This window comes from Lepisma saccharinum, chromosome 21 (assembly GCF_977018435.1).
Source record: "Lepisma saccharinum chromosome 21, izLepSacc3.1, whole genome shotgun sequence".
Taxonomy (NCBI): Eukaryota; Metazoa; Arthropoda; class Insecta; order Zygentoma; family Lepismatidae; genus Lepisma; species Lepisma saccharinum.
Window position 1 is genome coordinate 5,197,743 of NC_139249.1, and position 62,605 is coordinate 5,260,347.

At 39.6% G+C, this 62,605-nt stretch overlaps 3 protein-coding genes across 3 annotated transcripts in view; all 3 read right to left on the bottom strand.

Annotated features, from left to right (window-relative positions):
* The window catches only part of LOC146003982 (coiled-coil domain-containing protein 125-like), a 44,993-nt gene extending 32,595 nt beyond the window's left edge, over positions 1-12,398 (bottom strand). Inside the window, exon 1 of the mRNA XM_083142517.1 lies at positions 12,131-12,398. Within this exon, the coding sequence (XP_082998643.1) occupies positions 12,131-12,388 (258 nt within the window). The 5' untranslated portion in view covers positions 12,389-12,398. The remainder of the gene's footprint in view (positions 1-12,130) is intronic.
* Positions 12,399-18,213: 5,815 nt separating this feature from the next.
* Positions 18,214-33,464, bottom strand: LOC146004448 (TNF receptor-associated factor 4-like). Its single transcript, XM_083143303.1, has 2 exons — positions 32,615-33,464; positions 18,214-18,329 (listed from the first exon to the last, which is right to left on the bottom strand). The coding sequence occupies exons 1-2, from the start codon at positions 33,462-33,464 to the stop codon at positions 18,214-18,216; spliced, it is 966 nt and encodes a 321-aa protein (XP_082999429.1).
* A 20,386-nt stretch (positions 33,465-53,850) lies between these two features.
* LOC146004449 (uncharacterized) lies at positions 53,851-59,061 on the bottom strand. Its single transcript, XM_083143304.1, has one exon. It carries the CDS (start codon positions 59,059-59,061, stop codon positions 53,851-53,853), a length of 5,211 nt encoding a protein of 1,736 aa, XP_082999430.1.
* Positions 59,062-62,605: the final 3,544 nt, after the last annotated feature.

A 62,605-nucleotide genomic window follows, 5' to 3' on the forward strand; every position in this document is an offset into this window, starting at 1 on the left:
CACGATGCTGGCTTTGATGTGACTGAAGGTTGAATAATGTCGAATGTCGTGTTTCCGAATAAATTTTTGGAATACGGCATTGTAAAATTCTTTACCGTTGTCTGTTTGCAAAAACCGTGGTCGTCTGCCGCTTTCGCGAAAAATTGTCTTGAATGCTTCCGTGACGCACGTTCCTGTTTTGGCTTTCAAAGGTAGAGCCCATGCGAATTTCGAAAACGTGTCTATGACGGTGAGGAGGTACTTGTTGCCCTTGTTCAATTTATGCACATTTTTTAGATTGCCGCTACTCATCTCCACGAGGTCACTTTGCCAGAGGTCATCGATGCCCTTGGTTACCACCGCCAAACGTTCGTAGTTGCGGCGTGCAGGTTTATGCAATTCTTCGACGATGGCTTGCCTAGACATTTTTTTAGAGATTACGTTTGAAGAGAAGCACCAGCGTGATGGGATTCAAAGAGGGTGGCACTTCGCTCGTGTTTTGAATGATCAGCTTATCGCCGGCGCTCACGTCGAAAACGGTGAGATCTTCGTCTTCGTGTATTTCATATACGTTGCGCGTTTCGTTCCAACGTGCCAGAGGAATGTTTCCTGCTTTCTGAACACCACGATTCGATATCAAGGTCATGGTGGGAACGCTAGCTTTTCTGCCGTGAGACCAGTACGAAAATTCATTTATCTGAATCGTGCCATCGAGGAGAAACTTGTAGTACGGATGATAAGGATGTAACATGTACAGTTTGTTACCTTCGACGAACGTGGAGATTCTCTGTTGATTGGGTACGCTGTTGATTTCGATGGCTTGCAGAGAATGCAGTTTAGCGAATTTAGTATCGACGCTAACGAGGTTGCTGTGAAGCTGTCCCAGTGTATTTTGTACGGGCAACAAATGCTCGACGATGGTATCCGTTACTGTAGAAAATGACGGTTTGATTTTCACTTCCACGTTCAACTGCTTGTAGTTTTCGTTGAGTTCTTGTAATTTGGCACCGAAAGAGGCCAGCGTCGATTCCTGCGTGGATTCCAACACTCCAACTTGATCTCTGATGTTGACGACGATACTCTGAAGGTTCTCGACTTGATTCAATTTCGAACTTTTCTCGGTAAGATCGTTCACGATGCTTCGCATCTCGGTAAACTGCGTGTGAAGGTCGGCGACGCTCTGCGAAGTGGGCAGCGTCGACACCAGCGAAGCAAGTTCGTCTCGAATCTGTTCCACGTTCGCCGTTTCCGTTTCCAGTCGTTTCAGCATACGTGATATGCTTCTTTTCAAAGCGTGCAATTCTTTGGAGGTGGGGAGATTGGCAACCCTACTCTCGAGATCGCTCAACGAACTTTTGATGTCGCTCGAATCGGATAGTGCCGTCACCGCCGTTTTCAATTTTTCCAAATCTTCGCTCGAAGGTACGCTCGTCCGTAACGATTCCAAGTCACCCTGTATGTTGTCCAGTACGTGATGAAAATGAGCAAGGTTCGATTCGACGTTCAAATTTTCTAAATATTCAATCTTCTGCTGAACCGTGCTCAACGTGTCTTGTATGCTCGTCAACGCACTTGCTTCAGCGTGAATATTTTTAATTTCTTCGTTGATCAACTCCAGAGACGCCTGAAGCGTAGCGATGGTGGTTTGAATGTGTTCGAAATCTTGATAAGCCTCCAATTGAATTTTTATGTTCGCGACGCTTTTGCCGATGACCTGCAGTTCGTCTGACGATGGTAGGTTCGTCATGGTATCTTCCAAAGTCTGTAACTTGGATTTAATTTCTTCCAACGTGCTGGCGAATTCTTCTTGTAATTTGGAAACAACAACATGCAAGCGTTCTACATCAATATCCTTCACGACGGTTTGAAGTTCAGAGAAATTCTTTTCGATTGCCGAAGTTCGTTCTTCGATTTCGAGTTTCAATTTTTCCAAATCTTCATTTTTCGATTGAAATTGCTGTAATTTGAGCAAATCATTTTGAAGCTTATCCACGCTCAACTGTATATTTTGAACGTTGTCGTAAGAAGGTACGTCGACATAATTTTTTATGAGCGTTTTCAGTTCGGAATCGATTTTCAGAATGGGGTCCAGACATTGCGTTTGGAGCGTAGCGATCTCCGACTCTAAACTTTTGTTTAAGGTCTCCTGCAAAGCGATCAAATCGCTCCTCAACTTTTTAATTCTGACGTCCAACATGAGAATCTCTTCTGCGTGGTCTACACGTTTGGTGTGGCCGAAAATATCGTTAGGCATTTTGGTTAACGGTTATTTATAATAGGATAGACGATTCGTAATTCTACGAAGAGAGGAATAAGTTTGTCGTAATCTCCTAGGAGTTCAACGTACAGGTAATCTCCTGCAGAAACATCGTACGTAATGTTAGAAAGCATCTTGTCGTGCTTGATTCGAAAAATGTTCTTGCCGGTAGATATTTTGATTTCGCCTACGTTTTCCGGATTCACGGTGATTTGAAGTTTTCCATCGATCGGAATTTTGTAAAAATGTAAATTGTTGTTGAAGACGTAAAACATCTTGCCCACATCGTCATCCAATTTCGTCCAAATGCTGTTAAGGTGAACAATCAGTAGACCGTTGAGTTTAGTTAACATGGAAGATAGAAATTCATGATCTGTCGTCGCGCGGTGTACAGTCTCCATGTTGGTTTGTTTTCGGAAACCAAAGAGATTCATATTATGCTGGTTATTTAAAATACGGTCAAAGTTTTTTTGTAATAACAGTCAGTGTTGTTTTTTTTTTTTGTAATGACTAACAAAATGATTTTTTTTTGTTTTTTTTTTTTTTTTTGTTTTGTTTTTATGAATCTTCTGTTGAAGATGGGCATATGTTGCAGGTTTTGCTTTCTGCTAAGCGATAGTGCCCCCACGGCAGTGTGTGGATTCCACATTGGAGAACGCACCTCTTGTCGTCGCGTGCGTCCAGGGCAACCTTTCTCACTTTGTTGGTGGTCAACACATGGTCGACGCTCTGGATGCGCTGTTCTGCTCTTAGAACCGACGACCTGGTCTTGAGGCAATCCATGAAGTCCTCGAATGTGAGATGCTCCCGAACCACCTGTCTGCCGACACCCTTGGCCTTCTTGGTAACGCTGCCCTCAGCTTTGATGGTATAGGCCTTGGCGCGAAGACCTGCAAACTCGAGAATTATATCACCGTTCTTCTCGTCTTTGAGTTTGCCAGGCTTCTTCTTGTTGCAAGTCGGGATTTTGTATCGGTTTGGCTGGGGATAGCCTGACGTGTCAAAGAGGTTCACAAAAGCTGGTACCGTGGCTATATCCCTGTACGCATCGGGTGAGTGGACGTGGTACATCAAACTATCTGTGTCCGTGTAGAGTAGGTTGATATTGTCGTTATAGTGCTGGCGTAGTATCCCATAATATATTTGAAACATGTGCAGTTTGCTCAGGTCTAATACTGAGGCACCAACATAAATTGGCTTGTTGAGCATCACCTTGTTCTTCCTCATATGCACTAGAGCAAGCTGCTCATTATAAATAGTCCTCGATTTAAATAACGGGTTTGCTACGAGCCTGCGACATTGTACTTTGTTTGATATTAGCCTCACATCTACATGATTTCGCACATTCTCCATAGTTTTCCCAAACACCGCATTGTTCATTAACTTGAAGAAATCGCGATCGAAATCAGAAGTGGCGACTGTACGATGTTCGGTGTTGAGCTCGATGTATGACCTCAACCATTGAGAATGCTCGAACATCAAAACTTGATGTACTGTGCGGACGGTAACCCCTTGCTTCATCAACCACCGGAGGTTTTGGTAGTGCAGGACATAACGCTCTTTGGGCTCGAAATCCATGACGAGCTTCTTCTGGTTGGAATCGGGTGGACACTTGAACTCGGGTGCAGGGGGAAGATCGCAGAACAAATCCTGCAGCTTCTCGGAGAACTCGAGGTCCACCTCGGCAAAAAATCCGCATTCCTCATCGTTGAAACCTTCAACGTCGAAGTTGGAGGGATCAGCCCACTCGAAACCTCTAAAGGGGAGTGGCTGCATCATGGAGTGTCCGTAGAGGTTATTAACATCCGTGTACATGATGTAGCTGGACGGTTGTGAGGGGTCGTAACCGGTGGCCATGTGGTGATTGTTGGCGTGCGAGTGTCGCTGCGACACCTGGACCATTCCACCCCGAACGGCACGTTCCACAAACAGCATCATGTCCACGTCCGAAAGAAGCTCCAGCTCAATTTTCGTCACCAGAAACATGGCCGACCATGCCAGTCCGGGGAGACTATAGAAGTAGGCGGGATCCAGGTGGTAGATGGTCTTCGCAGTTGCACGAAACGCCTGGATCACGTCGGCGAGGAGCGTCACATCAAGTCTGAGGTAGGCGTTGTGGTAGTCTCCGAGATTTTGGCAATCCAGCTCGCGCCACATGGACTGAGCATGGTTATAGTCATCCTCAGAGATGCCCGAGCCTCGCAGTTTGCTATAGAAGTTTGCTCGAGGAGGAAGCGACGTCTCCGCAAACTTGGTAGAGTCGGTGACGTATTCGTAGGGGTAGACCCCCTTACGCCTGAAGAGACTGGCGTCCAAGTTCGGAAAATTCGCAGAGGTGATGAGCATTTTCTCGTCGCTAAGCTTCCCCGCAAGAGCATCGAGGCTGGCTGGGAGAAACCTCAGGGAGTCGAGGAAGCGAAGTTCGACGGTAGAGTCGGATTCTGGGATCGACACTTGCTTGCTCACACTGATGTAACGCTCCTCGTTCTGCGCCAGGACGTTGATTCGCTCGTTGTCGTACCCAAGATGCTTGATCAGGTGGTGAAAGTCGTACCCCGAGCCATTGTGAAAAAACACAGGGATGAAGCGCGGGTCCCGAGCCAAGCGGTTGCAGTCGTTGCACCAAGGACCAACATACCTACCGTTAAAGTGATCGTGGTGTCGGACTTTACAGTTGTTGGCGGTGTACTCCTCGACGCAGACAGGGCAAGCGATGGCCTCGTCGTGTCTACGTTGATCGTCGGGGGACAGTGGGAGCATAGACTTGGGGGTCAACAGCACCTTCCCTATCTCGATGGCCTCGACAACCATCCTCTCGAGGAAGTGTTTGGCAGCGTCGGGACCACGGTACACGTAGGGCTCGGGGGCGATGTGTTGGTCTCGTCGCACGACAACGTATGCGAAACTGGATGCCTCGTGGAGTTGGTAAGGGGTAGTGGAGGAAACTTCGGGATCGGGATCGCAAGTGGACAGGGGTTTGAGGAAGGCCTCGAAATCCGCGATGATGATAGCAGGGTGCTCCACCATGGCACCGTGCATGTGGAAACGCTCCACGGTGCCAGGTTTGGGCAAGTCTGCCAGCCCCGGTTCGTTGGCTTTGCAGTAGAGCTTGTGGTTAGCGAGCTTCTCGGCAGCGATGTTGGGACCTCTGATGCGCTGGTAATCCTGCTGTTCTCGATTACGAAATTTAGACAAGCACCTGGGACAAACTTCTATGTGGGTTTTGTCTCTGCTCCATTGCCTCGAAACAAGTCTAGAGAGAGAACGGATGAGAGTGTAGTGGTGATGGGTCTCGTTCTTGATGAGTAGGAGATGAATTTCTTGCACACCATCATCGTCTACGTCGCTCACCCGGATAGGGTACACCACATTTTTGTCGGTGAGGCCGTAAACGTTGATGGCCAACCGAGGGTTGTGTGTACGGGCCTCGAACTTACGAATATCCGAAAGCGCCACCGGGTAGTCGATCCCAACCATCGCATCTTCCAGCTCTGGCTCGTAGGGTAGGTAGTGGTTAACTCGGTGTGGTTGTTTTTTCCGGTCGACAGGGTGTAATGCTGCAAGCACACACCATACGAAGCACTTGTTATCTTTATTTTGGATGTTCAGGACGGTCTTTTTATCCTCAATCGCTTCTGGTAAGCGGACGTAGCTGGAGGCGGAGAGAGGCACAAACTTGGAAAGTTTGACGCGCAGTTCGTGAGGCTCGCCACACAGCGAACCCCCCGAGCCCTTAGCTTCATGTTCTTCTTGCTTTGCCAGCAGCTCCTCGACAAACTTGTTGTAAATATCCTCGAGGTTGTCGACATCCGCCAGATGCAACGTCTTCGCCTTGGTGTTGTGGCAGAAGCTGTAAATTTCATCAGACGGCTTCTTGTACCAGCAACAAAGCGATGCGTAGAATTTAGTGGAGTGCGTTGCAAGCGCATCGCCGAGAATGGAAATAATTTGCGCTTGCACGTTCTCCAAAAAGCTACGCACGTCGCATGAGCCCTCCGAAATAAAAGAAAAGTCCTCTAACGAACGCTGGAAAGCAGACTGGTCTGCTTTTATCGCAGGCTTGACGCGTTTGGCGGGTGGTGCATTGATGGAGGCTGCTTCCGCCTTCCTCTTGGTTGAGGTCGAAGGCTGGGCCCCAGATGTATTTTTGCTTAGGCAAGTAAGCTTATGCTTTTTGGCATACGCAATTGTAATATGTTTATTACATCCGGAACACAGTTCGGTGGCAGCCAAATGCTTGCCTGGCACGCAGGTGCGACAATGTCTTGCAAAATTTTTGCTTGATATGGTTGTTTTGCACACAGGGCAACTTTTCATGGAGCGCATTTTTTTTTTGGGTATGTTTATTTATATGTGATCTGTTGGTGATAGAGTGTTGTTTTTCTCAAATATGTGTTTTTAATCAACCCTATAAAAAAAAATTAAAAAAAAATATAAGAAAAAATATGATTGTAGATAGAAAAAGCACAATAAATATTGTATGCATGTGTAATTCTATTTAGCTTATTTTCGCTAGACACGAATCTTCTTCAGATTTTATTACCCACTAGTATATTTTTCTACCAATCTAATATAGGTCTGAAACTAAGAAAATGTTCTGAGACAATCTTGTCTAGAACATTCTTCCCCAAAGCTAATGTTAACAACCTGTTGTAACCTAAGCATCGTGTGTATTGCATCCGGCGAAGCCACGCTAACGCCCAAGCAGCTCGCTATTATGTACTTGCACGCTCCGGATATGCTGACGATCTTCCATCCCAGCTCGCTGTTGTGTGCCTGCATGCTCCGGTTATCTCGCCCGCTCTGAAACAAAATATAAACAAAACAAATTGTATACACCCAAGCGACCCGCTATTATGTACTTACACACTCCAGATGTTGGGGGTAGGTGTACTGACGAGACTTGCCGTTGTGTAACTTTCGTCGTCCCAAGGCCTACGTATTGTTGATAGCACACGCAGAGAGGAGAGGGAGCAAAATTGTAGTTTTTCTAGATGTGTTTGCGCCATAATACAAAAATAATAAGAGGCGCCAGCGCGCGCACGCGCGTGTGTGGCACATCGTTCCCGAGAGAGGTTTACAAAAGCCGTGTCCGGATTGGCAAGCGCTCCATCCCGTTCTCCCCCGTTGCTCTCGCGTGCACTCGAAGTCGCGTCCAAGTCGTCCGAATCTGCATGTCCCCTTGTAGTACGGCTGTCACTTTTCCCGCCAGGTGTCAGCCCGAACTTCACCCACCGCGCTCTGGGGCGCAAACAAAGATGACAATAATTTCCACCTAACTACTCACATTAAAAATATAACACGCTATTTCATTATTTATGTTTTCTGCATTCAGTATTATCGTTAAAATATTAAAATATAACTGAGTTTTACATCCTCTAATCAGTAAATATTGTCTGTACAAAGTGAAAGTTAGAATATGGCTGCCAAGCGCAGCGTCACAGCGAGTTCAAGCGTGCATCTGTCGCGCCTCTCTGCTCTTCCCTCCGACTCCACGTCTACCGCAAATTCGGACAACAGAGATTGGCTGAGCCCCGGATGGAACAGCGCTCTAGGTGACATCTGCTGCTGATTCGGACGCAACCCTGGCCACTTCTATTAGTCAGTGTTGCCAACTCCCATTTGTAGGTTAGCTTCGCCTGTAAAATATCACATGATGAAATATTCTTCAGGTAAGTTGGCAACATTGAACCGCAATTGATGTTACCAGTGTTGTCAACTTCTATTTGTAGGTTAGCTTCGCCTGTAAAATATCACATGGTGAAATATTCTTCAGGTGAGTTGGCAACATTGAATCGCAATTGATGTTACCAGTGTTGTCAACTTCTATTTGTAGGTTAGCTTCGCCTGTAAAATATCACATGGTGAAATATTCTTGAGGTGAGTTGGTAACACTGAACCGTAATTGATGTTGTTAGTGTTGTTAATTCCTATTTGTAGGTTAGCTTCGCCTGTAAAATAACATGTGGTAAAATATTCTTGGGGTGAGTTGGCAACACTGAATCGCAAATAATAGCGCAGAACCCGTGCACCTCCACTAGTCAGTATTGCCAACTCCCATTTGTAGGTTAGCTTCGCCTGTGAAATATCACATGGTGAAATATTCTTGGGGTGAGTTGGCAACACTGATCGCCAATTGATGGCGCTCAACTGAGCTGATTACACTAATCAGTGTTGCTAACTCTTATTCGTAGGTTAGCTTCGCTTGTAAAATATCACATGGTGAAATATTCTTAGGGTGAGTTGGCAACACTGAACCGCAATTGACGTTGCTAGTGTTGCTAACTCCCATTCGTAGGTTAGCTTCGCTTGTAAAATATCACATGGTGAAATATTCTTGGGGTGAGTTGGCAACACTGATCGCCAATTGATGCTGGTGAACCCGGCTACCTCCACTAGTCAGTGTTGCCAACTCCCATTCGTAGGTTAGCTTCGCCTGTCAAATATCACATAGTGAAATATTCTTGAGGCGAGTTGGCAACACTGCGAGAAAGCCTCAAGCATTGCCAACTCCTTGCTTGAGGTTAGGTTATACCCAAAAACAAAAACCTTGGTGATTTTTTCGAGTAGGGGGTTGGCAACACTGTGTACCTCACTATACCTCATTTTCGGGCGTGGAACCCGGCCACCTACACTACTCTGTAGGTTAGCTTCGCCTGTAAAATATCACATGGTGAAATATTCTTGAGGTGAGTTGGCAACACTAAACCGCAATTGATGTTGCCAGTGTTGCCAACTCCCATTTGTAGGTTAGCTTCGCCTGTAAAATATCACATGGTAAAATATTCTTGGGGTGAGCTGGCAACACTGCGAGAAAATGAGGCTCATGCCTTACGAGAGAAATCCATTAAGGCAAGCCTCACCGAGCCTCATTTTCGGTTGCAGAACCCGGCCACCTGTACTACTAATTGACACGTGGGTTCTGGGGGGATTCTGAATTAAATGTTGGTGGGGGGGGGGGGCAGCATCCAACTCTAGGTCTTTGATTATGGCGGGTATTTTAGTTAGAGGGAGATTGAGCATTAAATTGACGGGGGTATCCAATTCTTATGTATTACTATTGTCTTAGACTGTTGTGGAAATTCTAGTGTGAAGACTGAGAATTAATTTTTTGGAGATGATATCCACTCTTCAATATCAACAGTAAGTCTAAAATTGGCATGGAAATTTTGGTGGTAGGATTGAGTATTAAATTTAAAGTGGGAGATATGAAGCTCTTGATAAAATGTAAAATCTTAGATTGTCAAGGGATTTCTGTAGTGGAGATAGAGTTCGAACATTACATTTTGGAGACTATATTTAGCAATATGGTATCCACACGTTTTCAACCCTGAACATGCCAAAAGAGTTGGTGTTGAGTTGGTGTTTTAAGTCCACTTTATGCACAGTAAGGCTAATCGGGACTGGACCTACAGTTTAAAGTGGGATCCGAACCACTTGTGCCTCCACCGGGTATCGAACCTGGGACCCCTCGATTACAAGGCAATGACGCTACCACTGCGCCATGGGGGAGGCAACATGCCAAAAGAGAAGCTGGAAAAGACTAAATATCTCGGGATCCTAAGAAATTATTGACACCCCATTAAATTAATATTCTTGAAAGCCTGCAAAGAAATGGATGTAAAAATTTTCTTTCTCGCTTCGCTCGCAGTAGTTTGTTGTGAGAATGCGTGTTTCGCGCTACTGATGTAAATGTGAAGTGTTATGCTATAGCTGCATTACAAGACATAAGCGATATTCTCGATATTCATTAATAACATCGCTTCTTAAAATATAATGCCTAGTGTTGGTGTACTGCTTAATTTAAAGCAGGTGCATCATTTGGAACAAAAATATATGGAATCCGCATTTCTAAATTCTTGTCACAGGAAAAACAATTTAAATTGCACTGAAGATAAAATCCATATAATTATTGTTATGGATTACTAAAATAATTATATTTCCCCCTCAAAAAAGGGGGAGAGGGAATTCTTTGAAAGAGGAACCGTATTATATTATCGCCCTAAGCTTAAGCTAGCTAGGTTCTGCAATGTCTCGTGAAACAATAATTGGATCGGTCATACGGGTGGAGCATGTTATTTGGTTTGCCAATGTCCAATTTTCTACCTTTATCTTAAGTTGTGTAACAATCTGTGTTAAATACTCAAATTGTGAGTTTTATATCTACTCACAAAAACTATTTATATGCATATTTACATAATTTACTACATTTAAGCAATCAATGTTCAAGCTTTAAGTTTTTCTCGAAAATCGAACAATTAAAAAATATGGGCAGTTTAACATGGTATTTCATTCAAATAGACATACATTATTACGTATCCATCCAAACTATTTTGGGGGATTATGATGAACTATTTTAGGACGATTTTAGGGGCGGTCTTTAGTGATGGGCACCCCTGTTTATTGAGAAGGGGCAGATCAAATATAGTGTTCCGTAAAGCTAAGGAAAAAGTTACTTTCGGTAGACACGCTGTCGTAGTAAAATACATACTTTGTGGGGATTACGATATGGTTTGAGGTCGCGAATGATATGATTTGGGAGGGATGCACCATTGGCCTTGGGGGGGGGGATGGGCACCGGAACGAAGTCAATGTAAACAAACTACATAAGCCCATAATATATATAGCTATATATATATATATATATATATATATATATATATATATATATATATATACAGACACACACGGGATGCACAATATAATATTTCGTAATAACATTTTTTAACTTTCGTTTTAAAGGTTGTTCAATGACAAGAGTGGTGGTAATCAGGAGTAGTTTTAAGGGGGTTTACACTTATCTCTTTGTTTTTTTCCTGAGCTGTCATTTGAAAATGTTGATTTTCTCGAAATTTTGGGAGGTGCTGTAGCCCCATCAGCTCCTCATAGCGTACGCCAGTGGTTGTACGGCACCCGAAACTTTACAGAACTTACTTCCAAACAAAGTAAAAACTACAGAAGTACATTCGCTTTCAGAATTCAACTTAAGAGTTCCCTCTCGATCGACCCGAAACACTGAATTGTTCCACAACTCTACCGCTAGGCTTTCCCTTATACAGCGCGCTCTATTCCACAGGCTGCCCCAGTTCTATATAAACTATACCTAGAAACATAGACATTTTTGCCCCTGAAGTATTTTCCGATCTTCCCTAAAAATGAATATGTAAATCTTTGTTTGTTTCCTTGTTTATGTCTTATGTTTATATTTAACTTTTCTTGTTTTCACCTAAAACCATCTTGACTTGTTCTTGTTATTTGTTAGAGTTTTCAGTGTACAATGGCCTTAAAAGTGCTTTATCTGAAACTTGGAATAAATAAATAAATAACTTGGTCAAAAGCAAGTTAAGACCAAATTAGATTAAAACTGAAAATTCCTGTGAATTCGAGGAAACTAGACTAAATAATAATTATTATTACTGTCATTTATTTGAACACATATACTGTTTCCTCTAATTCCTTGTGTAGCAGTCGGAGTGGTTAGCACCGCGCGATAGGACGCCAGAGGTGGTACCGTGTTCTTATCCCGTCCTGGGCATGGATGTTCTATTATATCACCGTTCATCCTCATCTTCGCGATTAGATTAAAGTGGTGTTACTTAATCCATATAGTGTTTTTATTTATTTTTTCTGTATAATGCAATCATATACGTTTCTCCTTTCTTTTATGAGATCAACACTTGGTGAACTTGGCGAAGATGTGGATGAGTGATGTGATGAAATTCCTGAAGGGACACTGACAAGAGCACGCATGCCCAGGCTGGGATTCGAACTCGAAGCCCCTGGCGTCGTAGCTCGCTGCGCTAACAACTCTGCCACGGAAACCGGCTGAATCGAATGGAATGACAAACTTCGAGAGAACGGAGATTAATTCGTACATTGACGCCAGAACAGTACCTGATTGTGATGAACGTAGCCGCTACCGGAAGTCCCAGCTGCGTGTAGGCAGCACTTGTGTTGATTCTCACGCGAAGACTGACACATCAGGGGCCACGAATCCGATCTCCAAACTCTTGCCTTCGAATCGGTCCCCTCGTTCTCGTCATCAGCAGAGACGGTCGTCACCTCCACATCACTCGAAAAGAACGATTCGCATATCGACAGTGCCCCGTTGCCGAAGCCGAGACCCAAATCGCCCTCCGTGCACGTATTCATTGCAGCCCGGTGGATCTCTCACTGCGCGACACGTAGAACGTCTCAGTCAGCCGCCCGCGCTTCTACGTCACAGCGCATAAAAGAAGCACGATACAATCGAGCAGCGCAATGACAAAGGATTACAGACACTGTGCTTTACGAAATACACACAGTGAACACCTGCGCAAGTTATAAAATACAGTAGGTTCGACTGTGCGCGTCCTTGTGTGCGGGTGAAAATCGAAGGAGCTCAGTGAAGCGTAATTTTATTTGTGTGTTCGTAAACGTGTTTACACTTGCACTTCCACGTAACGAGCACAGGGGCGTAGGCAGGATTTTTTTTTTCGGGTAGGGTCTAACACAGATAAGGGTATAATACCCAGATGCGAGGCGTCCGGTCGTCAGCAGATGCCGCGATGACTTAGCAAAATAATAAAAATACTGCATTTTTAATATTTTAGAAAAGAAGTAAAAAATAAGTCAGAATATTCTCATATTTGTGCGAAATAAGCCGAGCAACATCATGAAAGGGCTAGAAATACGAAAGGTATTCCCTAAGTTTAGCGCATCGGAACGAGAGCCCAGTATAGTGGAACCACGAGCAAAACAACCTGCGCAGACCCGCGACTCCTGTGCACCGTAGTCCCGCGAGTAAGATAGAGGGAGAGTGGACCATGCTTCCTTATGGCCCGAGGTGGAGGGAAGAAGGGAAAGCTGCGCGGGGATTTTTCGTCCCAAGGTTTTTTTTCCTTGTGGTGGATCTATAGTATTACCCGTAACCAACACTCGCTCTACGTTTTCTATTAAAGGCAATGGTGTTCGCTGGCCCAGGTCATCGCAGAAAATGAGCGAATCTCTCTACCTTGAGCGAATCTCTCTACCTGTTCGGAAGACACCCGACGACCGCTTGAAGGTCTGGCTATAAAAGGCCTCTTTTTCAGCTCCCATGTTTACGGCAGGGTTTCTCTGACGACATCAGGATTAAAAATTTTCCGAGTGCTATTTCCATCATTTGTAAAGCATGCAATGCAATGATGTAATACACGTAATTATCTGGCAGAAAAAAGCTTTACGAAGCATGGCAGGAGTCTTTGATCAGTCTATTTCCTGTAAAAATGTCTTTAAGGAACTAAAAATAATGACTGTGCCAAGCTTATATATATTTACCTGTCTAGTGTATACAAAAGAAAATGTACATAATTATAACGCAAGACACACTGTGCACAGACACAATACAAGATTCTGTTACAAGCTCGACACACCATCAATCAGATTAAGTAAAACACATAATAGTTATAAGTATTTAGGAATTAAGCAGTGGCGTGCGGTGCTAAATCAGGCAGGGGAACAGGTGACCTGAACTTGCCCCCTCCCCTCCCATACCTGTCGTAATATAATACAGTAAACCAAGTAAAATTCAACCCTTATTGAAATGAACCAAATAAACATACGAAACATATGTTAAGAAGTGACATACATGAAGCACGTTAAAATTATGAAAATACCAATGTTAAAGCAAATATGATATAATGTAAACAAAACATTAAAAACAAAATTGTTGATGCGCAACAACAATGTTGTTATTGATATTATGTAGTCACGATCCCGCCATATATAATATGCTAATCATAATTAATGTTTTAAAAATGTGTGACAAATGTTACAATTGACCCTTGCTCGGGGGCAAATGTAACACACTACAGGGGCAAATGTAACATACTAACATTTACCAGAAATACAATTTAATTTTTTTGCTGGAAATAACATGTACCCTTACACAATGATTAAGAATTAGCTAAGTGTGCTTTCGTTAATAAGTAGGCTAATCGAACCATACCAGGTCCCAAACACTAACTAACTAACTAACTCTCTACCCTTCTTAAACCCGAAGGTTGATGGCTGCAGAAACACAGGCCTTCCATCTTTCCCTATCTTGAGCAAGATCTATATACTCTTTTCCATCCCTACCGATTTCCTTTAGGTCCATCTCAACGTTGTCCCTCCATCTTCGTCTTGGCCTTCCTACAGGTCTCTTACCATCTGGTTTCCCAACAAGAATCCTGTAAACTCCTCTTTCCTCTCCCATTCGTGCCACATGGCCTGCCCACCTAAGTCTTCTTGATTTAATTATTCTAATAATATCTGGGCATGAGTACAAATTATGTAGTTCTAAATTATGTAACCTTCTCCACTCACCTGTCTCCTCATCCCTTTTAGGTCCAAAGATTTTCCTAAGGATCTTATTTTCAAATACTCTCAATTTATGTTCCTCTTTCAATGTAAGGGGCCAAGTTTCACACCCATATAATACTACAGGCAAAATTACTGTTTTGTATATTTTAACTTTTAGTTTCTTAGATATTAAACGAGAAGACAAAAGTTTATGAAGAGAGAAGTAACATGCATTTCCTGAATTAAGCCTACTTTTTATTTCCTCTTTAATATAATTTTCATTTGTTAATATTACTCCTAAGTATTTGAATTTGGAAACTGGTTCAAACGAGATGTTATCAATAATTAGATTTTGATTATTACCTAACACTTGGTTTCGGCCTGTAAGCATATATTTAGTTTTCTCTTTGTTAACTTCCAAACCTATCTCTTTAGCAGTTTTGAAAAATATTTTACCATTATTCTTAATTGTATTCATATCATCCCCCAGTAAGTCTACATCATCTGCATATGCTAACAACTGAGTCACTCCATTTAATTTTAGTCCTTCTTTAGTTTCTTTTACCTTCCTTACAGCATATTCTAAGGCAAAATTAAAGAGCAATGGAGATAATGCATCTCCTTGTTTTAACCCATCATGAATTGTAAATTTGTCAGACATATTATTACCCACACGAATTTTACTTTCTGTTTCACTGGTGCATATTTTTATCATACGAACAAGCTTCTTAGGTATTCCAAACTCTACTAATATATTATATAATTTATCTCTTTTGACCGAATCATATGCTTTTTTTAAATCAATGAATAGCTGATGGACATTTTGATTATATTCCCACTTTTTTTCAAGTGTCTGTCTGATGTGAAAAATTTGATCTGTAGTTGATCTGTTACGTTTAAATCCACATTGATAATCACCTATAATTTCATTAGCATATGGGGTTAGTCTTGTTAAAAGAATGTTAGACAATATTTTGTATGTTGTTGAGAGTAGAGAAATTCCACGGTAATTATTGCAGTTCATTTTATCACCTTTTTTAAACACAGGAACAATTATGGATTCTTTCCACTGTTGAGGTATTTCTTCTTTATTCCATATTAAACAAATTAATTTATGAATTTTACATATTAACGAATTTCCACCATATTTAATTAACTCAGCTGGTATTAAATCAATGCCAGGTGCTTTGTTATTCTTTAGCCTTTTAATAGCATCTTTAACTTCAGTCAAGTTAGGTTCTGGAACTAAAGGTTCTGCTGTGTGTACTTCATTTACTTCTGATTTATCTCCTACATGGACATTTAAAGGGTAATTAAAGTAGTTCTTCCATCTATTAAGAATATCGCTTGGGTCAGCTAGAAAATCACCATCTTTATCTTTTATCAAGTTTACTTTAGGTTGCCACCCCTTTCTAAATTCATTTACACCTTTATATAAATCTCTGATATTTTTATTTTTGCTGTTTGTTTCAATTTCGTTAATTTGGCTTTTCAAGTAATCTCTTTTTTTACTTCTAAACGTGCGGTTAACTTCTCGCTTTATTCTATTATAATTGCTTAGATTTGTATCATCCGAGTTATTTAACCACCTAAGTCTAGCCTGATTTCTTATTTCTATTAAATTATGACATTCATTATCAAACCATGGCTTACTTTTTCTTGGTTTATGGTATCCTATACTTTCTTTAGCTGCTGATTCTATTGCATTACGTATGTGCTCCCAATTCTTATTTACGTCTGTTTCATTTATATTTTCATCATCATTTAAATCCTGCAAAACATCAAATCTATTTGACAGTTTAATTTGGTAATCTTTCTTAATTCTTTCATCAGCAAACTTTCCTGTATCAAATTTTAGAACTTTTAGATTTTGTTGCTTATGATTTATCACTGAGAGTCTTTCTCTTAATTTAGCAATTACTAAATAATGGTCACTTGCACAGTCAGCACCTCTATGTGTACGAACGTCAATTATACAAGTATGCCTTCTCTTATCAATGAGAATATGATCTATCTGATTATGAGTTTTACCATCTGGAGAAGACCAGGTATATTTATGGATATCTTTATGTTTAAAAGTGGTACTTTTCACAATTAAATTCTTTGAGGTTGCAAAAGTAATCAATCTTATACCATTATCATTACTTAATTCATGAACACTTTCTTTACCAATCGTGGGTTTAAATGTCTCTTCTTTGCCAATCTGTGCATTACAGTCACCTAACAGAATTTTCATATCATACTGAGAAAATTTATCAAAGACCTGTTCTAACTCTGTATAAAAATCATCTTTAGTATTATCATCTTTATCTTCCGTTGGTGCATGTATGTTTATTAAAATAATTTTACACCACCTACCCTGTAAAACTGCATATGATATCCTATCATTAATAAATTCTACTGTTTTAAGAGCCGAGATAATTCTATTATTTATGAAAAAGCCTGTTCCAAAATTATGATTTTCAGTACCACCATAGAAAAAAGTATAATTTTTAGTTTTACAATTCCCTTCTCCTGGCCACCTAACTTCCTGAACAGCTACTACATCTAATTTATACTTCACTATCTCATTAACTGTACACTGAAATGCCCCAGGCCGGTAAAGGCTCAGAACATTCCAGGTGCCTAATTTAATATCCTTATTCCTAACGTAGATCTTATCCTTAGTCCAGGGACCTCCCAAAGTAGTCCCCACCCGGAGATCCGAACGGGGGACTATTTTACCTCCGGAATATTTTACCTTGGGAACATCCATGGCCTTATATTTCTGTTTCTTGACATGTCTTTTTACAGTGCAGAGTTGTCAGCTCTACGCCTAACCCCCAATATGAATGGAGGAACTACTACACAAGACAAATACAAACATATTAGACAGCACAATTACTACACAAGACGAACACAAACACATTCGACAGCATAACTACTACACAAACACATCACAACTATAACACAATATAAACACACACACACCACAACTACTACACAATATAAACACACACACACACACACCCACACACACACACAAATTCCATTCCATTGCCATATACGCATGGTATATTATGAATGAATATGTGCGAGAATAGAGGAAGAAGCATGGGAATACTGCAGTCTTCATGCTCTTGAATGAGCCAGTCCATTGTAAAATATGCACATTTGTTACCCTTCGGAAAATTCGAGCAAAAGTTGAAAATATTATGTTTTCTATATGCCACGGTTTTATATAATCAGGATTAGTATTTCCTACATGTACCTGTAAACATGTGTGTGCTACTTCATACTGCATTGATGTGGCTGAAATTTGCAGTGTTACATATTTATGGCAATGCATAACCAACGTTCAAAACAATAAGTGCATCTGTGTGTGGGAGGTGGGAGGCTAAGGGCCAGACGACCCAAGCGATTGCCTGAACACCGCCGATTTCTTAGGAGTTGGTAAATTTATTTCTATTCATAGTCTAGGACCACGTCAAACAGCATTGACAGTAAAATGAAGAATAGTTCTTTTCTCTCCTATGAAGTCCAATGTAATAACTGAAAAATTTGTCACACTTTAATTAAAAATTCTAAATATCAACAGGCAATTCAAAATCACTCTTCGCTACAAAGTTTCTTGACCTTTTTCTGTTGGGAGTAAATTCCAGTGGTGGTGACTTTACCCACTTGTGAAAAGAACTCTACAGTGAATCAATGTTTCCATCATTATTTGATTTCTTCCAGTGTTTTCTTCCAATGACCAATGAACTCATAAGCTCTTCCTCAATGATGTGGGCTGACAAGCCTGTTCTTGGGTCTAAATTTATAAAAATAAAAAATCATACAAATTCAACTACAAAATTCCTGTAGTTGTAGCGAAAATTTCACTACAGCTACATTTTTTCTCAGCATTTTGAGGTGAATTTTGAATGTGGCAACAGCGTCAGAAAAAATGGTCCCAAACACTGTTTCTAACAAATATATATCTGATCATTATGACTGACAGTTATGACCAGAGTTAGGATTTTTAGGGGAAAATTTCATTGGGAAAAAGGAAGGGAAAAGGTGCTAAAATAAGACCCAAAAAGGGGCAAAAAAGGTGCTGATTGGGGCAAAAAAAAGTGCTGATAATTATACTACTTATTAAAACTTTCCCTCCTATTTTATTAGGCTAAGCTAATTCACTCGAAGCTGTGTACACATCACACACATAGATTGTGTTACAGTTATTCACCAGAGTCGGGGAAAAACACAAAGCTGTTGTACCTTACAACATTAAGCATTTCTAAATTTTTAAAAGTGAGTTTGTTTCTTTTCAGAGATAAAATATCTTTATATAAGCTGAAGCTTCTCTCTACATCCACAGAAACAAGTGGGGCAAACTTAGTATTCACTCGGAATGGCAACTCTGTGGAAGTGGCAAATTCCGCCTGTGTAAAAGATGCACAGAAGTCAACATTAAATTCCTTTAAATTTTGGTTCTTGGAAGAACACTGCTCAAATGCATTGCGTAAGAGAGGCTGCCGAGATTTACTTCCTTGCAGATTCTTGTTCTTTCGATGCTTAGAGCTGGAAATATGTTGCTGGATGCGATCTCTGGTGTTTTTCATCTAATGTGATTCCCGTATCACAAACCGTGCATCGAATAACAGTTCCATCACTTTCTATGAACTCGTGCTTAAATTCTTGAGCCTGACTGATAAATCGGGATCTGCGCACTTTCGGCATGATAAAGTACATGCACTAACAGGATCTAACAGAGTGAAAAAGCAGGTAAGGAACTTACATCCACAAACAATATCTGTCCACTGCGCACACATGAAACGTGAAACCCACCACTTCAGAAATACATTGTTGCTTCATTGCTTCCAAGACCAAACTGCGTTTCCTTGTCCCTTCTATCTTAGAAAAAAATAACGGCGATCTGGTGCATATCAGTAGCGGTCTTTCCATTGTTGATTTCAAATAGGCAACAATCAAGCACAGTTTAAATACATTCAATTTCAGTTAACAATGTGTAAACATCTTAAAGAGAAAAGTGTCGCGAAAAAAAAATCAATGATTTGCTGAGGAAATATATTTAACAACACCAGTAAAAGGACACAAAAAGGGGAGGAAAAGCAATTAAGAACACGAAAAAGAGGGAAAATAGATAAATGTCCCAGAAAAGGGAGGGAAGGGGAAAGGTTATCAAAAAAGGTGAAAAAAGGTGCTGGAAAATTAGCTCCATTCTCACGTTGAGGCAACATTTCACACACCGAGTCCTTCCAGAGAGGTATCACTTTCACTACGAAAAAAAGGTGCGCACCTAAAAATCTTAACTCTGGTTATGACAAATGTAAAAGCTGTCTCCTTTGGTGCATTTCTCATGTGACCAGTTGTCACAAGTTAAGCACTGCACCCATTGCTCACCAGATGCACTATTGGACCACTTCTCAAGACAAACTAAACAAAAACATTCGTCGCCTTGATAGCTGCTTTCCTGACACCTTCTTGCGCTTCTGCTTGCAGTTCTCTTCTTTTTTGATTGACGACTATCACTTCTGTCGAACAGCCTCTTTTTCCCTTTGCTGTTATCTTGTAGAATGTAACAATTCAGGATGGTTGAACAATGGTTTTTATTACAATGCAAGTGAATATTTTACATTAGAAACGCATAAGGGGCAATTGTAACAGTGTTACAACTGCCCCGGTTACATTTGTTACATTTGCTCCATCCTGCCGCCATATTGTTTGCTGACTTGCAGTTACTAATCTCGACACCAGAAATTGATCACAACTATCTTAACAAATACATCAAATATTGTGTATTGCGATGATATATACAAACCTTGATCAGACGACATCGCGAAATCCCTATTAAACAATAAAAAGGAACCTTATGTTTTTACTTACGTGTTGAAAATTTGACAAACTCCCAATAATAGCCGGAACAATGGCTACGTTAGCACCACCGCCACATGAGTCACTCCCAACCATAGACATACTACTACAAGATGTTACAGCTGCGGGTTAAAAATGGTTGACAGTATGGCGGTACTGGAAGGTCGTTTCCTCGCGACCACCGACGGCAGCACCGTCGGGGAAAAACAGATGAACGATATGCGCAAGCACGCGCATATTGCTCGAAACGACAAAACACTATCGTGTGCCGTACCATTCGCTTTCCGATACTTTCTAACCGCGTTCAGGCGATTTGCGCGTATAATAAATTATACGCGCAAATTGACTAAACGTAGTTAGAAGTGGCGGAAATTAATTATATGCAATGATTTCGTTTAATTACAAACTTTTCGCATTAAAATTGATTTATATAAAAAAAAATAAAAGTATACGAAAATTATACGGAAAACGTACTATTACCAAAACTTCCTGAAATTGCATTATTACTTTGAGCGGAAATATATAATTTCCTCTAAAAGCATTTTTTTAAAAAATCTTCATCATACGAAAATGACAGTCTTAAAATAGGTGACTTTTTTTTTCTTGGGTGGAGAAATGGAATGAAATAAGTATACAAGAATTCAGAATGATTCATGTCATGCTAATCCATATTTGCAAAAATATTTTTTCCCTGATTGATCCTTCGGCTATACAGGATTGTATTGCAAGATTTTACACAGATCAATAAAAAATATTTTCTTTGCCACACATTAAAACGGAAAAAAATGACTGTGTACAGCAACTACGCTCCATTCGATAATAAAAATTTCAATACTGTCAGGGATCAGATCCAGTGGCGTGACCAAGGGGGGTTGGTGGGGGTTATAACCCCCCCTTTGGCCCAGTATTCCCTAAAAAAAGAACATCAAATGCAGGTAAAGATGGCAAAATGAGTGCTGACTACTAAAAAATTTATACATAACCGCCTCCTTTCGAAAATCCTGGGCATGCCACTGATCAGATCACATACCTTAAGGCACTGATTAGAAATAGGTTAGTCTGTACAGAAAAAAATATAATAATTACTAAGAGAATTCTCGGAAGTTTTCTCAAAAATCAAATAAATAAGAAGTACTAGGTTGAATGCTACGAAAAGGTTCAGCCTTTAACACAAATTTACCGTCATGACAATGACCACTAAGTTGAAGTGAAATTTCATACCTTATTGTAGCAAGTGCAGCAGCACCTACTATACATACTATATACTTGAAAGAAAAGTATGAAAACATTTTGGAAAATTAATTGTTGTTCCTTGTAGACTTCTTTCAACATTTAAAGCAATTGAAAGAATGAAAACCTCTAATATTGAAAATTAATATTTCTACTTTAAAAATACTAAGAAAATATTAACAAAAAGAATATCTACATATACATATATATAAAAAATATCTACAATATCTCTTACATAAAACAGCTTATTTAAAAACCAAATACTCATCATTTACTAAATAGCTGAACATGAATGAAGAAATGTTGATTTATTTCCCTCCACGATGAACTTTGTGCCAGCTGATACGAGACTTAAACAGAGAAGTGCCATATTTATTACACTTCCCACGTCCAAGTCCCATACCGGACTTTGCATTTGTATCTCTTCTATCTTGATGTGTGCATAAAACAGGCGCACAGGTGGATAATTCCTAGAAATTAAATAAATGCTCTACAGTGCTGTACAGTGGGATTAATTTTCTTGCATTTTCATGTTCAAATACTATTAAAAAAAATATGAACTGGGAACTGCTCAATGGGTAACATAGTTTCCCTGGTGACACTAACATTTCAGTAGCCAACATGCTAGAGTGCTCACCACATACGTAAATGAGAGTACACTTTGAAAAAATAAAGTTTACCGATGCTATGGCAAACAAAAATAATGTACTTAATGTATTCACTCTAAGAAATGCATGACTTCATCAGTAACTTCTGTACTGTGTGTATCATGATACATGCTGTTACTGAACACAAAAATGTTCATCTTAAAATAGATAAATTGTGGAAATGATCACACTCTGAAGTGGTTTTTTTTTCACACAAAGGTTTCTCCGAACTGCAAAGTTATTCCCACAGTTTGCAGTACTGAAAGCACCATTTCATTCTCTTGTATAGCTTCTAAAAAAAATCACACAATGGGAACCATGATTTTCAGTAATTATTCTCAAAATAAAAAAAAATGTGCAACTACATTCATGAGGTGTTGAGACTAGCAGAACAAGTTATTTTTACCAGTTTTTTTTATTTTTTATTATGGTAACAGTTTCATACATCGGAGACACATTTCTTCATTTTTACAGAAGAAACTAGTTACGGAAATGAGTTTCTCTAAGGTTTCCAACGTTAATCGAGGTACTTTCTTTCATCGTGGTATCTATTTGACCGGGAAATCATGTCAGTGTTTCCAACCCCCCCCCCTTGTTTTTAACTATGCTTGCCTTACCTAACCAAACCTAACCTTTTCGGAATGGTTCGTGGGGCTGTCCGTCAGCTTCCCGTGCATAATGCACAATTTGCAAACGTGACGAACACAATAGTAGGTATGTGTCTGCGATCTATGAAACTGGTACCACTGGTACCTTTATTATTAAGTACAGATGCTATTCTATTTCACACATTGTCAATTTTTGCACACTAACCACAGAGCTTAACACAAATTAAAAATGCTGATTGTTGATTATTATTACCACTTTTTAGAGAGAGCAGTGATATCACATGGTATAGATGATTATTTTTTGAGACATAGAACCTAACAAGCAATACAAAACAAAATCTTACAAGAGAACGTGAATGTTTTATAAAATAAAATAATTCCCACATTGTGAGGAATCATGAGTTTAGGTGAAAATAGCACAAAAACGAGGTTGACCACTTGGTGAAAATAGTAACTGAAAATATGCTGCTTTCAATACAAAGTTGCATTTACCTCAAATGATCCTTAAGCATTAGCTACATACAAATAAAAAGAGGCTGCGACTATTTTCACCAGGTGGTGAGAATAGCATGTAGGGCTATTTTCACTAGCAAAATAATTACCGGAATCATAACATAAGTAGGTTAGGATCATTAGGTTTAATTATCTGATTATTTCCGCGCGTCTGTATAAATATAAAAGTAAGAGAACCAAACCTGGTCCACCTAAACCACCCAAGCAAGTAATTACGAGAGGAATTAAAAAATAAGTTATTGTAGAAGCATAACATCACAGATTAAGTTATACACACGGAACTTGGCCCTTACAGAACAGTATATAATATTATTACCATTTCATTAAAATTCCTGAGTTTTTATTTTAAACAACAAATGATACACAATTACAATCAAAAAGTTGGATTTAGATACTGAATGCAAGCCTGTACTGATGTATGAAATGAACGGAATTTGGTTCGCGTTTGGCGATACTCCTTTACCACTTTTTGAAAAAAAGCTTTGATACGTATTACGCAGTGATTTCATACAATGTTAAATTACGATTTCATTAACTACAATAGGCAACACTTACCGCATCCCCAAAATAATATTCTAATGACAAGAATCAGACGACACAATCACAGATCATATATCCCCTACACAATTTCAAAATTTAAGCAGACTGGTCGGCCGGATGAAGCTACTTATCCAATTTAGAAACTAAATATTGTGTAGATGAAAGAGTTGTAGAATACGTACATTCCTGGTACTATTTGTAAATATTACACGTATTCTACTCACATTCTCGCAATAAAATTTAGTAGAAAAAAAGGTTCGTGAATATGGACACGAATTTGACTTCAGCCGGTTCGCGAGGAACAGTAGAAACACAGAATACTAACTACGGTCAACCAATCTCCCATAAGACTGAAACAGCCCTGCTCCCAACTGACGTCTCCTTTCTACAGGTTTGAATAGTTTTAAAAAATACCTCACGAGAGCAGCATAGGAGTGATTGTTACATTTGCCCCGTGTTACAATTGACCCCGCTGTCCCCTATACAGGGAGCCAATAATTGACTTTCTTTTTTCCTAATATTTGATGACCACTGAAATGGACCGGGCAGGTGTGCACAGCGTATGGATTTGTGCACTTCTTGCAATGCTTTCAAACAATATTTTAATGAGAAATTTTCTCCTTTGATGAAAAGGGTTATCGACCAGGTGAGTTGTGGAGAAGATTCAAAGCTTTCGAGAACTAACATCACTGTCATCTTCAGGGTAGAAATGAGAGTGACGTTAGCTATCGAAAGCTTGGAATATTTTTGACGTTTACTGAGAAAAAATATTGTGCTCCCCTTTTCCATGTTGGAAAGATCGACCCTGATGTTTGACATGTCTTGCGATGACTGCGTAAAAATGTCACGCTTCACCACTGATACTCGTAATACCCTTGTCTCCAAGGTCCGTGAAGAGTTTCCCCTCGTCCGCTTGAAGGTCTGTTCATAACAGCCCTTTTTCCGCGAAGGACGGCGATCTTAATCTTGTTACCTTACTGCGGTAGGAAGCTGTGTCTCTGCCTTGACAAATTAATTTGTAAACAGCTTACGCACTTATCTATAGTAGTGTCACAGCACGAACTGGTCCCCAATCACAGCGCAGAACGGCTATTTTGACAAAATCCTGTTTCCCTGCTGGCTGCTTCGGGGAGGAGTGTTTGAAAGGTTGCCGTTTGTTGCCAAAAGAGGGGTTCAGCTGTATGTCTAATTGGCTGTTTGACCGCAAGTTCCTTCGTAGGTAAACGCGGCCATAAAGGCGGTCCCCGCGCCGGCTGTAAGGGCGGCGGGACTGTAGAAATATATATGGTGTTTCATAAAGGACTTTACAACTTTGTAATTATATATAAATTTATTCACACGCCTCACAGAGCTGGTTTTGGTGTCATTTGGTAGTAAAATACATCAAGTTTTGACTCGCATAGTAGCTTAGTTCCGAATCACACCACCGCTAGTGCTAGCGACAGTTGTACCAAAATGGCTGTCTTCACTGGTTTCCAGCGAGTGTTTGCAAATTCACTTCCAGCAAGACGGCGCACCGCCACACTACCTCAACAACGTCCGGGATTTCCTCAGTAACCGTTTTCCAAATCAGTGGATAAGTCGAGGTGAGCCAATTGGATGGCCACCTCGTTCACCAGACCTGACACCTCTTGATTTTTACTTCTGGGGATTTATCAAGGATAAAGTTTACAGACCACCTCTACCTGCTACACTCGCTGATCTCAGTGCAAGAATCTATGCTGCAGTTACGCCTGACATGCTGCAGCGGGTTTGGCAAGAAATCGACTTCAGATGGGATGTCTACCAAATTACCAATGGAACTCACATTGAACCTTACTAACTTATAGGCTAAAAACTTGATGTATTTTGCTAGAAAATGACAACAAAACCAGCTCTGTAAGTTGTGTGAATAAATTTATATATAATTACAAAGTTGTAAAGTCCTTTATGAAACACCCTGTATTTCTGGGAAACGCTAGTCAATTGTATCACGTGTAATAATAATAATAATTATAACAAAATTGTATTATTTATATTAAAATTATTATTAATAATATTAAAATATCTACCAACAATAGCATATGATGTGACGCGTCAAGTGGTCGTCTCGCCACCTAAGTTCCGGGGTTCGAATCCCGTCTTGGGCATTCGTGTTCGTAACTGTCCATCAGTTTCATCCAATTATCACTCTTCGTCGCGATCAGCCAAAAGTGGCAGAAAAGCGAAGTAAAATAAACCAAGTCAATCAGTCAGTTCATCCTGGGCCTGGAGTGAATCCAGCACATCTGTTTTCCTTTAATTCTTTTACACTTCATAGAGCTAGTGGACTGAAATGGTTAGGTATTCTGCTTTGTTATTAAGTCTTACACACCTCGTTTTCGAAAGAGCTGTAAACGTTACGAGGAAATTTTAGTCATAAAATTTATGTTGTGTGACCTCTCACACGAAACTCTAAGTTTTGGAATTTTGAAAATTGTGAAACCATTTATTCTTTCGATTGGCTAAATCATATAATTAGGGGAAAGAAAATGCCATTTCTGTGTTTTACACGGAACTTGTGTTTGTATTTTGTTATTCTGTTCCAATGCTAACTGAACTTTATTTCTGCTATTAAGAATAAAAATAACAAGCTTTCTGCTTTTTTGTAACTTGAAACCAACGATGTTATTTTCCAGTGGGTTGACGGACCGGTTTGCCCCCCCCCCCCATCCCCATAATCATCGCACCCTGTTTTTTCAGTCCAAAAATTGGTTCAGAATCAGAACTATGCATCGCGTAATCGTCGCTTCAGCGTTTCAGCTAACGAAACCAATGACAGCTGTGCAGGATCTTAGGACACAGAAGATTAAATTTTGTAAGTCCGTACTTCAATACTGTAGTAATTGTTCTCAAGTGTAATATTTGGACTAAAACGCATAAACAAATAACAACTAATGACTTAACTTTTTTTAGATCGGAAAAACGTTCGTTAAACTGTTCCGACCAGTTCAGTGCTTCGGCTATCTAAATGGTCACCGCACGCACCTGCGACACACATAATTTCTTCGGGACAGTTTAACGAACGTTTTACGAATATGCCACGCAATCAGGTGCCTGCAGTCTCGTATCACTCCTTGCTTTCGTTTTGAAGCAAGTGGGCGGAGCTTAAGTTGGTCTGCGTAAGATGGCCGCATCTACTTCAACCAATGACGTCACAGACAGAAGAACATCGCATCCGCTGCTGCAAGCGCACGCGGGCTGGAAGGAGCATGGAAGTAGGCTCCAACTACAAACGAAAACTCGAGGTTTATTTTACACTTAAATACTACAAACATGGGCGTCCGGAAGGGGGGGCAAGGGGGGGCCGTGCCCCCCCCCCCCTGGAAAATGAAAGTCAACCAATAATTATGTATTTCACACATATAATTTCATTTTTGCCACAATAATATGTGTTAATTATTGCATGAACACCATAAATTCAAATTTAAGCAATGTTTTTTTTTTAGGGAACAACACTATTTTTGGGAAAATGTGCCTTGTTTGCCCTCCCCTGGAAAAAAATACCTTCCTTGCCCCTCCCTGGAAAAAATCCTGCGGACGTCCATGACTACAAAACAAACTATAACCTATTCTATGCTATAACCAGCTTCATTTGCTTATGGAATTTTATTCCTTCAGGTTTCCTGTCGCTTCTGTTAGTAGAGCCGCGTGTTGAGCAGGCACCATTGCTTCCTAAATGTTATTCAAAAGTACACAAAATGCCATGCTTTCTTACGGCGTCTTCGAATGTTTTGGTCTGACTTCTCCTGTTCTGTCACGTGACCCGGCTTCAGAAACACCGCGCAGGGCTTGCTACTCCCTTTCTTAAGCCCCTATCACACGGAACTAGATTTCTAGTAGGAATGCCCTAGTTGGCGTTGAACTAACTTTCTAGGTAGCAATCATGGCCGCCTGGCTGACTGCTTGACTGGTTTGGAGTAATAGGACATGTTCTAATTGCTACTTGCTTTCCTCGACTGGATTCTGTGGAACAGCCAATCAGAGCAAAGTTTCGCCATGTGAAGATAATCTGTGAGTGTGCAAAGGAGCGTTTTTGTCTGTGGTTTCCGAGTGTTACTCCAGCAATGTATAACGTATACAGCATGAAAGGAGCGTTGAGTTACACCATCTATGCCGAGTGCACGTTGTTTACATTTGAAACAACTAAAATATTCTTCCATACGTGTACAATAAACGTTGTAAAGTATGTATTTAAGCAGCGCCATTGTTTTGTACCTAATAACGTTTCATACCAAGTTATTCCTCTCGGTTGAATAGTTATCGGCTTTTAAAAATGTGAAGTGATACATTGTTTACATCTCACGCGGCCGCCATTACAACTTCCCTCGTATGGGAACAAAATACTATCGACAAGTACGCTGATAAGTATCGTGTGAGGCGAAAACTAGCAAATTGGTAGCCAGTCCAACGCCAACTAGGGCATACCTACTGGAAATCCAGTTTCGTGTGATGCGGGCTTTACCACCATGCACGCAATGACTCGCATCGCACGCGGTTCAACGTTTAACGGACATCGTTGTGTGCCGTGATGCCACGTTCATCGCACAGCTTTACTCCGCTGAATAAAAATCTGTATAAAATCGGTATCGTGATGTGAATTGACAATAATAATGCATTTTAAAAACAGATGCAAAGAGCTTCAAAACAAGATCAGTATTTTATTTGTAGGACTACCCAATGCTAAGGGAAACGTTGTTTCGCCCCCCTCCAAAAAAGAGCTAAAATCTGTTTTTTGAGAAATTTTTAAAACCTGAAAATTAATAATTGTGTTTAAAACCTTTCTGCCTGCACCCTACTAAAACTTCATGACGATCATGAAGGATTCTTACTAATATTAATAGTGTTCCTTAGAACGAAATTTCGATCACATCTAGTTGGATGTGTCATGTGTCATAACTAGAGCTCGGATTTTTATGTAATATCAAAGTACAAAATATGTAGGTGATAAAACATGTACATAAATATGTATTATCAAAATAATATGTAGCTAAATCTGTGGTATCAAAGAATATGTAATATTAATAACAATTTAGTATACAAACAATTTGAAGAATTTTGCTAGATATTTGTTTTATTTGAACATATTCAACATAATTTTAAGGACATAAGTTGTTCAAATTAAAAGTTGTATTAAATGTATACAGGGTGAGGCAGTCAAACGGGAAGGTTTAAAAAATTCACAAAAAAATATAGAGAGCAAATATTATGTATTTTTTTTAACATGAATGTACTGTACATGAGTGGAAATTACTAGTGTATCTGAAAATGTTCATTTTTTTAAATATGGCGTCCTTGGTTTTGCACACATTGTCGGAGTCTCAGAGTAAATCCGCCCATGACGGTGCGAGGGAGAGTCCGAGAATAATCCACAAACTCTCCATGAACGGCTCTCCATTCAGAAAAAGTACCAGTGTGGTGTGCATTATCATTATCATACGTCATGGGCGGATTTACTCTGAGACTTCGGCAATGTGTGGCTCTGTCCGAAAGGTACAAACAGCAGAATTGAAGTATGGTCTTGGCGGAAGTGACGTCACCTAGTACAGTTCGAAAGCGCCAAGAACAGAAGGACGCAAGTACACAGCGTGCAGTACAGATGGTTGGTGACTAGGTCACGTGGTTTCCACACTCGTTGTTCATTTGTTTAAAATCACGGAGGTAGAAAGCGAGCAGCACAGCAAGTTATGGCCAGCAAGTTGTTGGTTATAGTTCTTCTAATGTGTGGAAATGTATGTGTACGAGCATTTGAAAATGCTATGTGATTTCTATTGTGAAAAACAAGTGTTTAAATGACGAGGAAAACAACGAGTACTCAGTTTTATCTCCTGATCGTATTTGGCGCTGCAGTCGAAGTGCAATTCGAAAGACAACACTTCCAGTCCACGACTTGAAGACCGCACTCCAAGACCATACTCGGAAGATGCTCGCTTCAAGTACGGTCTTGCACCTTTCGGACACGGCCTGTGTAACACCAAAAACGCCATCTTACTGACACCATACTAAAAAAAAATGAACATTTTTGTAGTACACTAGTAATTTCCACTCATGTACAGTACATTCATGTTCAAAAAATAAATAATATTTGCTCTATATTTTTTTTGTGACTTTTTTAAATCTTCCCGTTTGACTTCCACACTCTGTATAACTCAAAGAAGCACAACAACGTGTCCATATTTAAGAAGCAAATTTTGTCAACTATTAATTACTTTTCACATCGCAAATTATTGTATAATATGTAAATATGTAAGAGAGCTCTTTGTATCTTTCGAAACAAATTGTAAAAAGAAGCATCTACAGAAAGAACAATCGAATGAAAATACACAGCTACTCTTGCACTTTTTGTACAAGGGAACATACGTACAGGAAAGTAGCTTTCTTGTCCACCGTTGCTGTTTCTAGGTGCTTTACCTAAACCTAAAAGCGAAACGAAAATATATAACCAGAAGGTGGGGGGGGGGGGAGAAACTCCAGCATCTTTCGATAAATAACAATCCCTCATCATGTTTCAGAAATCGAATATATAGGAAGAAGGGAAAAGATAGAGAAAAATTACCGAAATATGTTGTTTAATGTAAAGTAAATGAGCAATTATGTAAAATATGTAATATCCTGGCAAATATGTAAAAAATAGGTAACAAAACTTATGCAAAATCATGTCAGTTATAGAATTCGTTGACATTTTCCTGTTCAAGGTTTGTATCTAGAAAGGAACAGGTTATGTAATTAGCTACATACAAATCCGAGCTCTACGTCATAACCAGCGCTTGAAGTGGAAACCTTTAGCTGCGGAGATGTTTGGTCAACCCTTGGGGTTAGCTGGGGGATGTTTTGCGAAAATTTTGCAAACTGTAGAGGATACCATCCCCACTAACTTCGAGCTCTGGTCATAACCCCATCCGTTTAAAATTGCATAAGGAGCAGCGATAAGGATGGGACAGAATGGGCTGTGGTCCACCTAGAAAGAGGATGGACTATAAGAAGGCCGCCTTCTTCAATGGAAATTTTAAATTTATATAAAATATCAAAATGAAAACATGGTATATAATCATTTCTAATATATTCAACCGTGCAAGAAAATTAATAATTCATGTAGTACGTTTACGTGTCAAAGACGACCATCTCTTATTGGAAATTTGCAATAGGTAGATGTCAAAATTGCTATGCATTTCAGAGTATAACAAGCAAGAAATTTTAAATGTGTTGTGGATAAACTATGCTACAGTTTGATATATTGAGTATTACCGGCAGTTACAGTAGAAATTGCACATTAACTACTCTAGGAAAAGAGGTCATATTTTAAATATTTTCAAGTAGAAATCTACTGCAGTAAGTGGCTATTGGCTTTTACAACTTTTTTTTTGTTGCAGTTGTTGATTTGTGTTTGGTACATATAAGGATTAATATATATATTACTCTATTTTACTATAATTATGTATTATTTAGGCTATAATTATATTTCTTATGTTTTTTTTTTTTGTATTGTCATTAATTAGTCAATACATGGCAAGTAACATAAAAGCTCACATCTGATGCCCCTGTCTCAACAGTTAATTTGTGTTCAGTTTTCCTTCTTGTTATGATCTTAACTCAGTTTAGTGCGCGGTTTCTAAGTGTGGTGTTTAGCTAAAATTTAGTGTCCTACTTGCACAAATGTGTAAATACATGAATTACCCTAATGACTTGCTCTGGAAAGCATGGGAAAGTCAGGGAATTTTGTTTCTACGAAATTGTATACTAGATTTTTATAGCTTTCAGCACGCAAATCGCTCGTCCTAGGTTCATATTGTGAATGAGCGTGCCTTCATCATCTTTGAGCAGTTCATCATCCATTTTCAACGTCGCCATTAACCTAAATGGGTACACAAGTGGCGTGATGATTTTTTTATATATGTATTTTTATCTTTTTTTCACGACGATGATGATGAGTGATGATATGACAAAATGCATGTAGGGTCACTCACACATGCTCAGGCCGGAATCGAACCCGAGATCCCTGCCGTCGTAGCGTGCTGTGCTAACCACTGCACCTCATACGTCGGCAAGAAAGCGATGTAAAAATGGAATGGGCCTCCCCGATGGCGTAGTGGTAATCGTCGCCTTGCAATCAAGGGGTCATGGGTTTAGGTGGAGGCACAGTGGTTCGGATCCCACTTTGAATTGTAGGTCCAGTCCCGATTAGCCTATCTGTGCATAAATTGGACTTAAAATGTCAACTCGCTCATTCCAAAATGGAGGTATACTTTTAGGAGGCTGAAGTCGAAGAACTCTCTTAAATAAGTCACTGAAGTGTGAAGTGACACTAAACCGAAAATGTAGAGTTTCCGAAGTGTGTAAAATGTATAGCTATTAAATCAGACGAATCTCATTGAACATAATATATTGCAGCAAATAATGTAGTTGCATCAGCAAATAGAAGTCTTCTAAACAAGAATGTTCACTTCTGAAAAATAATATTAATAATAATTTTAGGAGAGACAGAGTGATGTGACTTATACATTTCAAATCATAGTCCTTTATTTTTATAACTCCTTTGCAAAAATCAACAATACCTAGCCTTTACTCTATATTAATCTCAAAGAAAAGGGTATTATTAACAATATAACTGCTTGTCTTTAATTTGTCACAGGGAATAACTACACGAAAACCCCTTTCTAGCTTACCTTTCCCTTTCTTCGGTATACGATAATTCTGTATATCCGACCTGCGAAACGTCTGGCCAATGTCTTTGCTCCCCGAGTTCTGGTCAATTACTTTGAATGTTAAGAGACGATTAAAAGGCCACTCCAAACCTGAACCAAACTCTCCAGTAATAATTTCAATATAAATCCCTAAATAACTTTTCTCGTTTGTGGTGCTATCCGGAAACAGGTGTAAAGTAATCCTGAGTTGATGCCCACATTTGTCAACGTGAGAGGGGAGACTGTGCACAGTGAAGCCTTGATCTAACACTGAATACATTTTTGTGACCTTCCATGATTTGAGACCAGTCTTTATGATCTCTGGGACCAATTCATCGTCTTGAGTTTCAGTGAAAGCCGCAACTTCAGAAATCTCAGTCGTACTCTCAATATGCTGTAACTTATTCTCCAGTTCTTGAATCCTGTTCCCCATCTTTTCGATCACGCTTCTCATGAGTTCCACGTGATGAGCGACGTCTTCCTTCACGTGCCGTCTTATTCCAACAGGGAACCCTTCGTAGTCACACTGCATTTCCATAAAAGCACACGTTGAATAGAGCTTCTTGCACTCCTCATTCAGATGGTGATCCATGTTCTTCCTTGCAATGTTGAGGCCACAATCCTCAAGACACGCAATCGGAAATTGAGGACATTCCCCCTGGTGATGATTCAGCAAGTGACTTTCTAGTCTCATCTCGCAAAAATCGCACTGCACTATTCTCTTTGAACACGCTGCCATGTGCTCATTAAGCTTGTTTCTCGGAACTTTGTCTCCACATCTGTTTTCGCAACTCACCAGCATCAACTCACAGCGAGTGTAATGCTCCGGCATAGAACCATTAGATATATATTCGTCGCAAAACATACATCGGATAACACATTTCTTCTTCCGATGCATGTCCACATCTTCTATTTCGACTCTGTCGCCACATATATCACAAAAAAAGAGAGATGCTATGCACTGTTCTTCATGTTCTTGCAAGTTTCTAGAGTTTACTGTTTGGCCGCAGGTGACGCATGACATCCAGGCAACCGTTGCCAGCTAAATTTTCAACTAGATTTAAACTATCTTCGTCATAATTTTCCGATCTACACCCAGAATCTGATACGCACGGTTTTTCGTCAGTCCCTACAAAGTGCGACGAGCATAAGTTTTGAGATTTCCTGCAGCTATCCATATGCCGGTGTAATGGCTCACACTCAACTACCTCATTTCCACAAATTCTACCATGGTGATTTAGCATCTTCTCATCTACAACTTCTCCACAAAACGAACATGTTTCAGCAGTGACATCATCGCGGTTGTATAAAGTTTCTTTTAAGACATGTGAGGAATGTAGTTTCTGACATTCTTCATCTAAATGTTTTTGCATGAATTCCTGTGCGACGTTTTTTCCGCAATTTTCACTGCAATGGGTTAACAATTTGGAGCATTCTGATTGGTGATTTTCGAATGATTCAATTTCTACTTCAATTTTGCAATGTTCGCAGGTGACCAGTCTTTTTGGACTGTCTTGTAAGTGTTCATCGAGGGTATTCCTAGGATACTTATACACTCCTTATCACCATTCATTGGAAACAGTTGGCACGTTTTGTAGTGATCAGTCACTGTATCTGCCGCAACGGATGTGCCACAGAACTCGCACTCCTCCACACGCTTCTCGCAGTATTCCTTCAGGTAGACATTCATGTATTCCTTCTGAACATTCTTTCCACAGTCATCACAGCAACACATTGACTCCTTACATTTCGCCAGGTGCTCCTCTATTTCTGACTTTCTTATGGCTTGGGTGCAATAAGGGCACGGTAACAACGACATGGGACAATCATCGGACACGTGTTTGCCTAAAGAGGAACGATCACCTTGAAATCCGCACTGCAGTATACAGTCTAAAATTTCCATTGAACACAACTGCTTGTGATCATCCAATTCGTCGAAAAGAATCATCGCTGAACAATAGTCGCAATGAACCTTTCGCTTCTTGCAGCTCTCTTCCAAATGCTGTTTGTTCATGTAGCGTGGCACTTTCTTACCACAGCCATTTTCACACACGACTTCCTCGGAACCACAACTTGCACGATGATCGTCCAGTTCGTCCTCTTCCACCCTTTCCGTGCAGTAGGAACATGTTTTATACGTAGTCGTCGGCATTGTCACCAGGTATTGGAGAAGAAAGTTAACTTGCACGAACTTTAAAGACTGAGAGCGTATTACTACTATTGTGGATTGGCTGGCAACAAGATATTCAATATTTTCCCCTTGCTATCACTTACTGATTAATTCTTAAGAAGTAGAAGTTAGATAAGTATAGATAAGTATGTCGAGAGTAAGTCCTTTCAATCGATCTTATCTATGGACTTTTCCTTAATCTTGATTGATTGCCATCCACTTGATCACGTAACTACAAGTTGCATCCATGATATGAAATTTATCACAATTAATGTACAATATGTAAAAATGTTAGAAGATAAACAACATAGAGAATAGTAAAGATAACACTAGTCGACATTTTTTCAAAAGTTGAACGATGTTTTGAAATGAATAGTTGACTCTGAAAGGATTTTTCATGCTGAATTCAAATTTGAAAACCGTTTTGCTCCATCACGTCACAATTTTTCACAAATCGTGAAAATTGAATAGCATATAGGGGTCTATTATGGTATTATTGGGATCATTTGGGGTTTATATAATCATATTACAGACACATAGAATAAATATTTTTTGCAAATATAGTAATCAGTGGGACATATATTGAGATTGTAAAATCTATATTATATACTATATTCATGTACATTTTCATTTACACATGTCTAGAAAGAGATATAACATAGGTCATTTCGAATTACTGAGACTCAGGATCAAACTTCATTCTTTTTTACTTTCTGCCTTCCCCGACACCCGAAGTAAGAACATCTCTTTTTAACATCCAACAAAAATCTGCCATCATGGAAACATTCCATCGTCCCTGGTATCTCCGTTCCATCTCTGCTATGTCCTTGTAAAATCTTTCCCTGTGCTCCTCGCTGAAGTGTCCGAGATTACTCGGAAAGAAATCTAGATGTGAGTTAAGGAAATGCAATTTGAGGCTCATTTTACAACCAAGTTTACATAAATTCGTTAGCAGATTTTTCACAAAATGTTCATAGTTAACGTGTTTTTCATTGCCCAGAAAATGGGCAACCACCATTTTGAAACTTACCCAGGCATTCCTTTCCGTAGCAGTCATTATTTCTTCAAAATCTGCATCCAACATCAGTTTCCATATCTGAGGTCCAACAAAAATACCCTCTTTGAGCTTACCCTCAGTGACGGATGGAAATTTCCTGGCAATGTATTTAAAGCATTCGCCGTCTTTGTCTAACGCTTTCACAAACTGTTTCATTATCCCTAACTTAATATGCAACGGAGGAAGCAGTATTTTAGACGACTGAATTAATTGCCGTTGTGTCACATTCTTCTTCCCTGGAGAGAGAGATTCTCTACTTGGCCACGTTTTCACTTTCCAATGATTCTCCCTGTCCCGACTGTCCCATTCGAACAAGAAGCAGGGGAATTTTGTGTTCCCAGCCTGGAGACCCAACAACAAAGCTATCACTTTGAAATCTCCACAGACAGACCAACCATGTTCTTCATATTTCACTTTCAGTAGCATGAACCTCAAAGTTTCATAAGTTTCATTAAGCGACACAGAATATGCAACTGGAATCGATGGGAACACATTACAGTTATTTAACAGAACACCCTTCAGACTAGTCTGTGATGCATCAATGAAAAGTCTCCATTCACTTACATTGTAAGAAATACCATACAATTCTATGACTTTCCTTATGTTGTTACAATACACAAGGTTTTCGTCTTCAGTAAAGTATGGGAGTAGCTCTGTCTCTCGATGCCTGTACCATGAGAAATGTGTTCCTGGAGACAACAGGTTTTTCTTACTCAGTCGGGAACCAAGAAGTTGGGCACTCTCCTTTGATAAATTTAGGTCTCTTACGAGATCATTCAGTTCATGTTGTGTGAAAGGTTGCGGAGTGCCTGTACTTGTACCAGGACAGAAATCGTCACTGTCATCATAGTGTGCACGTTCAACTTCAGTGTCACTTGAAGTGCTGCAATTATCACTACTCGTACGTGGTACAGGTACAGGTACATCTGGCCCATGAGGCACGGGCCTAATGGCCGATTGTATGTTGTTGGGATAGCTCACATTGCTCTTGTTCTTAGCACTGAAACCGCTAACATCTATAGCACAGAAATAGCAGTCATCTATGTGATTTTTTGGTTCGCGCCATACCATTGGTATTCCAAATGGCAATTCTTTCCAGTAGTGGGGTTTGTGGTATTATAAACTCAAGAAAGGAAGAGCCCCCCTCAAGCAGATTTGCTTACACTTAAAACAAGCTCAACATGAGCATATGAGCTTTTTGCTCAAGTGTGGAACCCCCTCTAATCCAAGATTTTTGTAAAAATGCCCTCATGGATTCCATGAGAAAGGAAGAGCCCCCTCGGATTGATGTGCCTATACTTACAAAAGGCACTTCTGTGAGATTGTTGTCCATAATCCTGTCAAAAATATGCCCCTCTTGATGGCCACACTTAAAACTAGGCCAAGACACACCCACCCACACCCACACCCACCCACACATATTCCGGTTTAAGTTCAATTGGATACCAGGTTCAAATTGTATATTAAAACAATGCAATATGCAGAGCTCCTCTAGAATTGCTCCGTGACTCTCTCATTTCTTACATCATAAACATATGATTTTTCTCCTATGAGAATAACACTACATATGGTGTCATCAGGTAATGCCTCATGAAATTCACAGATAATTTTAATATTTGTTCTGTCATTCACCACAACTTGTTTTCTTTTTGAAGCATTGATTACAAACATGGGTCTCTGTGCTTTGAATTCATCTGGTGTGTAATACATGTCAGTATTGCCAGTAGTGACCCTCTTGAAAGCCGAAAAGGCCTCATATAATTTGAGGAAATCATTCTTGGACATGTCTAAATTGTAATTTTCTCTGGGAAATACCTCATTTCTGCCATTTTTAAGATATATGTTCTTGATGTTGCAGCTATCAAATTTACTTGAATTTTTTTCCTGATTGTTGTGTCTCCCAGTCTGAAACAGTACCACTACAAAATCAGGCATGTCATATTGTATGCTGGAGAATGAATTTGTGGCATCAAATTCATAATAAGAACCAGATGCGGGCTTCTGTACACATTGATATGTATAAAATTGTAGAGGAATTTGTGGATTTTTTATTATATCTGCTTTGTATTTAAGAGCATAACTGGCTTCATATTCAACAACAGGGATTCTTAACTCCATAGTCTGAATAATGCATTTGCCTGCATCTGGTAGGGTATTGGGCAGAGCTTCCCCTGCAGGGTTTAATGCACTGTACCTCATCAAAGCATTGTTATCATTGGCAGCTCTTCTAAATGTGATTCTTAACCCACCCTTCCACATAATATCTTTGTAATCTGAGAAGAATCCTGGCAACAGGCGCATAGGGAACAGCACTGTGTGGTTCTTAGATAATATCTTATCACCAGCCTCAAATCCACCGATTTTGTAGTATGAAGCCTCGGTTTTGGATAATTTTAATGTAGCCAAAGCTGTGGAGGTAATGCCGGGATAATCCACTCTGTTTATAACAACGCCATGCTTTCTGATCTCAATTTCAGAGAATAGATGCGGCACAAAATTGTCTACAAGTCTTATATTTGTATTTGCCGGATAATCGGTACCATCGAGCTTTACAACATCAAATTTGATGTATAGATCTGCTCTGTGAGGGTGTATAAAGCCATCCCCTACATCAAGATCAACCTCAATTTCTGTGTTGGGTTGATTTAAATTTGCAAATGTCCTCCTGTTTGGGGGGAATGATTGTAGCTCATAACTCTCAATATTTTCCATTTTCTTCTTGTATGTATTTTTATTTAAATGTTAATCTCTATGATGGCAGTTGTTGTGGCTCCAGCAAAATCAACTAATTCTTCTTTTTCATTAGTGACCATCAATTCAATATTATCTATTCTATTATGGCACACAGGAAAATATAATGTTGGGGATGGATTGTAGATGATTGGCTCCATAAATTCAGAATTAGGCTTGAATGTTGCAATGATGCCTGTTTGTTTGTGAGTGCCTATGCCATTTGATTTGGTGATCATACCCTCAGCCACATTACAGTGAATATTCAGAGTCTCTATGGCTAAGAATTTAGGTATATTCATAGCAGTGTGTTTGATGCCTGGTTCAAGTTTTGTGTTGTTCTCAAAGCCTAACAGCTCTCCTATAGTACCCAGATTCACTGTTTCTGTGGCAGGTACAATCTCTACTCTGTGAGTGACAGAATTTTGACTTAACACTACACCTCTGGGTAATTGAGCATTTAGAGTGGACAGATTATACTGCCCTGGAGTGATGACAATTTTTTCATCACCAACTGCAATTGTGTTGTTGTGGTGTGTAATATTGGGGATTAGGTACATGCCATAAAATGCCCTGAGAGCTATTGTTTTGGGATACACTATGTCATCATGCAATTTGAGTTTCAATATTGAATTTTGGCTGGTGAGATGAAATACCCCCATGATGTTTTAAATACCACAAGGCTTTTTGAAAATCTTCAATTGATGGTTTATTTATTTGAGACATATATCTAAGAACAGATAAACACAAATGTCCGCAATTAACATCTTTGAAATTTTGAACACGAGCATTATTGTAATAAAGATTAGGTGATTTTAGATATTTTATTAAATTTTCAGGTGGAACACCTCCAAATGAATCAAACACAAATGCCTCATCTTTTAAATATTTAAGATAACAAATCCAGTGAGTGCCTTGATTTTTGTACTCATCCAAATTAACAATGCCACACTCTTTGTTGAGTGGTTGTTCTGGTAAAGAATCAGACATGTACACACCTCTAAAATGTTTGATGCCCAATGGCTTGATTAAAGCTTCAATATCTTGGTTTGTAAGCGGCTCTTGTTTTTTTTAAACTTATTCATGGCTCTCTTAACACCTTTGCCTTGTTTCTCAATGGCCAGGTTATGGCGCTTCAATTCATCTAATTCTGCCCTATTCTTCTTGGCATCTATTACTGTTTTTGCTATGGCAGCTGATCCCCCAGCCAAGCTCCCAACAGCCCCGAGAGCAGCTAAGATGGCAGGGATAGTAAATATAAATCCCCCTACATGTGATTTTTTTCTAGATTGTTGTAATTTTTTTAATTGGGGGGTACTAAGCAACAATTTTATACCATGCCCCTTTGCAATACAAGAATTTTTTTTCTTGCGCTGCTTTTTGGTCAAAAGACTGTCAATAGTTTTAAGAGATTTGAGACCTGCATAAGGTATTTGATACATAACACCCTTGGCCTTCATTGTAGGTTTATTATATACATATTCACAACCCCCACCCCAGTTTTTGTTTGGTGCTCATAGCTATGGTGGTTCCCAATGCTGCTATTTTTTCACTCAAAGATGCATCTTTGCTTACAAATCTACCAAATGCAGCCTCTTCTAATTTCTTGTCTGCAACATGTCTCTTGTCAAGATCAGAATGTGTGTTGTATGCTATGTCATGGTCTCTACAAGCAGCATCTAGGGGATTAACACCAGGATCACCTCTGTTTAATCTATGGTCCAATTTTGTGCCTGGACCACAATACTGATAGCCTGGAATGTGTAGTTCAAATGGCAACTTGTTTATAATGTCATTAACAAGGCCCCGACCCTCAGAAATATTCCAAAATTTAGGTGGTAGAGTATTAATAATTTTTATAAGATATCCAATCCCCTTAGTGTCATTCACTATAAAATTAGACAATTTTGTGCTTATCATGTCCATAATTCCAACCTTTTCATTGTAAAAATTGTGGTTCCCAGCATTTTCCTCCCCAGCTATTACCAACAACCTATCTACAAGTTTCCTGACATCATCAACCCACACAAATTCTTTGGGCAGGGTGTTGTATTGTTTGATTCCACTGCCAGTCTTGATCTGTGACCATATGGGCTTGATTAAATTATTGTATTTTGCTCCACTGCTCGACTTGACTCTTTTTTGTGTGGGATCATTGTTCTGGTATAGAGCATCTGATTTTATTAATATTTCTTTGTAATCCTCATAATCCTGATCTGTATAGCTGCCAGGCCTTTTCCTAGTCATGAGTTCCCATAATCCAGGTGTTCCGGAGTACTTAACAAAAGCACCTTTTTCTCCAAGTCGAGATTCTGAATATACAATTATATCATCTCCCATAAATGTTACTCTGAAATTGCCAATTCTATGTATGATGCTGCCATCAAGCTCTGTGTCAGCATATAAGCCAAAAACCTCATCTTTATTGTCTTTAGGTGTGGTTAAATATTTTTGAGCAAGAAGACCCAATTCAATAGGATCCTGACTAGCCTCAATTCTTCTAGGAGCAATAGGACTAGGTGTATGAATACTGGAAAGTGGGGTGAGTGGATAATCTAATATGTTCCTTGCAGCTACAGGTACAAGCTCTGTGATCAAGTTTTGATTTTGCTCTGTAACAGTTTTGATATTCTTACCTAAATTATTAATAGCATCAATTACAGGCTGTTCTGTTTGTTTGTGTTTTTCATAAATTCCACGGTTCTCTGATTTCCATCCCTTAAATCTTTTTACAAGATAATCTCTTAACTTAAGATCATCAATTATTGGCCTTTTCATGGTTATTTATTTATGTTTCAATGTCTAGAAAATTGTTGATTTTATTTCTATATTTGCCACTATTGGGTGTTCTTGTCATATCAATTGTGACAAACCCATAACTGTCCTGGTTCCAGCACTTGCTGCAAAACTTGGAAAAATCATTGTAGCTCAAGTCCCCACCTACATATTCATCATGTATGTGCTTGAGGTTGGTATGGTCTTGATGAAACACACATATAAAATTGCTGTTGTCACGGATCAGTTGCTTGGGTATTTTTGAAAAAGTCTGTGCCAGGTAGAAGCAATCAATGTTTTTGTGCCGGCCCTGTGTAAAAAAATTTCTAACCTTGTTTTGATTATCCAATATAATATCATCAAACACAACAACAGAATTATCGAGACATTCATCAAGTGGCTTAACATCTGGTTCAAAAGTGGCAATATCCAATCCATCATATAGCTTCATCAGCTGCTGATATTTTAATTGTTCCAAGCTCTTAGAGAAGACATACAAGTGCCTGTTTTTCCAGTCTAACCAGTTGGGTGCCAATAAAAAATTATCAACCATTAGTGTAGTTTTACCACAAGCAGATGGCCCAACAATAAGACACCTAATATTATCAGGTAACAAGTTGCCATTTCTCTTATTCTGCTGTTCAGGTTCTGGCAGTCTTTTTATAACATCCCAGGTGTTCATATTATCACTTTGTTTGCATCGATCCAGCTGTGTTCTGGGAGTCCTAGCCATTTGACAAGTAACTTGTTGCCTTTTCTGCGGATAATTTTTTCTATGAGATATGTGTCAGGCTGTTTAGTTTTGCTGAGCTCTTGTTCATAGAACCTGCCTTTGAGAATTTCTCCTCGGTAATCCTTTATTATATATGTGTTAAGGGTCCCGGGCTTAACTTGAACCACTGTAAATAATTCAGTGCTCCAGTTTCTTGTAAAGCCTCTCTTGAATAAGTGCTTATATTTGCTGATTCTTACTTGATCACCCACCTTGTATTTGGCCTTTCTTGTTGTTGGCTGATATTTAGGATAATAAACAGTGCTGATCAATTTTTGCTCATCAGATGAAGTTACTTCAGAGGGTTTCATGTTGATTGTGGAATGGACCGAGTTGTTATATTTATGTAGAAGTTCTGGAAGAATATTAATCCATTTATAATTACCTTGAAGTGTAAATTGTTTATACATAAGATTTTTTAAGGTTCTGTTGAATCTCTCTACAATTGAGGCCTTGAGGTCACTGTAACTCGAATAATGTTGTATTGCCTGGCTTTTAATAAATTGTTGAAACACTGAATTATAAAATTCTTTGCCATTATCTGTTTGCAAATAGCACGGGGATCTTCCACTCTGATTGATGATTGTTCTGATGGCTTCTGTGACACATGCCCCAGTCTTGGATTTGAGTGGCACAGCCCAAGCAAATTTTGAAAATGTATCTATCACAGTGAGTAGATACTTGTAGCCCTTGTTGATTTTGTCTAAGTTTTTCAACTGCCCACTTGCCATTTCAATGAAGTCGCTTTGCCATAAATCATCTATGCCCTTTGTGACTACTGGGAGTCTCTTAAAATTATGTCGGGCTTGTCTGTGTAATTCATCAACAATAATTTTTCTAGACATAATATGTAAACAAGAATATTGCAACTATGGGGTGTTCAGCAGCTGAGACTGCAGGATTTTCTAAATATAATTTATCCCCTATTTGTATTTTAAATTCCAAAGAGCCATCATCTTCAGTATAGGCTGTTTCCAATGTATTGGGATCTGTAAAATCCTCCAATTCTACACTGGTGATTTTCACTTTGTTGTCAGCATTTGTTATTGATAAGGTGGGGTAGTGGTGTGCCTGTGGTTGAAGCCAATATTTGATCTTGATTGGTCTCAATGTGCCCCCAACAAAAAATTGGTAATAAAATTGTGCAGGGGACAGCATATATATTTTGCCACCTGGTGTAAATGGAGAATCATATTCTTTGTTGGGGATGCTGTACAATTCAAGAATTACTGAATGTTTTGGATTCTCGATTATGCCTGTTATTTCTTTTTCTGCTGTGAGCAATCTGCTTGTTACAGATTCAAGGTGCTCATTGATAGTCCTAACAATCTCATCGTGCCCAGGCTTGATTCTTATGTCAACAGCAAGTTTTTTGTATTGTTGCACAATATCTTGAAGCTGGGTGGCAAAAACAGACAGAGCATTTGCTTGATTGGATTCCATGGTTCCTAGCTGTTGCTTGATATTAGCTACAATTTGTTGCAAATTTTCAACAACTGCCAATTTTGAATTTTGAGCAGTAAGATCATGGACCTGCCTTCTGATATCCTCAAACAGGGCATGCAGTTCATTAATATGTTGATTTGTTGGTAGAGTGGCCACTGTCTGTGTGAGTTGTTTGATCTCTGCTTGGATATTCTTGATATCTTCTGATTTCAATATCCTATTCACTGCTCTCTTAATATTTTTAAGTTCCTGTGATGGAGGCAGATTTGATACTGTATTTTGCAAAAATTCAAGTGCCAATTTCACATTGTTTAATTCAGAAGCATCAGCCACATTTTGCATAGCATTTTGGAGCAGGGCTATATCTGCCTGAGAGGGTGTGGATTGTTGTAAAATTTCAAGTTTTGTTTGGATATCATCTATCAAGTGATGAAAATGAGACAGTTCAGATTCAGTGTTGAGGTTTTCAAGCTTTGTGATTTGTTGCTGGACACTAACAAGGGTATCTACAATCCCGGGCAATCTGGATTCTAGTACATTTGTCAAATCACTTTGCACTGCTGCTATTGTACCTTCAAGATGGGTTATGGAACTTTGAATTTTTCCAAAATCTTCATATGTTTCAAGTTGCAGCTTAATATTTGCAACACTCCGAGTTATTGCATTCAAAGCATCAGAAGATGGCAAATTGTTCATAAAATTTTCAAGTGTCTCAATTTTTTCTTTAACCTCGGCTATGGCATTGTTCAGAGGGTCCAGATTAGGTATTTGGAGTGACTGAATCTGTTCCTTTAGAGTGGAAATCACTAGATCAAAATCTTCTTGTGATTTTATGCTTTTGACAATTGTTTGGAGCTGTGTCTGGACATTATTAATCTGCTCTTCTAATTGCTGTTTCAATTGCTCAGAATTGGTGGCCTGGGTCTTAAATTTGGCTTGAAGAGCTGCAACAGCTTCTTCTAAACTTTGAAAATTATCTAATGTTGCCAGGTCAGTATATTTCTGAAGCAGCAATTTGAGTTCAGAATCAATTTTAAGAAGAGGGTCCATGCATTGTGATTGCAAATTTGTAATTTCTAATTGAAGACTGGCATTGAGTGTAGTTTGTAAAGCTTGTAAATCACTTCTTAATTTCTTGACTCTGACATCAAGCATCAGAATCTCATCACTGTGATCTTCATGTCTTGTATGGCCAAAAATATCATTAGGCATTTTGTTTAGTGGTTATTTATTATAGAGTATCTGATTCTTAATTCTATAAAAAAGGGTATAAGCTTATCATAAGATCCAGGGACTTCAATATATAAGCAGTCGCCAGCAGAAACAGTATAAACAGTGACAGAAACCATGTTTGAGTGCTTAATTCTGTAAATATTTCTCCCTACTGAAATTTTAACATCACCCTCAGGGGTTGTAATAAATTGCAATTGCCCACCTACAGGTAATTGGTAATGATTTAAATTATTGTTAAATATGTACAATGTTTTGCCTGTTTCATCATCAACATCTGTAAATATGCTGTTCAGATGAATAATTAACAAGCCACTCAGTTTAGATACCATATCAGAAAAGGGTTGTGGTGCTGGCAGCTCCATAATAGCCCGTTTTTTGAACCCAAATAAGTTCATAGGCATGTTTATTTATTTCAAATCATGCTCTGTAATTGGGCATTGATTCCCATTTTTCAAATCACAATGACCCCATGGTAAAGTATGTATGCCACATGATAAAATGCATCTCTTATCATCATGTGGGTCCAGAGCCACTTTTCTTACAACATTTGAAGTCAATAAGTGATCCACACTCTGAATTCTGGATTCTGATGTTCTGATTAAACTCTGGGATTTGAGGCAATTTTTATAATCTTCAAATTGGAGCTCTTTTTCCACAGTTACTCTGCCAATACCCTTGGCTTTTTTGACAACAGCACTACATGTTTTAAAACTGTACATCTTGGCACTTAACCCAGCAAATTCCACAATAACATCACCAAGTGTCTCATCTTTTAACTTGCCAGGCACTTTTTTGTTGTGGTGGTGTTGAATCTCTTTATGTTCACTGGTGTCAAAATATTTAAACAATTCAGGCTGTGCCATATCTTGATAAATATTTTCTGTTTTAATATCAAGAATAAAACTATCCGTGTCCATGTACATCAATTTTATATTATCACCATAAAAAGGTTTCAACACATCATAATACAATATTGACATATGTAATTTGGCCAATTCCAATATTGCAGCCCCTACATAAATAGGTTTATCAAACTTAATCTTTGTTTTTTTCATGTTGAAAAGTGCCATATTTTCATCATAAATTCTTCTATAATTGAAATTAGGCTTTGCAACCAATTTTTTGCTCAGGCTGGGGTCAGTAATTATTTTAACATCGGTATGTTTTCTGACATTTTCAATTGTTTTGCCATATACTGAATTCACCATCAATTTAAACAAGGCCTTATCAAATTGGCTCTTTGCAGATGTTCGAAGCTCTGTATTTGTATTAATGTATGGTTTCAACCATTCTGAGTGCCTGAACCTTAAGACTTTGCCAAGTTTGGTCACTTGAACACCATGTTTCATCAGGAACTGGAGGTTTTTGTAATATATGACATAGCCTTGTTTTGGCTCCAGTGTCATCATGAGCTTCTTCTGTTTAGAGCCAGGTGAGCACTGAACCTCAGAAATTGGGGGCAAATCAGAAAATTTGTTGTGTAAATGATCTGGAATTGTCAGATCAACCTCTAAGAATAGGCCATAATTACTATCATCAAAGTCCTTAAGATCCTCAATATTAAAATCTTCAACCCATTCAAGCCCTGCATATGGCAGTTTTTGCATCATGGCATGACCATAGAGGCTGTTTGCATCCACATACAATATATAATTTGATGGCCGTGCTGGATCATAACCACGAATATATTTGTTATTTGCTCTGGCATATCTCTGGGAACATTGCACCATGCCTCCTCTTATACCTTCCTCCATAAACAGATACTTATTTTGATCTTGGATCAGATCCAATGGCATTTTAGTGTTTAAAAACATTGCATCCCATGCTAGGCCCGGGGCACTGTAAAAATACACTGGGTCCAGTCCATAATTTTGCATAGAAGATTTTCTGAATGTCTGCATTATATCTGCTAAGATGGTCACATCAAGTTTCAAATATGCCATGTGATAATCACCAAATGTCCGGCATTTTAAATTGTTAAACATCAATTGGGCATGGTGATAATCTTCATCTGTGATTCCAGAACCTCTGATTTTGCTGTAAAACTCATGTTGTGGAGGCAGGGAACACTCATCAAATTTAGAAAAATCTGTAACATAGTCATATGGATATATACCCTTCCGCCTAATTAATTTCAGGTCCAGATTTGGAAACAATGCACGTGTGATTTTGAATTGATTATCAGATAATTGAGTGGCCAGTGTATCCAGGCTAGCAGATAAAAATCTGTAAGAATCAAGAAATCTTATGTGAATAGGAACACCATTAACTTTAATTATTTTGCTAATAGCAATATATTTCTCATCATTTTCAGCTAAAATATTTAAATTCTGCTTCTCAAACCCCTCATATCTGATCAGATGATGGAAATCATAATTGGATGCTCCATGGCAAAATATGGGGACAAATCTTGGTCTCTTGATCTTAATATTACAGCTATTACACAGGGCCATTAAGAATTTACCATCTGTATGAGAATGGTGATGTACCTTGATATTTGTATCTGAAAATTCAGAATCACATACCGGGCATTTTTCTGCATTGTTGAAATCTTCAATCTGTTTCTCTGTTAAAGGCAACATGGGTTTTGATTTTAATAAGATGTTAGATGCTATGTCACGGCACTCATTTTCTATTCTATGTGCAAATATTTTGATGGCATCTGGTCCCAAGTATGAATATTCTTTACTAACAACACCATCCTGTACAACCACATAACAAAAACTGGAAGGTTCATGTAGCTGGTATGGCGTAATTGAAGATTCTTCAGGATCTGGATTGCAGAATGCAAGAGATTTGAGGATTGATTCAAAATCACAGACAATATATGCTGGGTGTTCCAACAAGGCTTCAAACTTTTTGAATTTTGCTTTTTCACTTGGATTAGGCATCACCATATGAACAGGTTTATGATTGCCACAATATTTCAGATGCTCAATTAACTTGTTTTTAGCAATTTCTGCATTCTCTTCAGGAACCCTCTTCACCGTTTTTCTACCATCAAATACAGTTAAACATCTTCTGCACAACTTGAATATTGTATTGGATTTGTCAAGTTGTGTTCTCACTAAAGCTTGAAGATTATGTATCAGAGTGTAATGATATGTGCCATCCTCTTCAATTAAGAGCAAATCAATTGGAATAGCAGATTCATCATCAATTGTACTGATTCTGAGAGGTTCTATCGGGCAATTGCCAGTGGAACAAATAAATACATTAATAGATAATTGTTTGCCATTAATATCCCGGGCCTTTTTTTTCAAATTTATCAATATTCTGAACAGACATTGGATATTCTAAACCCTCCATTGCATCGTCAAAATCATGTTCATGTTGTTTGTAATAATTTATTCTCTGAGGATTTCTTGAAACTGGAAACAAAGCAGCTAATATACACCACAAAAAGCATTTCTGGTCGGTATTTTCTATATTAACCACGGCTCTTCTGTTTTTAATATTATCAGGTAATGGCAAATATGTAGATCCTTGTAATGGGCTGAATTCAGAAATATTAACATATAACTTGTGTGAAGAACCGCATAGGCTCCATCCAGACTCTTTTGCTGCAAATTCAGAGTGTTTAATATTCAATTGATCTATTAAACTGCTTATTATTCTGTCTAAATTTGTATTTGAATATACAGGTACAGTTTCTGTTTTGTGGGGCTGTGTAAATTTTGTGCCATTTGGCTTCTTATATTGTCTTACAATTTGAGGGACAGCTTATAAGAGCCATTTTGTGCATTTAGAATTGCCTGCAGATCAGGATTTACACTGTTCAAAAAATTCTCAATACCGCATCTTGGCTCTGATACAAACCGATAATCTCTTAATTGACTATTAAAACTGCTATGGATGGGTTCATAGCGTGGCTGCTTTGCTGCTCTGGCATTAAGAGGTGCTTCATGCTTCCTTTTCAGACCAGATGTGGATGGTTGTGGGGGCAATGTTGATGACTGTGCAGAACAAGTATCTTTATGTGTATATGTGAAGTATTGCATGTTATATTTTCTATGGCATTTGGGGCATATTTTTGTGGGAGTTCTGTATTTGTCCGGGTTACAAATCTTTTGGTGTCTAGCCCAATTAGAGCTAAATATATTTTTATTGCACTGATTGCAATATTTTTGATTCGGCATTTTTGTTGTTGTTTATTATATACAATTTCCTGGGATACAAATCAAAATTCTATGCTGGATAAAAATATCAGTTGGGTTCAGCACTGTGCTTTGTGTGTGTGTGTATGTGTATGTGTGTATGTGTGTTAATATTTTTGGCTTTGGTATTTATATAAAATTTCTTGGGGGTCAAATCAAAACTCAATGCTGGATAAAAATATCAGTTGGGTTCAGCACTGCAACAACACACCCTTACTCTTCAACAGCTCTTACAATACTGGCTGATATGCAATGCAAAATCTCTTTATATACCCTAAGCACGGACCGCATTGAAACAATAAGCCAATCAGAATATAACACATCATCACATTATGTCATAAGCAACCAATCAGAAAACAACACATCTGAAACAATAGGCCAATCAGAATATAACACATCATCAAATTATGTCATAAGCAACCAATCAGAAAACAACACGTATCTAATAATTTATTGGATGTTGCACAGCATGATGCAATAGAAATAAACCAGAAATGGGCCACAACTTGGCCACAAGTGGACCGGAAGTAGTCAAACCGGAAGTGGACCGGAAGTGGACCGGAAGTAAACCGGAAGTGGACCGGAAGTGGACCGGAAGTAGACCGGAAGTGGACCGGAAGTAAATATGTATGTGTGGGTGGGTATGGGTGTATGTGGGTGATATACAAGTTGAGCCTGGTGCCCAATTGAACTTAAACCGGAAGTAAATATGTATGTATGTGTGTCTTGGCCTAGTTTTAAGTGTGGGCAAAAAAATATCAATTTTTGACAAGTTTATGGACAACAATCTCACAGAAGTGCCTTTTGTAAGTATAGGCACATCAATCCGAGGGGGCTCTTCCTTTCTCATGGAATCCATGAGGGCATTTTTACAAAAATCTTGGATTAGAGGGGGTTCCACACTTGAGCAAAAAGCTCATATGCTCATGTTGAGCTTGTTTTAAGTGTAAGCAAATCTGCTTGAGGGGGGCTCTTCCTTTCTTGAGTTTATAATACCACAAACCCCACTACTCTTTCCTCTTGCCACACTTCCACAATCGCAAAGCTTCCACACATGTTTTGCAAACTTCATGCGGGGCCCAGTTTTTGTCCTGATCGCCTACTTTAACACCAAAATATTCGTGGTAAGCAGACCTCACAAATGTGGTGATACGTTGTCTTTGCCTCTTCACTACATAGCTTCCACAAATGTAACAGAATACATGGGGCGAGTTCAAACACTTCCTGGACGACGACGACATTGTCTCTCGACACAACACAGCACGAACTATCGACAATGACGAAAACTTTATCAAATATTTTGCATTCCCTACTGCTATTTACATATATAATATCTACAATACACTTAACTAAGGTTTTCGGATCACGTAACCTTATACACAGTAAATAAATTAAAAACTGTACTATTTGCATTAGTTGGTATCGAATAACAGAACTTAGAAACAAATTTATTGAATCATTCATTGTTACTAGGCGTCTTCAGCAATTTTGTTAATCATATAATGTAATAAGAGGTGCGCCGCCATCTATCGGGAATATTATTAACTTCTAATTTCTGGGCAGGAATTACGATTTATACAACAATGAAGATTTCTAAATAACTGAGGGTGATACAACAAAAACAAGGTCACTTCTGAAATCAGCATCAAATGTAGTTTCAGAAACCAAAATTAGTTTCCAAACATCAGAACCCATGTCGACCAGTGTAATTATAGGATAATATTACGTACTTACAATAAATAATGCCCTAATCTATGCAAAGAAAAGTATGAGTATAAATATAGATGTATATGGAAATCATGACACCATTTCACTGAATGGACCTCCCCCATGGCGCAGTGGTAGCGTCATTGCCTTGTAATCAAGGGGTCCCGGGTTCGATACCCGGTGGAGGCACAAGTGGTTCGGATCCCACTTTAAACTGTAGGTCCAGTCCCGATTAGCCTTACTGTGCATAAAGTGGACTTAAAACACCAAATCAAACCAAACCATTTCACTGAAAAGATGGAATAAAAATACAATGTTAGGGAAATATGCAACGTGAGTCAAAAGTCCTTTAACACCAGTGACGTGCGGTGACGTCGACACTTGGGGTAGCAATCAGTGGCGTGCTCAAGGGGTGGGGTTGGTGTGGCTCATACCCCTCCCCCTTTAGGGCCCAGTATTCCTAAAAATAGTACGTCAATAACAGGAAAAGATTGCAAAATGTTGAATGAGTACTAAAAAAAAGTACACGTAACCCCCACCCCCATTTGAAAATAAAAAAAGATTTGATTTGACTACTAAGCCAGAGATCATGGGTTCGAATCTCGGCTTGGCCATGGGTATTATTTGAGTGTGTCCCTTCATCAATTATATTGTATCATCTTCGCGATTAGCCAAAAGTGTCGGAAAAGCGAAGTAAAATAAACCAATTCAAGCAACCAATCAAGGATTTGACTTGATTTTTATCGCTTTTTTCTCACATTTTGTTAATTGCGAAGATGATACGATAAATTAATGAAGGGACAAACACAAAGAACATCCGTGCCCAGGTCGGGGTTCGAACCCGGAACTCCTGGTGTCCTAGCGCGCTGCGATAACGACTCCCACCACGGTTGGTTGATTTTGTGATTTAAGTCCACTTTATGCACAGAAACAAAACAGGTAACAAAACACACTTTTTTGTAGTTTCTTCAATAATATTCATTTGGCTTCTTGAGTTCTGAGATACATTTTTCATTTCAAATTATATCATTATTCACTGCAGAGTACAACACAGGAACAAGAATGCACGCTCATCACGGGTTTGAATCCCGGCCTGGATTGTTCGAGGTCCCTTAATTAATTTCATCACATCATCCTCATTATCACGATAACCAAATGTGGCAGAAAAGCGACGTAAAATAAACCAAACCAACAACAATATGAATGTGCGATCTCTTGCCCAAATAAATACATCCGTTGGAGGCCAAGAGATTAGTATATTTAAAAAAACACTACTAAAACGAGAGCGAGAGAGAGCCTGAGCAAATATTTGTTATTTAATCATTATATATTCCATATTTGAAAAAAAAAGAAAAAATAAAGAAACCATAACATTATTGTCTGCACATAACACGTTCCCATTTCATAAATAATAAAACTACATCCCATATTATACATACATATTGTACAACGTGTAAAAGGTTGTGTAAATACAGAGAACATAAGTACTGCAGAAAATTTTCCCGTTAGTTCTTAGAGGATTTACAAAGGAATCGAATGGAAACCAATCCCCTATCTGTCCTATAGGAGATAGACTGGGGGACCTGAAAGCACGGGCTTTCAACCATTGCAGAGGGGGCAAGGGAGGTAGAGGCAGAAATCGTCCCTTTCCCTTCGCAAACCCGTTTCTACCTGGAACTGCTAAGGCGGAAGAAGAGCGAGCTAGGCCAGTTTTGTCCGCGGATCACACCGAGGGACGAGAAGCACGTGAAAAAGAAAGTGTTGTATGAACTGTGGCTTTAACAAGACAATAAATATTGTGATTTGAAAATAATTAGAGATGTGAGATTGATTGATCTATCTCTGCTAGACTAGCTACTCCTCAGTGCACGTCACTGTTTAACACCCTCTATAAAATAAAATGTAAAGGAGTTTTTCTTGGCACAATTGACCATGATAGAAACAGGTTAGGCCCAGGGCGAACCATAGTTGTGTGTGTCAAGCGAAGGTCCGCCATGACCGCCATATTGATTTCAACTAAAACGTTTTAAGCGGAAGGAGGTGATATATCAAATCAGGCTAGAATTTCACGAGAAATGCAGTGGTAAAGGTTTTTTCAACTATGTATATTTAACCAGTAAAAAGTTATGAATGCATGCTTGTAATCATTTTCTCCTTTTCGAGTCAGGAAAAAGCATTAAAATGCCTGTAAAGCGTGAGTAACGTATCGAGATCATCCTTTTTATGTTATAAATTGTGTATGGCCATGTATTCCTGTACTTTTGCGTTTTTTGCCGTTGGGGAGCGGTAAGTTTCCAGTAACGGTTTAGGTCATTAGCGGGGCCTATAAATAGGAAGGGCAGGGGAGCAGTCGGCCTCAGATGTTTGGCGGAGTACAGCAATGTAAGAGGTATCTTTTTCTCTGAGGGGAGCGGCTGGGCGAGCTTTCTTTCCTTATTATGTGAACCGACGGCGGGGACGTTAACTTTCTTTCTTTTAATACACACTTGCTCTTTTCATATTATTCCAATAGTTTATTTCATGTGGGAAACCGGGTACACAACACACATACCTTCAGCCACCTTTTTTGGTACTGAGGGTTATATTTTTTTTTTACTCGTGGAGCCAGTGGCTACGCGAGTCTACACACTCTCTTCGGGAAGGGGGACAGGGTACACCGGAATGTAATTTTGTGAATGATTGAGTCCGGTCACTGGACCAAAATGAATGTTTTGTGTGTGGCCACTGATGAACCAAAATGTGCTTGGCTGTTGGGCCGAGATGGGTCTGTCTAATTTGTACGATGCACGCCAAAGAAAATGATAGTACTTACTGCGTGTCGCTATCACAAACCCATACCTCTGGAGTGGAGGACCATATTGTATTCCATAAGGTGATTCGACTCGGATGTTTGCAAATGACACTCACTGATAATAACGAAGATATATTGACTAAAACAAAAGATTACATGTATATACAAACTTGCTGCAATGCAACGCGATGGACGGAATGAAATTACCACGCACACTCGGCCATATTGTCTCGCGAACCGACTGAGCGTCACTCTCTCTCTTTGTTCGAGATTAAACATAAAACAAAACTGAATTCCCCTGACATCTATTGTTAAAAATATCAATTATGACTTGAGACATATTCCCCCCTCTTGGTCAAACAACGTTTGACCAACTAAATTCACTCATCTCCGTCCTTATTGCACTGAGGGAGTGGAACTAGTCTGTGAATCGATCTCTTGAAGATCCCTGAAGCTGTATGCACTGTGGCCACTCGAACTAAGCCGTCTCTTCCTGGCTGGACGCTGGTGACTCTTCCCAATTTCCACGATAGGGGAGGTAAATGGTCGTCTTTGATGACAACTATCAAACCTGGTTTGAAGTTTTCTTGTACGCTAGTCCACTTGGAACGTTGCTGAAGACTGTTTAAATACTCCTTGGACCATCGCTGCCAAATGTTTTGATGAAAGCTTTGGAGTCTCTGCCATCTGGACAGTCTATTTCCTGGGAGGTCAGTGAGGTCTGGCTCGGGAAAGGAAGTAAGGGCTGAACCAATGAGAAAATGTCCAGGAGTGAGAGCACTTAAATCTTCTGGATCGTCGGATAAAACAGTCAGAGGCCTTGAATTTAGGCATGCTTCTATTTGGGTGAGCAAAGTTGCAAATTCCTCAAAATTCAATGTTGACTTTCCTACTACTCTAACTAAATGATACTTCATGCAGCGTATTCCACTCTCCCATATTCCTCCGAAATGTGGTGAGTTAGGTGGAATGAAATGCCACTGGAAGGATTCAGAACTCGCGTACTCATGAATATTTTGTGTGAATTCCTGCGACGAAAATAAGTTATGTAGCTCTTTAAGTTCGTTTCTTGCCCCGACGAAATTCTTGCCATTGTCACTGTACAGATTGGCACATTTACCTCTACGAGATGTAAATCTTCGCAGGGCTGCGATAAATGCGTCTGTGGTGAGATCGGAGACGAGCTCTAAATGTATAGCCTTGGTGGCTAGACAAATGAATAGAGCCACGTATGATTTGCGATGAACTTTGCTGCGTGGCGAATGCGATTTAAACAGAAAAGGTCCGCAATAGTCTACACCAGAGTTGAGAAATGGCCTTGATGGTGTGACTCTAGGTGAAGGAAGTTGACCCATGAGTTGCTTGGCCGTGGTTGCCTTCAACTTGTAACAAGCGAGGCAATTGTGAATTACTTGCTTGATTGTACGCCTTGCTCGTACAATCCAGTATTGTTGCCTGAGGGATGACAACAATAACTGTGATCCTGCATGAAGCTGTCTCAAATGTTCGGCTTCTATTATGAGCTGTGTCAGGTGACCTTTCGAAGGTAGAATAATTTGATGTTTTGTTTCATACGTCAAATTGCTATTCTTGAGTCTTCCTCCAACGCGAAGAAGGTTGTTGCTGTCCAAAAATGGGTGCAGGCTCTTCAATGTGCTGTTGGCTGAAACTTGTTGGTGCCGTTGAAGATCTTGAATTTCAGACTTGTAGCTTGATAGCTGAACAGTTTTGATGCATGTATGCAATGCTGATTGAATTTCCTTTGTTGAAAGACTTCCTTTTACTTTGTTGTTGGACTTTCTGCAGTTATGTATGAATCGCTGACAGAAAGCTATCACTCGAGTTAATTTCGATAATTTGGAGAATCGTTCGATTGTTTGCTCAAGCGAACTCTGGCAAATTGATACTGCCGTTATGCTTATTCCCTCCGGAATTTCTACTTTCCTTGGCTGCTGCGTAAGTGGCCAATGCTCTTCTGTACCTGTTAACCAATGAGGCCCATGCCACCATAAATGGCTATGTTGTATTGAAGTGGGTTCAATACCTCTTGAGATTATGTCTGCCGGGTTATCTGCTGAAGGAACATGTTTCCAATCGCTAATTTGCGTAATATCTTGAATCTCTGCTACCCGGTTGGCTACAAAGGTTTTCCATCTGTTGGATGGTGCTGCTAACCATGCCAATACAATTTGTGAGTCCGACCAGAGATGTATCTCGTCTACCTTCAGACGTAAAACTGGTAATACCTTGTGGACTAATCTTGCTAGGAGTAATGCTGCACATAATTCAAGACGAGGTAATGTCACCTTCTTGATTGGCGCTACTCGTGATTTAGCACAAAGTAGATTTACTGCTGTTTCACTTTTGTGGTTTGTTGAATGCACATACAAACATGCACCGTAAGCATATTGAGATGCATCTGCAAATCCATGTATCTGGATATTTCTAACTGTTCCATTAATTAGAACAAAACGATTGACTTCAATGTGTTTAATTGCAGGGAGTTGTCTGCGCAACTGTTGCCATTTCTGATTCAGGTCTTGTGGAAGTTCTTCATCCCACTGAACATTGCATGTCCACAATTGTTGAAGAAATGATTTGTATGTAATAACAATTGGAGTGATGAGACCTAAAGGGTCAAATATTGACGCAACGACTGATGCTACCTGTCGTTTAGTGCTTGATATTTCGACGTTATTCGCTACTTCAGAAGCTTTGCTGTTGATCAGTAATTTATCTGCAATAGGATCCCAAGATAAGCCTAAAGTCTTCACTTCTGAATCGTGAAATTCGACTGGAAGCTTCATTTCACGCATGGCTGGTGGAATTGCTTCTAGCACTGTCGTGCTGTTCGAACACCATTTACGCAAAGTAAATCCTCCACGCTGCATAATGTTAATTAATTCTGCCTGAATCTGCAATGCTTCAGCTACGTCTTGTGCTCCGCTCACTACGTCATCAACTAACATGTCTTCCTTGATGATACTACTGATGCGAGGATGCCTGCTGATTTCGCTGTCTGCCAGTTGCTGTAAGCATCTAGTAGCTAGGAATGATGCCGAAGCTGTGCCATATGTAAGCGTTCGTAGCTCAAAAACTTCTATTGGATGCTTGTTGGAGCTTCTCCACAATATTCGCTGTAATGGATTGTCATCTTTTTGCACCTTAATCATTCTATACATTTTCTCTACATCTCCTGTGAATGCTATAGGATGTGTGCGAAATCTTGTCATGATGGAGAATAAATCTTGTTGTATGGTGGGCCCGACCATCAATATGTCATTGAGGCTCTTGCCACTTGTGGTTTTAGCCGATCCGTCGAAAACAACACGAACCTTGGTTGTGGAACTCTGTGGTTTGATTACTGCGTGATGTGGCAAATAGTAGGCTACCCTGTGGTCATGAGACATCGGTAATTGTCCTACAGGTACCATGTGACCTAGCTGTTCATATTCATTCATGAATTCTGTGTAAGGAATCCTTAGTTCCGGTTGATGCTCAAGTCTTTTCTCTATTTGGAGAAATCTCTTGGTGGCATGTTGAAGTGAATCGCCCAATGCTTCTCGACTTTCCTTGAGTGGAAGTCTAACGATGAATTTGCCTGTTTCGTCCCTCACCGTGTTTTCACAATAGTGATGCTCACAGCTCATTTCTTCCTTTGTTCTATGCCTGGTATATATCTCCTCAAGGTCCCAAAATCGCTGAAGCTGTAGGTGGAGATTTTCTTCCGTTCGAAGGAAGCATGATATCGATGAATTGTTGCCACTGCATTGTTGTGGAATGCGTCCTGCGACTATCCATCCGAATTCAGTGTTTTGTAGAATCGGCAAATCAGCTGAACGTGTTATGCGATCAGGCTTGAGAATTTCGAAGAAGATCTGGGTGCCTATTAAAAGATCTATCTTCGCTGGCACATCAAATGTCGGATCTGCCAATGTTACATGTCTTGGTATTTTGATTGATGCTCGGTCGACTCGATGTGAAGGTAAGTTGCTTGTGAGCCGCGGCAATATTGAGCATTCAATGTTGGAACGCCATGTGCTTATTCTAGATTGCAACTGAATATCCACCTTGAAATTTGCTTGCGACTCAGCATTGTTTATGCCTTGAATCGGTAAATGCTGAGGATGTTTCTTCAGTTTGAGACGCTGAACCAACTCTTCAGACGCAAAGTGGCTCTGGGATCCACTGTCTAGCAAGGCTCTACAGTATATCCATTGACCTGCATGATTCTTGACCTTTACCACTGCCGTGGAAAGTAACACGCGTGATGTATGTTGCCCTTTGAGTGCACAATAAGAAGCTTGTGGAGTTTGATCTTGATTCTCGTTTTGCGTTGCTTGAGAATTTTCATTCTTGCCTTCTTCCGTACATTCTGTGCTGGAAAATGACGTTCTTGATATACTATCATTATGCAACAATGTGTTATGCTTCCGTGAACATTTTTTACACGAACCTGCCTTGCAAAGACGCAGTATGTGATTTGGAGATAAGCAGTTCGTGCAGAGTTTATTCCTTCTAACACAATCATACTTCTGTTTGTTAGTCGCGGCAATAAATGACGCACACCTAAAGAGAGCATGCGGCTCTTTACAAAAGAAACAAGAGTTCGCACTAGTGGTACTAATGAAAGATTTCGAAAAACCCTTGTTTGATCTTACATTGTAATGCTGAGGTTTGATTGATTGTTTATTTACATCACTTGGTGCGGGCTGAATGCTTTCCAGCGCTTGACATCGTCTTTCCAAAAACGAAAAGAAATCATCTATGCTGACAAAATCTGTTTCACTATTTTGCAGTTCCCACGCTTTCCTAGTTCCTGAATCTAGCTTAGACACAAAATGCTGAGTGAGTAACATGTCCGCCAAAGGTACATCTGTGTAAAGCGCATTTACTGCATTCAAATTGCTTGTCGCACATCCCACAAAGGAACGCAATTCCTGAGCACTTTCCTTGCTGACTGCCTTGATGTGCAATATTTCATGAATGTACGACGATGCGATTAGCTTCTTGTTTGAATATCTACTCACTAACAACTTCCAGGCAACTGCGTAGTTTGCCTCCGTGATGGGTAAGTTTTGAATGAGCTTGTACGCCTCGCCCTTGAGCGACGAACGTAGATACTGAAACTTCTGAATGGAAGCGATGTCTTTGTTATTGTGTATTAAAGACGTGAAAGTGTCTTCATAGGACAACCAGTGCCTATAATCACCCTCAAACGTTGGCAATTCTATTGTAGGAAGTTTGAGCCGGGTTGCTGTGACATGCGATGTGTTGACAGCATCATGCTCCGCTTGAACCTTATCATGCTGCGATAATAAAGCTTGCATCCGGGCACTCAACTTGTAGTACGCCGTTTCCAATTCGTCTCTGACGTCATCCTGCGATGAACCAGTTTCAGCTTCTAACTGATCTTGCACTTGCTCAATGTCCACCCAAATGCGAGACAATGCATTGAAACGAGTACGCACTTCTTGAATGTTTCCTTCACTTTCACTGAATTGATTGACGAAAGTTTCCATTCGAGTGATTTTTCCTTTTAATGTCCCTCGTTGTCTAACGAGACGCTGCTGCACTTCGCTCTCACTCATTTTTATGAAGAACACGAAAGGTTAAAGGAAATAAATGCAAGGAAATGAGCCAGACAAAGTAAAATATACTTACCGACCTCCTGCGCCGTTGTCGTGAAGAAAATGATGCATGAAAAGTATGTTTACATTCCTTTGCTGCGAACGACAATGGAGCTGCATTGTTGGCAATATGGCTGCTGTAAGAAACTGTTGTTTCCGCACTGCACTACCACTTGACCTTGAACTTGAACAGAATGTCACGTAGCTGAAACATCCGGCCCGGAGGACCAAAATGATTGAGTCCGGTCACTGGACCAAAATGAATGTTTTGTGTGTGGCCACTGATGAACCAAAATGTGCTTGGCTGTTGGGCCGAGATGGGTCTGTCTAATTTGTACGATGCACGCCAAAGAAAATGATAGTACTTACTGCGTGTCGCTATCACAAACCCATACCTCTGGAGTGGAGGACCATATTGTATTCCATAAGGTGATTCGACTCGGATGTTTGCAAATGACACTCACTGATAATAACGAAGATATATTGACTAAAACAAAAGATTACATGTATATACAAACTTGCTGCAATGCAACGCGATGGACGGAATGAAATTACCACGCACACTCGGCCATATTGTCTCGCGAACCGACTGAGCGTCACTCTCTCTCTTTGTTCGAGATTAAACATAAAACAAAACTGAATTCCCCTGACATCTATTGTTAAAAATATCAATTATGACTTGAGACAGTGAATAACGGCCAAGAGTTAACTTCTGTAAATATAATATGAATAAACCTATATATATCTAAAAGGAAATGGGCGTTAAGTTGTAATTTGAAGAGGTGCGTGTCTATTGCCTAAACTAGCATCCACAGAACTTCAGGTACTGCAAGTTTTGAACCTCGGGACAAGGATTCAAAAATGTATGGTTGTGTATATTGTGTACGTTGCTGAGAATCAGCTTAAAAGCACAAACTATACCGTTACAGCACAGAAACAAAACAGGTAACTAAACACATTTTTTTGTAGTTTCTTCAATAATATTCATTTGGCTTTTTGAGTTCTGAGATACATTTTTCATTCCAAATTATTTCATTATTCACTGCAGAGTACAACACATAGGACAAGAATGCGCACTCATCACGGGTTCGAATCCTGGCCTGGATTGTTCACATGAGGTCCCTTCATCAATTTCATCATATCATCGCTCATCCTCATTTTCGAGATAACCAAATGTGGCAGTACAAGTACAAGTACAAGTACAAGTACAATAAATCAAACCAACAGCAATATGAACACACGTTCTCTTGCCCAAATAAATGCATCCGTATTTATGACTGTTAGAGGCCAAGAGTAGTATATTTAAATAAAACACTACTAAAACGAGAGTGAGAGAGAGCCCGAGCACATATTTGTAATTTAATCATTATATATTCCATACTTGAAAAAAAAAGAAAGAAAGCATAACATTATTGTCTGCACATAACACGTTCCCATTTCATAAATAATACATCCCATATTATACATACATATTGTACAATGTGTAAAATGTTGTGTAAATACAGAGAACATAAGTACTGCAGAAAATTTTACCCTGAGATCTTTAGAGGATTTACAAAAAAATCTATGAGAAACCAATCCCCTATCTGTCCTATAGGAGATAGACTGGGGGACCTGAAAGCTTGGGCTTTCAACCATTCCAGCGGGGGCGAGGGGGCAAGGGAGGTAGAGGTAGAAATCTTCATTTTTCCTTTGGGCGGCCGTTTCTACCTGGAAACTGGTCAGGCGGAAGAAGAGCGAGCTAGGGTATCTAGCCAGCTTTGCCCGCGGAGAACACCGATGGACGAGAAGCGCGTGGAAAAGAAGGTGTTGCATATGAGCTGTGGTGGCTTTAACAAGACAATAAATATTGTGATTTGAATATAATTCGAAATGTGAGATTGATTGACCTATCTCTGCTAGACTAGCTACTCCTCAGTGCACGTCACTGAATAATTGATTTGCTTTATTTTACTTCGCTTCTTGTGCCACTTTTTGGCTAATTTGCGAAGATGGGGATGAGTGATGTGATGAAATTGACGAATGGACATTCACAAACATCCATGCCGAGGCCTGGATTCGAACCCGGGACCCCTGGCGTCGTAGCGCGATGTGCTAACCACTCCGCCACGGGGGCAGCTTTATTTTGTTCGTCATGACAGTAGATTGCTGTAACTACAGTCTGCAAGTCATAGGAAATAGTATAATTGATAAAAAAAATATCACCACTCCACTTACATTGTCTTTTGTCATATCTCAGGAGGGGGGGCATGTGCCCTCCCCCCTTGCGGGCGCCAATCCTAGTGCCTTTCATTGTGGTCTTTGTAATCAAGGGTTCCCCAGGATCAATTCTCCGCACATGCACATTGCACAGTGGTTCATATTCTACTTTTCAGTCCAATTTCAGCATAAAGTAGACTTAAAACAAAGTTCAACCACTTCTTGCCCTATCCGTTTGGTAAATTGTGGATATGGTTGATGTGTCTCTAGAATCCAAATTTTCTTGAGCAGGGTGCGAAGATGTTTCCTAAACATCCACAAATATGTGTGGTTTTGCAGTGACTATTTTCCGCCATCCTTTGGAAATATATATGTTTTATGTTGAGTCGAGGTTGTGGACGATTGTCACATTTATCATTTTCCAATTTTTCTGCTCTGTGGAGGGTGTAGATCAGTCGGCTACTGGTACTTGGCGTATCGTCCCATCCATCGTATTCGTGCCGAGATGAAGTGATCTTAACGCGGCTCCGAATCGGACATAGCCGTCTAACGCGTCGTCATCTGCTGCAAGGACTGGACCCTCCGTTGTGCCTGTGACGTTGTTTTAAGTGTTCGACACATTTTACTTGAATGTGCCGATTTTAACCTTCCAAGGACTTGTCATCCATGTTGGGTGACAATGTCAGTGTTTTAGCCAACGTTTTTAGATTTTTTAGAAGCGCAGGTCTCTTCCACTGTCTCTGAGGTTTTTTTTAAAAAAACTATCCTTACCTTTCTTAATGTGTTGTGTTTGTCCAATGCAGGTCCATCTACAACCTGCATTTCTTAACCTTTCTTGACGGGCTTTTTAGATCCCCTTTCTTTATCTTTTTACATTCATTGAACGGTGCAAAATTGCCTGTTGTGACGACACACACAAAAAAAATTAATTCAGTCAATCAATCACTCCTGTCCCCTCTGTCGTTCCTAATGGTAGTACAGTCACAAACATGCATGTAACTCCGTTGACTTGAATTGTATCGATAAGACCCATGAAGATACCTTCCTGTATAGATGGTGTGGGGGCAAAATGTGGACAACTGCCCACATCCCTAATCGCCGCCACACTTAACCTTCCATATAGTAATTGCGATAAAGCCACAATTTCTATATCTTCCTGCAATCTATTTATTTATGAACATATGGGATGCCCAAGTATTGCTCGGCAAATTTTTCATCCTTATTTCCATATAGACCGTGTTAAAAATGTAAACATAAACATTGGTGAGGTCTTGCCCGGTCCCCCGGAACTTCCGGTTTAGGCCAG

What these genes read in the sequence shown, in the direction of transcription:
- LOC146004448 (XM_083143303.1), bottom strand. Translation starts at nt 33,464, where the DNA reads ATGCCGGAGCATTACACTCGCTGTGAGTTGATGCTGGTGAGTTGCGAA. An exon ending in TATACCGAAGAAAGGGAAAG is followed by an intron (nt 18,330 to 32,614) that starts GTAAGCTAGAAA and finishes TTATAAATTTAG; the next exon opens with ACCCAAGAACAGGCTTGTCA.
- LOC146004449 (XM_083143304.1), bottom strand. Translation starts at nt 59,061, where the DNA reads ATGAGTGAGAGCGAAGTGCAGCAGCGTCTCGTTAGACAACGAGGGACA.